At 37.4% G+C, this 72,089-nt stretch overlaps 1 protein-coding gene across 1 annotated transcript; it reads right to left on the reverse strand.

The window, feature by feature from the left end:
* Nucleotides 1–22,897: 22,897 nt before the first annotated feature.
* TUBB6 (tubulin beta 6 class V) lies at nt 22,898–44,826 on the reverse strand. Its single transcript, XM_053714903.1, has 4 exons — nt 44,623–44,826; nt 40,790–40,898; nt 30,936–31,046; nt 22,898–24,277 (listed from the first exon to the last, which is right to left on the reverse strand). The coding sequence occupies exons 1-4, from the start codon at nt 44,677–44,679 to the stop codon at nt 23,214–23,216; spliced, it is 1,341 nt and encodes a 446-aa protein (XP_053570878.1). The 5' UTR covers nt 44,680–44,826; the 3' UTR covers nt 22,898–23,213.
* Between the last annotated feature and the right edge of the window lie 27,263 nt (nt 44,827–72,089).

The raw sequence follows: 72,089 nt of genomic DNA on the forward strand, positions 1-72,089 counted from the left end.
TGTTCTTTGGCATTTTTTCCCATTCCTGAAACTGTCATTTAAGGAATTTGATCAATTTTGCTTTATATGTTGTTTTTTCTCTTACATATTGCAAGATGTCTCACGTTGCATCTGAGTCAGAAGATACTACAGGAAAATCGCTGTCTAGTGCTGGATCTACCAAAGCTAAGTGTATCTGCTGTAAACTTTTGGTAGCTATTCCTCCAGCTGTTGTTTGTATTGATTGTCATGACAAACTTGTTAATGCAGATAATATTTCCTTTAGTAAAGTACCATTGCCTGTTGCAGTTCCTTCAACATCTAAGGTGCAGAATGTTCCTGATAACATAAGAGATTTTGTTTCTGAATCCATAAAGAAGGCTATGTCTGTTATTTCTCCTTCTAGTAAACGTAAAAAATCTTTTAAAACTTCTCTCCCTACAGATGAATTTTTAAATGAACATCATCATTCTGATTCTGATGACTCTTCTGGTTCAGAGGATTCTGTCTCAGAGGTTGATGCTGATAAATCTTCATATTTATTTAAAATGGAATTTATTCGTTCTTTACTTAAAGAAGTTCTAATTGCTTTAGAAATAGAGGATTCTGGTCCTCTTGATACTAATTCTAAACGTTTGGATAAGGTATTTAAATCTCCTGTGGTTATTCCAGAAGTTTTTCCTGTTCCTAATGCTATTTCTGCAGTAATTTCCAAAGAATGGGATAAATTGGGTAATTCATTTACTCCTTCTAAACGTTTTAAGCAATTATATCCTGTGCCGTCTGACAGAATTTTGGGACAAAATCCCTAAAGTTGATGGGGCTATTTCTACCCTTGCTAAACGTACTACTATTCCTACGTCAGATGGTACTTCATTTAAGGATCCTTTAGATAGGAAAATTGAATCCTTTCTAAGAAAAGCTTATCTGTGTTCAGGTAATCTTCTTAGACCTGCTATATCTTTGGCTGATGTTGCTGCAGCTTCAACTTTTTGGTTGGAAACTTTAGCGCAACAAGTAACACATCATGATTCTCATGATATTATTATTCTTCTTCAGCATGCTAATAATTTTATTTGTGATGCCATCTTTGATATTATCAGAGTTGATGTCAGGTTTATGTCTCTAGCTATTTTAGCTAGAAGAGCTTTATGGCTTAAGACTTGGAATGCTGATATGACTTCTAAATCAACTCTACTTTCCATTTCTTTCCAGGGTAACAAATTATTTGGTTCTCAGTTGGATTCTATTATTTCAACTGTTACTGGTGGGAAAGGAACTTTTTTACCACAGGATAAAAAATCTAAGGGTAAAAACAGGGCTAATAATCGTTTTCGTTCCTTTCGTTTCAACAAAGAACAAAAGTCTGATCCTTCATCCTCAGGAGCAGTTTCAGTTTGGAAACCATCTCCAATCTGGAATAAATCCAAGCCAGCCAGAAAGGCAAAGCCTGCTTCCAAGTCCACATGAAGGTGCGGCCCTCATTCCAGCTCAGCTGGTAGGGGGCAGGTTACGTTTTTTCAAAGACATTTGGATCAATTCTGTTCACAATCTTTGGATTCAGAACATTGTTTCAGAAGGGTACAGAATTGGTTTCAAGATAAGACCTCCTGCAAAGAGATTTTTTCTTTCCCGTGTCCCAGTAAATCCAGTAAAAGCTCAAGCATTTCTGAATTGTGTTTCAGATCTAGAGTTGACTGGAGTAATTATGCCAGTTCCAGTTCAGGAACAGGGGATGGGGTTTTATTCAAATCTCTTCATTGTACCAAAGAATGAGAATTCCTTCAGACCAGTTCTGGATCTAAAAATATTGAATCGTATGTAAGGATACCAACGTTCAAGATGGTAACTGTAAGGACTATCTTGCCTTTTGTTCAGCAAGGGAATTTTATGTCCACAATAGATTTACAGGATGCATATCTGCATATTCCGATTCATCCATATCATTATCGGTTCCTGAGATTCTCTTTTCTGGACAAGCATTACCAGTTTGTGGCTCTGCCGTTTGGCCTAGCTACAGCTCCAAGAATTTTTACAAAGGTTCTCGGTGCCCTTCTGTCTGTAATCAGAGAACAGGGTATTGTGGTATTTCCTTATTTGGATGATATCTTGGTACTTGCTCAGTCTTTACATTTAGCAGAATTTCATACGAATCGACTTGTGTTGTTTCTTCAAGATCATGGTTGGAGGATCAATTTACCAAAAAGTTCATTGATTCCTCAGACAAGGGTAACCTTTCTGGGTTTCCAGATAGATTCAGTGTCCATGACTCTGTCTTTAACAGACAAGAGACGTCTAAAACTGATTGCAGCTTGTTGAAACCTTCAGTCACAATCATTCCCTTCGGTAGCCTTATGCATGGAAATTCTAGGTCTTATGACTGCTGCATTGGACGCGATCCCCTTTGCTCGTTTTCACATGCGACCTCTTCAGCTTTGTATGCTGAATCAATGGTGCAAGGATTACACAAAGATATCTCAATTAATATCTTTAAAACCGATTGTTCGACACTCTCTAACGTGGTGGACAGATCACCATCGTTTAATTCAGGGGGCTTCTTTTGTGCTTCCGACCTGGACTGTAATTTCAACAGATGCAAGTCTCACAGGTTGGGGAGCTGTGTGGGGATCTCTGACGGCACAAGGAGTTTGGGAATCTCAGGAGGTGAGATTACCAATCAATATTTTGGAACTCCGTGCAATTTTCAGAGCTCTTCAGTTTTGGCCTCTTCTGAAGAGAGAATCGTTCATTTGTTTTCAGACAGACAATGTCACAACTGTGGCATACATCAATCATCAAGGAGGAACTCACAGTCCTCTGGCTATGAAAGAAGTATCTCGAATTTTGGTTTGGGCGGAATCCAGCTCCTGTCTAATCTCTGCGGTTCATATCCCAGGTGTAGACAATTGGGAAGCGGATTATCTCAGTCGCCAAACGTTGCATCCGGGCGAATGGTCTCTTCACCCAGAGGTATTTCTTCAGATTGTTCACATGTGGGAACTTCCAGAAATAGATTTGATGGCGTCCCATCTAAACAAGAAACTTCCCAGGTATCTGTCCATATCCCGGGATCCTCAGGCGGAGGCAGTGGATGCATTATCTCTTCCTTGGAAGTATCATCCTGCCTATATCTTTCCGCCTCTAGTTCTTCTTCCAAGAGTAATCTCCAAGATTCTGAAGGAATGCTCGTTTGTTCTGCTGGTAGCTCCGGCATGGCCTCACAGGTTTTGGTATGCGGATCTTGTCCGGATGGCCTCTTGCCAACCGTGGACTCTTCCGTTAAGACCAGACCTTCTGTCACAAGGTCCTTTTTTCCATCAGGATCTGAAATCCTTAAATTTAAAGGTATGGAGATTGAACGCTTGATTCTTCGTCAAAGAGGTTTCTCTGACTCTGTGATTAATACTATGTTACAGGCTCGTAAATCTGTATCTAGAGAGATATATTATAGAGTCTGGAAGACTTATATTTCTTGGTGTATTTCTCATCATTTTTCTTGGCATTCTTTTAGAATTCCGAGAATTTTACAGTTTCTTCAGGATGGTTTAGATAAAGGTTTGTCCGCAAGTTCCTTGAAAGGACAAATCTCTGCTCTTTCTGTTCTTTTTCACAGAAAGATTGCTATTCTTCCTGATATTCATTGTTTTGTACAAGCTTTGGTTCGTATAAAACCTGTCATTAAGTCAATTTCTCCTCCTTGGAGTTTGAATTTGGTTCTGGGGGCTCTTCAAGCTCCTCCGTTTGAACCTATGCATTCATTGGACATTAAATTACTTTCTTGGAAAGTTTTGTTCCTTTTGGCCATCTCTTCTGCCAGAAGAGTTTCTGAATTATCTGCTCTTTCTTGTGAGTCTCCTTTTCTGATTTTTCATCAGGATAAGGCGGTGTTGCGAACTTCTTTTGAATTTTTACCTAAAGTTGTGAATTCCAACAACATTAGTAGAGAAATTGTGGTTCCTTCATTATGTCCTAATCCTAAGAATTCTAAGGAGAAATCGTTGCATTCTTTGGATGTTGTTAGAGCTTTGAAATATTATGTTGAAGCTACTAAATCTTTCCGAAAGACTTCTAGTCTATTTGTTATCTTTTCCAGTTCTAGAAAAGGCCAGAAAGCTTCTGCCATTTCTTTGGCATCTTGGTTGAAATCTTTAATTCATCTTGCCTATGTTGAGTCGGGTAAAACTCCGCCTCAGAGAATTACAGCTCATTCTACTAGGTCAGTTTCTACTTCCTGGGCGTTTAGGAATGAAGCTTCGGTTGATCAGATTTGCAAAGCAGCAACTTGGTCCTCTTTGCATACTTTTACTAAATTCTACCATCTGAAGCAGTTTTTGGTAGAAAAGTACTTCAGGCAGTGGTTTCAGTTTGAATCTTCTGCTTATGTTTTTCGTTAAACTTTATTTTGGGTGTGGATTATTTTCAGCAGGAATTGGCTGTCTTTATTTTATCCCTCCCTCTCTAGTGACTCTTGTGTGGAAAGATCCACATCTTGGGTAATCATTATCCCATACGTCACTAGCTCATGGACTCTTGCTAATTACATGAAAGAAAACATAATTTATGTAAGAACTTACCTGATAAATTCATTTCTTTCATATTAGCAAGAGTCCATGAGGCCCGCCCTTTTTTTGTGGTGGTTATGATTTTTTATAAAGCACAATTATTCCAATTCCTTATTTTATATGCTTTCGCACTTTTTTATCACCACACTTCTTGGCTATTCGTTAAACTGAATTGTGGGTGTGGTGAGGGGTGTATTTATAGGCATTTTGAGGTTTGGGAAACTTTGCCCCTCCTGGTAGGAATGTATATCCCATACGTCACTAGCTCATGGACTCTTGCTAATATGAAAGAAATGAATTTATCAGGTAAGTTCTTACATAAATTATGTTTTTTTTATATTGTGTTTGTAACCCTGCCATAAACTGATATATTATTTGGATAGCACTACTAAGATTCTTATAAATATACTGACATAATAATTGGAGGCCCCGCTGAGATTTAATAATATCCATCATATTTGATATTATATATTTGTAGTAGACAGAAATTATTATAAAAGAGAAAAAAAAAATAATCATATTTCGATATTAATATTTTGAAGATATAATTTTTGAAAGGTTGAAATATTGATTTTCATATTTCGAGATTGATATTAATATCTTGAAATATTATTAAAGATTAATTTTTGAAAGATTAATAAAAATATTAATTTTTCATATTTAAAAATTAATCAAAAATATTAATTTTTCATATTTTCAAAGTTAATCAAAAATATACATTTTTCATATTTCGAAATATAAATTTTTCATATTTCAAAATTAATAATATTTTTTTTTGAAATATAAAATTTTTCCTTCTCTCTTTTTATTGGCAAAAATTGTATTAGCGTTTTAGTTTAACTAAGTACTAAACCAATATAATAATGTCTGTAGCCAGAAGTGACTCATTTAATTCTATACATAGCAATGAAATTGGTCCCATAACCATACCTATTACTAAAGGTCAGGTCCTTAAGAAAGATATCTTAAGTTACCTTAAAGGGAAGTTAAATATTGCTGGTGAATTAAATGATTTTGTGGATATGCTTGAAACTAGGGCTAAAAATATTACCGTTAATAATAATAATAATATGTGGAATGAAGAGAATGAATTCTTCCAGGAATTATTAATGATTAATCAATGCAAGGCTCTCAAAAAGCGAGACTAACTAATACTAAAATGCTGGCCCCTCTTACTATGCATTATTGACGAAATGTCGTTTTGTGTCACAGACAAACGATTGCAAATACAGGAGCTAGAAAATAGTATTCATTCCTCGCGCAGAAGCGAAGAGGGTTTAAAAATAGCCAAAAATAAAATGGATGAATTTGCCCAAAACCTAACCGCCTTAGATAAGCATAATACAGACTTAATCGCGCAGATACAAGATTTAAATAAACAGCTTGCGCAAAGTCAGAGAGAATTAAGCGATTTAAAAAGGTCATATCGCCATAATGAAAACCCCTATATTAGCAGTGAGAATAATGCAGATAATGCTAACTCCTTTAGCGAACGCCTCAGGGACGAGGTACAAAAATATATAGAACAATATAGACAAACGACCCCTAATGGGTCAGAAGTAGATTTCCCAAATAGACAATCCCCTCAGGATGTAAATCCAGAGGATTGCTGTAGCGCAGCTGGTGCGGGGGAGGGAAACTCTAACAGAGAATCCCAAAATAATTCTAATAAAGTATACGATTCCCATAAAATAATCACCTTCGTACAACGCGCAGTACCTATATTCTCCAATAAGGGAACAACATCTGTAATTGATCATTTAGAGGCTTTTGAAAATGCGTTAGCTATAATGAATGTTACAAGTGAGAAATTGAAAATTGAATTTCTGCCCTGGGTATTTGACAGTAAGCATCACAAATTCTTTGCTTCACTAAAGGATATGAATATTCATTCCTGGAATGGGGTAAAACGACAATGCAGAAAAGAATTCGGGCAATATCGCACTAAAACTGCCGAGAAAATAGCGGTATATGGTTTAAAGTGTCGTGCGAATCAGAGTCCAAACGAATTCCTTTCTGTATTAAAAAATGCGTACAGTATGGCTGAAGATAATCCCAAATTTGATGGCTCAGAATTTGTAAATTTATTTTTTGAAGCACTGCCTATACCCATCAAAATCAACTTAGCTAGAGATTTTGATGAGGACTGCTCATTGGAATGGCTGATCAAAGAGAGTACGAAGTTATACTCTATTCAGCAGTCCAGTGAGCAGGGGGTTAAAAAGGAGTCAAAACCCAAAATTGTGGCAGAAACTAGGGTGTCACCTAGCCCCCTCAATTTGGAATCTAAAAAGAGAACTTATGCAGAGGTGGCCAGTCAAAACAGGCCATCTCCACAGAGGTTTAACTCTGCCCCTTCCCCTACACAGGTTGAGGCACAGGGAGACTATAACCAAAGTGGGGGACATAATCAGGTGAATAATTACTCACAAAGAGAATACACACCAAATTATTGGTATCCGCGCAAGGGTAGATACAATAGGCGGCGAAGATATTCTCAGGGTAACCAGACACCCCAGGTATATAATGCTCCCCAAAGTACTAATACTGAACAAGCTGAACCCCAGGGGCAACCACGCCAGAATATAACTAGTGGCCCTGATTCTGAGGGAACCCAATGGTCCAGGAATCAGTACAATGGGGCACCAAGAGATAGGCCCAGGGGTAGAGGTAACTTGTACAATCAGGTAGACATGCTGTTTACCCAGTTAAATCGGTTGAATGAACAAATCGCTAATATGAGTCAAAAATCTACGACTCAGCAACCGAACAATTCTTTTTTAGGGGTACAGCCAGTGGTCAGCAGTGGACCACAGGCACAGTCATAAATACTGCAGCATCACCTGAGGGGGAGGGGAGAGATATACAAAATGTAATAATAAATATCAATGATACTAATCATGTTATCTCCCCACAGACCGGAAACGGACGATTTAGCCGTGATGACAAGCAACCTCATCTGGGAAAAGTTAACAAATCTCTTCCCTTGCAGCTCTCTCCTAACCTTATCTCCACAGATGCAGTATAAAAGAATCCAACCGACCCTGTCATAGAGGAAACAGGTAGGTATGAAGGTTCCTCTGCATCGAATGACACGGCGAATTCAGGTAACACGTGGCGAAGCCCACAGATGTGTGAGAATGCCAATTTTATGTGTGAAATGGTAGAAACTGCAGGAAGATATTATGTATTAGTTGAGATGCAAGATTCAGTCTCCAACCCTATCAGGGGATTAATTGACACTGGGTCACAGGCAACTATCTTATCCCACAGGTACTACACACAGCTAAATGAGCTAACACCCCACAAACCTAAAATAAGAGTATTTGACGGTTCTCTAATAGGTGTTGGGGGTGACTCCCTAAAAGTTTACGGTACTGCATGGTTAAAATTTAAATTGGGGAACAGGGTCATAAGACACCCTGTCATTATAGTGGATCTGCCAACTGATCGTTTAATTATTGGTAGTGATCTCCTGAAACGATTAAGCACCATAATTGATTGCATAAATAATGTAATTTGGTCACAAGTTAAACGGCCTATCAATTATGAAAAATCTGGTATATCTCGCACCCGACATAGCTGTCACGTGGTGGAAGAGAAACCAGATGCTGTGGAGATTCATTCCAGGAATAACTCTGTACCTGAAATCACTATTCTACAAATAGATGATCAGACTCCTTTTAGTGGCTCTGATGGTAATACTTTTAAAATATCGCCTGGAAAGATAGCGAATATTTCCCTAGATGGCGATGTATTAACCATATCACTCCACAAGGGGGATCATAAAATCCCTAAGGGGGGAGGCCACACTCAATACCTCACGGGGATTGAGAGAGTTAAAGAGGATCTATTTATCCCTATACAAGTGCATGACCTTGGTAAAACCAAGTATGCTAAAATAAACTTAAAACAGGAAGCTAGCTATATAAGCGAAGGTTTATTAGCACAAATAGCTGAACCTAAAGTGATTAAATATCTTTCTCCCCAAGACCACTGTGTCAACGGCCTGGATGACAGGTCTGAAAGCTATAACATCACAGCTAAGTGCTTATTATCTATCTCTATTGGCAATAAGTCAGTGAAGCACCTTTTTTTAGTTTTAAATATTCCCCATAATCAAATATACATTGGCAATGATATCTTACATAGATATGCCATACAAATAGATTTGATTAATTCTTGCCTCTGGAGCAGGTTAAAGGGGGACCCTGAAGTATTTCAGGATGAAAATGCAGCCCTGAAATCAAACCAGCAATTGCCATATGCTGTGAATATGCAGGTATCTAGTGATGTTATAATTCCTGCTGGGGCTGATAAATTTCTTTTACCCTTACAGGTAAAGAGAGGTCAGAAATTAAAAACTTCTGAAACACTAATTTGCCTCTCCCATAGAATACAAAATATGGGTGTCACAGTAACCTACACTCCTATGGTGAATATTGGAACTGTTCCAATACATATTGTTGTGCATAACATGACCCCACAGGATATAACATTATCCAAGGGAACTACCATAGGATATGCACTGGAATCAAGTTATTACACTTTTGGATTCCAGAATAATGTAATTGGGCTAATACCTGAAGGATACTTAACTGAAGAACAATTAATAGAACAATCCTTTGCATCTATGCCAGAGGGTCTATTTAATGTTCAGTCTATTTATCCCTTCAGCTCAGAGGAAGGCATCTGTAAAATTGAAGAAGCCTCTCTAGTGTTTGATCAGCCAATCAAACAGCAAGAGTACCCTAATACCCAGAGTCATGGGAGCAATGTAAACTATAACCAAGGGGATCTCACCTCTAGATTGGAAGAAGCCTATGAAATAGGACAGCCTGAAATCTTTCCAGGATTTCAGCAAATAGTCGAAGAGCAAATATCCTTAGCCAATGGCTGTTCTAGCGATGATGAACGCCAACAGCTGCGAGAACTCCTGATGGAGTGCAAGGATATTTTTGCTAAGGATTCTTATGACTGTGGTACTACAGACTTGCACATTGCAAGAATACAAACAGATCCCGATGCACCACATGTATTTGTCAAACAATACAGACTTCCCTTAGCCTCATATGATTCTCTTGCAGAGAACATAAGGAATTTGGAAGAAAGAGGTATTATCAGACAGGTGCACAGCTCTTATAATAATCCTATTCTAGGTGTCCTTAAGCCCAATGGACAATGGCGTTTGTGTGCTGACTTAAGACCATACATTGACCAGTGCCTAGCACAAATGCAGGGATCCAAAATATTCACTGCCATTGATTGTGCACAGGGATATTGGACCATAAAGGTACATGAAGAGGACCAATATAAGCTAGCATTCTCCTTCCAAAAGGTCCAATATGCATTTCAAAGACTTCCTTTTGGATACATAAATTCTGGATATGAATTTGATGTATTCATGCATAAGGCTATGCCTGATGCACTGGAAAGGGGGACCTTATCTTATGTTGATGATGTTTTAATCAAAAGCACAGACTTTGAAAAACACATCGCAGAGCTTAAACACGTCCTCAGCCAACTTAAAAGGGCAGGTGTCAAATTATACCTACAAAAATCTCAATGGTGCCGCACTCGTGTAAACTTCTTGGGACATGAAGTTACCTCTGAAGGATTAAATCCCCAAAAGAAAAAGGTGGGAGCTATAGTGAATTCTAAAAACCCAACTAACTTAAAGGAATTGAGATCATTCCTGGGTATGACAAATTATTCTCGCAAATTCATTGATAATTATGCGGAATTAGCTAAACCACTACTACTTCTTCTAAAGAAGGATGTGAAATGGCACTGGAGTGAGTCTCAAGAGACAGCCATCAGAGAGCTGAAGAGAAAACTCACTCAAGCACCTTGCTTAGCGTACCCTGAAGGTGGCAAACCTTTCTACTTAGAAACAGGGTACACAGATGTAAGCATGAGTGCTGTTTTATACCAAAAGCATGATAATTTGAACAAAGCCATTGCTTATGCAAGCAAAAATCTATCCCCAGTAGAAATAAAGTTTAACGATTGCGAAAAAGCCCTCTTATCTACCGTATGGGCTCTACAAAATTTCCGCAGCTATATACAGGGCGGGAAAATTATTGTAGAAACGGCCCACCAGCCTTTGCTATATTTGCAAAGTGAGAGAATAAGAGATGGGAATTTGTCTAATAGCCGCATAACAGCGTGGACTCTTTCCTTGCAAGGCTGGCCATTAGAAATTCGCTACAAGCAGAATAAAAAGAATCCAGTCGCACAAGGGCTTGCTGGGCTCCACGACTGTACTGCTAGAGATCCTGGGGAAGAATTATCAGAAGATGATTTTCTGGAAGAACAATTGCTTTCTCCATATAAAATGTACAATGAGGAAAATTGTCAAACATTACCTTGGGTATATGTTGATGGTTGTTCTTACCATGCCACTATTGATAATGAGCGCAGATTAGTCGCTGGCATTGGTATAACTGGGGCAAATGGATTCCCAAATATATCTATAGGTTTCAACATTGGACCAAGATCCAGTCAGGTTGCAGAACTAACTGCTGTTTTCAAAACCATTGAAATGGCTATTGAACATGGTATTCATGAATTTGTGATCATAACTGACTCAAATTATGTGCGTGACAGTTTTGTTGAATACCTGCCAACTTGGAAAAGAAATGGCATGCAGAAAAGCAATAACAAGCCAGTCAAGCATGGCAAGTTGTTCTGCGAGATTGATAATCTGGTAGTATCCAATGATTTAACCATACAGTGGAAAAAGACCAAGGGTCATTCCAGAGTTCTAGGTCCTGATAAGGAAGGAAATGACCTTGCGGACTCATTAGCCAAACAAGGAGCCATAACTGGAGAACTCCTTAATATTGACCACTTAATGGGTGCAATGCAGGTAGAAGCCATCACCAGAAACCAGGCAAAACAACAGAGTGAGCCTAACTTGGTACAATGGAGTCAGGATTCTCCTAGTGAGGACCTGATCACTAGTCAAAAAGAAGACCCCATTGTAGGCATCTTCTATAAACACAGAGAAGATCCTGAAAGCAACCCCATCTCAAAAGATGATTGTATTGGCAAGGAAGATTTTAGAATCTTAATAAAATCTAAATCACAATTCAAATTACAGGATGGTTTGTTAATTAGAACCTCCAAAACTGGCATCCAGCAGTGGGTAGTACCCACCAAGTTCCGAGGTCTAATGCTTCAACATGCCCATGATGCTCCCACATCTGGTCATCGTGGTGCCAAACTCACATATGAAATATTGCGTGATTACGCTTTTTGGCCACACATGTTGAAAGATGTTCAAACCTACTGTCAAGGGTGTTTAATCTGCCCACAGTTCCAACCCACTGCACCAACGCATAGAGCGCCATTGCAGAAAAGGGGGGTGGTAATGCCATGGTCAGATATACAAATTGATTTTATTGGTCCGGTAACAAGGTCATCAAGAGGTAACAAGTACATGTTAACAGTGACATGCCTGTTCACTAAATGGGTAGAGTGCATTAGTGCACCTAACAATAGTGCTGAAACATGTGCAGCATTGCTCATCATCCATGTATTTTCCAGATTTGGTTTGCCCCAAAGAATCGAATCAGATCGGGGGACCCACTTCACTAGCGAAGTGATGACAAAAATGTGGAAAATACTAGGGGTTAAAAGAAAGCTCCATATTGCTTATAGAGCTGCCTCAAGTGGTGGTGTAGAGCGTTACAACCAGTCTATTGTTAAAATCCTCAAAAAGTTTGTGAGTGAAACAGGTAAAGACTGGGATGTAAAACTACCTCTAGTCTTAATGGCATTAAGAGCAACTCCAAGTAGTGCTACCAAGATGTCACCTTTTGAACTGATGACTGGTAGAAGAATGGTTCTACCTCAGCATCTGCTGTACCGTACATCAGACCAAAATTTGATAAATGCTGCCAATACACATCAATATGTGGAAAACCTAAGAAAGCACCTGCAATATGCCTTTGCATTTGCTCAAAGGAATTTAGAAAGAGCCGCAACTGCCACTAAAACCTATTATGATCTCAAAACATCCAAAAAGGAATATGAAATAAATGATAAAGTTTATCTTTATAACTTTGGAAGAGATCAGGTTAGGGAGAAGAAATTTCTTCCCTCATGGAAAGGTCCTTTCGTCATTACTGACAAAATATCTCCAGTGGCCTATAAAATACGGATCCCCAAAAATGAAAGTTTCATAGATAAATGGGTCCATATCAATCAATTGCGAGCGTGTCATCCCAGATCCCAACTACAAGTCGTAGAGGGAGAATGAAGTGTCATATCCCCAAATGAACTAAAGACATACTGTAGTTTAAAGATGCCTAACTGATAAACACGAAGGTTCAAAATTGACAGACTATCTACATAGAAGACTGTCCATGATGTGTACGGTCAACATCCTCACCAAATACCACTAACTTTGATCCAATTCAAATACATGTGTCTTACATATTTTTGAATTAGAAAGGGGGATTTATTTCAAGGTATTTGAAATATTATTAAATAATATATAGAAGTATATTTATCTTTATTTAATAAATCTGTGGATGTGCACATGATCTGTAGGACAAAGGATTATTTCTAAGAGATCTCCCCCACTCCAATTGCACAGGAGACATTCTTGGCTGAAAGGAGAACAAAGGATTATCTCTGGGAGATCTCACACACTCAATATGTTAAATTATGCAATTGTATAATTTAGCAAGGAACTAAAATATAACACAGTTTCAGGATACAGGCAAATATATGGATTTCCTCCAAGAGAAATGCCGATCCGTCTGAAGAAATGTGAGAGATACAAACATTCTTCAAAGAACTGATAATTAGCACAAATTTATTTGAGTGGATCATGCTGTGTGAGTACTAACCCTGGGAAATACCAGATGTGGTGATTAAGATAACACAGAGAAAACAAAGACAGATGCTGAGGTGTGACTCTGGAAGTTCACGTAAGCAGACAACAAAAAAACATTTTTTTCTCTCTCTGTTTAAATACATGCCCCAGAATGTATTAAATATAGAAATTTGGGAAATTGTCTAATTCTATATTATTATTACATGGGTATTTGCTAAGCTTGGGAGGTAACTGTTTTAGTCAGTCAAAAATGTGTAATAACCTCTGTTTTGTTTATATTTTTCAGACAGATAATCTCAAATCTACATAGAAATGAATGTGCATGTGTATGTGTATATATATATATATATATATATATATATATATATATATATATATATATGTTTTGAAAACATAAAAGATCTTACTTAGCCTCTGTGTTTTTAAATAAATATTTGTGGACCTGGAAAGAAATAATTAATGACACTTATTACTTTATTTCAGATGGAATGCCGGCATGAAATGAAATATCATATCATATGAATGTGCAATAAATGTTTATAACGTTTCAAATACATCTTTTAAAATATAATGCTAGATGTATTTGATGTTTCATATCAAAACGATCAGGAAATTAATCTGATGCCGCTTCACCTATAATTGATATTGGGAGAGACTGGTGCAAGAAATTATGGCAGTTATTATACATTTTAAAGAAAGATGTTTTAATATATAACTGTATTTCTTTGTCATGCTGCATTTATTTGTACTGTCTAATTGTAATGCTGCCACCCGGTGTTATGTTGAGAGAACTACAGCCAGAAAGCCTTTTGGCTGTTAAATATAAGATAATCCAATGAAAAGGGACAAGGCCGTGGGCGTTTCCAATATTCACCAATGACTGATAAATAATCAAAAAGGGGAGGGGTGAGATCAGATGATTTAAAACCCCAGCATAGAGACTAAAGAGGGTTGTTGTGTTGACTGATCCAGAAAGGAGTAACTGCTGCAGTTATTAATCAAAAGCACACACCTACAATTGGACTCCATATGCTTTACCCCAATTTTGAATTTCTGAGGTGAATTGGACCTGTTAAGAAATATTGGAAACTGGATTGCTGTTTATTTGGGTGATGTATACAAGTTTTTTGTAAGATAAGTTATAAGCATAGCCACTACAGTAAAATTAAAATTTTTGAATTGGAAAGAACAAATTGGGCTTTTAGATTGTATTATATAACCTTAAATAGCTCTTAGCCTGCCTGTTTGTATGCAAGCATTTAAAGTAAACATTTATTATTGCCGTATGTAGCAGAGTTAAGGAAATATTTCAAGTTAGCATTTCATAGCCTATGTATTGTTATACTAATCCCAATCCTAAATTGTTTATCTATGCAAATATATAATAATAATTCAGAAGTGTATATTGTATTTCAAATTGCTAGTCACAGCCTATATATTGTATTGTTGTTTAAATCTGTGTCTGATTGGCTAAGTAACTCATCTATGCAACTTCTGATATTGTCAGTTAATTTTGTATTAGGATAAATTGCAGTTAAATAGCAGAATATATATATTATCCTATTGTTTTATAAACACTGTTTAGAATTGTATTGCTTGGATGTTAAAGGTTTTTAGTCCCATTGTGTTAAATAAATAAAAGGCTGAATTGTGAAGGTATATTTTTCTGGGTTTTGTAATAAGGATAGCATATCTTAAGAGTTGGTTTTAACGCATATAAATTTTGTTTCATTTCCTTTTATTGCGAATATACTTCAATATGTTTATGGATATTAACTAAATAAAAGAATTCAGGTATTTATATTAATTGTATGGTCTAGTAGATGCATGATTGATTAGGGTTGCTATTTTTTTATATTGTGTTTGTAACCCTGCCATAAACTGATATATTATTTGGATAGCACTACTAAGATTCTTATAAATATACTGACAAAACCTAAAGTCGTTCCATTTAGAAACCAGCTCTTCTAGATTTTTTTTTTTAAAGCCTTATTTAAATTGGAACAAGTCTAAACAGTCTAAGAAACCTGCCTTATCTATTAAGTCAGCATGAAGGTACAACCTTTAATCCAGAACTTCTGGTAGGGAGTAGATTAGGCCTTTTTCAGGGGTTTGGTTTCAATCTGTTAAAATCCATCGGTTTTAAATATGTTTCCCAGGGATACAGATTTGGTTTCAAATCAAGTCCCCACAGGCAAAGGTTTCTGCTATCTCTTGGTCATAAGAATCCTATAAGGGCAAGAGCCTTCTTTCAATCAGTCTTATATCTGGAATCTTTGGGAATTATAGTCCCATTTCAAAGTTTGGAATAAGGCCAGGGGTTTTATTTCAACCACTTAATTTTTCCCAAGAAGCAAAGGACTTAAAGGCCAGTTCTGGAATAAAAGGCTTTACACGTTTCTCAAGGCTCCTTCTTTCAAGATGGCGTCAATTCCGACTATTTTGCCACTTTTTCTTCAAGGGCAGTTTATGTCTGTACTAGATTTGAAGGATGCTTTTCTTAATATCCCCATCACAGGGATCATCATTAGTTTCTTAATTTTGCTTTCCTAGACAAGCTCTATTTGTTGATCTTCCATTTGGTTTGGCTACTTCTCCCAGAATTTGTTTCTGGGAAAGCTCTTGTCTGTAATAAGAGCTCAGGGTATTTTGGTGGTTCTTTACCTGGATGATATCTTGGTATAGGCTCCATTTAGTTGTAGAAAATACTAACAGATTCTTGTTGTTTCTTCAAGAACATGATTGGAGAATCAATTTTTTTACCTTGTAAGGCAAGAACCCATTATCATTAAATAACAGTGTTCTATTTGAGGTATCAGCAATTCTTTTATCTTGTCTCACCCTAATAGCACTTACTAATAAAGAAAGAAGCCATATTATGCATGTGGAAATATTTTGGCTAGGGTGGTACTCGGTTGTTGTGAGTTGTGAGTCACTCACCATTGTAACCATTCACCCTCTGTGTAGAATGAGCCTTACTGTGAATACCCCCAACAATAATAAAAAAAACGTGAAGTAATATATTGAGCACCTCACACAACAATGGATGTTAATGGCTGGAATATCCAGTAACAAAACTGTTAATAATAGAGGTAAAGTGATGCTCAATAAATTGTAATCTTGCCTTTTGGTATCAAGTTTTTTTCACACATATTTGTATTATTTCTGATGCTGTTTACTATGTTTCTTCACATCATTTTTCTTGTGTATGCCAGAGGATGTTTTTTCTCAAATAGTTTAACAGCATATAATGTTGCACCCCGGCTGGTCTGGGGTAAACTGCCTGAGTTACTGAAAGCTGTGTAGCTGACTTTGAGTGTTGGTGAGCACCCAGTGCTGTAAGTTTTGCAGGATCATAGTATATGTACCCAGTCTGGTTTGAGAGTGCAGTCTATTTCTGTGTTTTATATGTGTCTAGGGAAATTACAAAGGGCCAGTGTCAGTCTTGTTTGTTTCTCATTGTGTTTGGTTGAAGACATATATTGTATGGCTGTATGTTAGGGGCCCAGAGAGGAAGAGGCCTTGACGTGATTCTGGGCCTATCACTATATAGCCAAATGCTGTAACTAACTCTTCCATTTTGCTTTAAATCTTGCTGTGTGCTTCCAAGAGATTGGCAGACTTTCTACATGTTGTGTGAATAATATTGTTTTGTAACTTTCTCTATGGGTTTTGCATCCAGGGTGTTCCGGGATTAACTGCCTAAGTCATTAAAAGCTGTGCAAACGTCTGTGTGGGCTGTGAGTTTTGCAGGGTCATGGGATGTGTACCCAGTCCAGTTTGAGAGTGCAGTCCATTTCTGTGTATATGTGGGTATATATACATATACAGGGAGTGCAGAATTATTAGGCAAATTAGTATTTTGACCACATCATCCTCTTTATGCATGTTGTCTTACTCCAAGCTGTATAGGCTCGAAAGCCTACTACCAATTAAGCATATTAGGTGATGTGCATCTCTGTAATGAGAAGGGGTGTGGTCTAATGACATAAACACCCTATATCAGGTGTGCATAATTATTAGGCAACTTCCTTTCCTTTAGCAAAATGGGTCAAAAGAAGGACTTGACAGGCTCAGAAAAGTAAAAAATAGTGAGATATCTTGCAGAGGGATGCAGCACTCTTAAAATTGCAAAGCTTCTGAAGCGTGATCATCGAACAATCAAGCGTTTCATTCAAAATAGTCAACAGGGTCGCAAGAAGCGTGTGGAAAAACCAAGGCGCAAAATAACTGCCCATGAACTGAGAAAAGTCAAGCGTGCAGCTGCCAAGATGCCACTTGCCACCAGTTTGGCCATATTTCAGAGCTGCAACATCACTGGAGTGCCCAAAAGCACAAGGTGTGCAATACTCAGAGACATGGCCAAGGTAAGAAAGGCTGAAAGACGACCACCACTGAACAAGACACACAAGCTGAAACGTCAAGACTGGGCCAAGAAATATCTCAAGACTGATTTTTCTAAGGTTTTATGGACTGATGAAATAAGAGTGAGTCTTGATGGGCCAGATGGATGGGCCCGTGGCTGGATTGGTAAAGGGCAGAGAGCTCCAGTCCGACTCAGACGCCAGCAAGGTGGAGGTGGAGTACTGGTTTGGGCTGGTATCATCAAAGATGAGCTTGTGGGGCCTTTTCGGGTTGAGGATGGAGTCAAGCTCAACTCCCAGTCCTACTGTCAGTTTCTGGAAGACACCTTCTTCAAGCAGTGGTACATGAAGAAGTCTGCATCCTTCAAGAAAAACATGATTTTCATGCAGGACAATGCTCCATCACACGCGTCCAAGTACTCCACAGCGTGGCTGGCAAGAAAGGGTATAAAAGAAGAAAATCTAATGACATGGCCTCCTTGTTCACCTGATCTGAACCCCATTGAGAACCTGTGGTCCATCATCAAATGTGAGATTTACAAGGAGGGAAAACAGTACACCTCTCTGAACAGTGTCTGGGAGGATGTGGTTGCTGCTGCACGCAATGTTGATGGTGAACAGATCAAAACACTGACAGAATCCATGGATGGCAGGCTTTTGAGTGTCCTTGCAAAGAAAGGTGGCTATATTGGTCACTGATTTGTTTTTGTTTTGTTTTTGAATGTCAGAAATGTATATTTGTGAATGTTGAGGTAAAAATAAATAATTGAAATGGGTATATATTTGTTTTTTGTTAAGTTGCCTAATAATTATGCACAGTAATAGTCACCTGCACACACAGATATCCCCCTAAAATAGCTAAAACTAAAAACAAACTAAAAACTACTTCCAAAAATATTCAGCTTTTATATTAATGAGTTTTTTGGGTTCATTGAGAACATGGTTGTTGTTCAATAATAAAATGAATCCTCAAAAATACAACTTGCCTAATAATTCTGCACTCCCTGTATATATATATATATATATATATATATATATATATATATATATATATATATATATATATATATATATATATATATATACACACACATACACTGTATATATAAGCTTGTGGGATATTTGTTATTTAACTAAAAATGTATATAAAAACATGTTTGTATGTTTGTGTGTGTAGGGGTGGGGCTAGTTGTTAAAAGAATAGAGCCAAAACTGAGCTGAATACAGATCCCTTTACATTATGCCTAGCATTTTTTGTTCACAAGTCACATTTTTGCTAATGATTATCTGATCAGTTCTTCAAATGCTAATGCAGCTATTTTTTGCTGAGCTGTTTTGTGTTTGCACGCTTTATTGCAGGCCAGGTCTGTAGTAGTAATTAACAAAGCTCAGATTAAAAAGGGCTTTACAATACATTTTATTCAGGATTTAGGCAGCTAATTTCTAGCATTTTACACAGGTTGTTTTGTGATTTCTCATATTGGAGACCTTCATTTGAATTACTGCAATGGCAATGTATTGTGTTAGGAAGCTTAAAAACCCAAGCAAAAGTGTTTTCTGATGAAAGTACAGGTATTTGATGAGTAAAGGCAGATAAAGGATACTAGAATTGATTAAACGTATGGTGTCGTTCATGATGCTATGTCAAAAGTATTTACTACCTTAGATTTGTAATGTGCTCTGTTAAGATGCTCCATGATAAACAAGTTTCTCAGATTATACAGTTTCCTAACTCATACTCCCTATAAATTCTTATTCCCCACAAAGTTCTATCCAATCTCTAAAAGGGACACAAAGTCAAAATTAAACTTTCATCATTCTAATAGAGCACATAGTTTTAAACAACTTGAATTCCATTCACTTCCATTATCTAAATATGCACAGTCTTTTTATATGTACACTTTCAGGTACCAGCTCCCTCTGAGCATGTGCAAGAGTTCACAGAATATACGTATATGCATTTTGTGATCATATATACATATATTGTTATCTCTCTCTCTCTCTCTCTCTCTCTCTCTCTCTCTCTATATATATATATATATATATATATATATATATATATATATATATATATATATATATATATATATATATATCTTTTTATATATAGTATTGTTAAAACTCTCTCTCTCTCTCTCTCTCTCTCTCTCTCTCTATATATATATATATATATATATATATAGTATTGTTAGCTCTTTCTCTTTAAATGTATTGTTAGCTCCCTCTCTTTATATATATATATATATATATATATATATATATATATATATATATATATATATATTTATATAGCTACGGGCTTGTGGCGGTACCTATTCCTCTAAATCTTCATTACAGCACAATGGATTTAAAGAAGTTGAAGTAATGCCTTTCTTTATACCCAATCTCTACAGGGAAACCATGTAAAGTATTTTTTTGTGTTAATACACTATAGACTCCATTCAAATTCTTAAGCGTTTACCATTCAAAAACTTATCTCTGGCCCTTTTTTTTACTTCTTTTCCGTGGAATTCAAATTCATAAGAAGGATTGCTATTTGAATTAATTAAATTACCATTATAGTAATAAAATGAAACGCTCTAATTCACTAGAGCATGTTCTTTTATTTATAGCAAAAAAGGATAAACACAAAATTAAAGATCCGCATAGCACTGCTGGTCCAAAGCGGTAGCTGGCACTGATCCACTAAGCAGTGCTTGTCGCACAGCTGGTATGACTAGTACTGCTGATTGGATCAGTGTCAGTTACCGCTTGGTACCAGCAATTCTCTGAGGGTTCCAAGCAGTACTTTAACTCCTCTCAGGAGGAGGATGTCACAAGATGCAGGGGGAAGGAAAATGGAGCTAACTTTTAAATTTGTCCGAAAAAAATCTACTCATTTGAAATTCAGACAATGCTTTTGCATTGTCTTTTTATTATGCATTTGTTGGTAATGCAATTCTAATGTGTTTAATGGCACTTTAATCCTTCTGATTTAAAGGGATAGTAAAACCAAATGTTTTCTTTCATGATTCAGATAGAGCATGCAATTTTAAGCAACTTTCTAATTAACTCCTATTATCATTTTTTCTTCATTCTCTTGCTATCTTTCTTTTTCCCATTTTAGGTTGAGAACCTGGGTTGCGCTTGCTGATTGGATGACTTAATGTAACCACCAATCAGCAAGCCCTATCCAGGGTACTTCCAGTAAAGACCAAATATAATCTCTTTTTTATATATATAGATGTTCATGTATTCCCCCAGTTAGAATGTAGGAAATCTAGATATTCCAGATTTATCTTGTATGGAATTCAGGTTGCTTAAATTACCATTATAAAGATAAAATGAAATGCTAATTTATTAGAGCATGTAATGTTATCCCTATTATATGTCATAACTATGTTTTTAACTCCAGCAAAGGGGTTAAACACATAGTTAAAGTATTGCTTGGAACCCTCAGATCATTGCTGGTCCCAAGCGGTAACTGACACTGATCCAATCAGCAGTACTAGTCATACCAGCTGTGCGACAAGCAGGGTCGGCTCCAGAACGAATGAAATTGGGGGCATTTTTTTTTCCACGAGGGGGCACGCATTTAAAAAGCTTGTATGAGAGTCAAAATGAGAGCAGACCTACTGTGGCAGTCCAGGGGTTACATTTATCAGATCTCTGGCTGTGCAGGAGTTAGATTTGTTTATATTTCTATAAGTGCAGCGGTTACATGTCATATCTCAAAGAGTATAGGGGTTACATTTATAAGATGTCTGGCAATGCCACAGCAGTTACATTTACGAGATTTATGGCAGTGCAGGGGTAACATTAATCATATCTAAGGAATGTCTCCCACATATGACACAGCCAGTGGACACTGTTTGCATGTGTAGCTCTACCAATGACCCTACTAATGATCAAATAAGTTTTTACATGACAATAGGTTTGAGTGCCAAGCAGTACATTACTTGTACAGATATTATTAATGATATTTACTAGCACACACACAGTATATACAGTATGTATATACACACAAATTATATGTATATATATATATATATATATATATATATATATATATATATATATATATATATATACACACATATACACACACACACATATATATATATACACACACACTGTGACCTGCAGTGGGGAAACCAAGGAATTCCCAATTTGCTTCTTTATCTGTGGCTGTCAGGATATAAAGCACAATAGAGAAGGGATACTACTCTCACACACACATTGGTTATACGGCTGTGTTTTCACAAAATTACTTCTGCCTTCCCTCTCACTGACTGTTAGCTTCTCCCAGCACTTCCTGCAGAGGTCTGATGATGTCATCATCTCACTGCAGCTCAGAAGTAAGTGGGCTAGCAGGAGGAGGGGCATTGCAAGCCCTAGGTTAACTGTGAGAGCACCAGCAGGGAAATGCAACTTTATTTGTTATCTGGTTTTAAATAGAGGAGAGTAAATAAATTAGCTGGGCCCTCCAGTGGTGGATCTCCAGGGTCCAGTGGCTGCAAATGGTTGATGCGACATTTGGGACCCTGGACGTTCCGTCACTTTTAAAATGTAAAAAAAAAATGTTTTTTTTTTTTTTTAAATCACTTCTTTTGCTCTGGGGGGCAGAGCATTCCATTTGGGGGGCATTGCCCCCCAATGCGCCCCCTTAGAGCCGACCCTGGCGACAAGTGCTGCTGAGTGGATCAGTGGCAGCTGCCACTTTGGACCAGCAGTGCTATGCGGATCCCAAGTGGTTCTTTAGCTTTGTGTTTTATCCTTTTTTAGTATAAATAAAAGAACATGCTCTAGTGAATTAGAGCATTTCATTTTATCACTATTATGGTAATTTAATTAATTCAAATAGCAATCCTTCTTATGAATTTGAATTCCACAGAAAAGAAGTAAAAAAAAGGGCCAGAGATAAGTTTTTGAATGGTAAACGCTTAAGAATTTGAATGGAGTCTATAGTGTATTAACACAAAAAAATACTTGACATGGTTTCCCTGTAGAGATTGGGTATAAAGAAAGGCATTACTTCATATATATGAGAGATAACAATATACAGTATGTATATATGATCATTTACAAATATAAAAAACAACGTGACTAGTGTAATAAATTGTTCTAAGTATATTTTGAGTATATGAACTTCACAATCATACAGATAATTTTTATATTTTATTAAACCGTTTCACTTTGTCAACATCATAGAAATTTCTAATGTTGAAATATTTAACGTTTACAAACATACCATGTTTTGACTGCTTAATTTAATGATTACAAAAATATCAATTGGACCTGGGCATTTCAAAATGTGATCAGACACTGTACAGTATATCGCTGTGCATTACTAGGGCAACCCCCCCCCCATATTTTTAAACTTTTGATCTAACTGTTGGTTTCAACCTCAAAAATCTATGCATTTTTAGATGTTTGTTCTAGTGTATGTGTGGATTCATCAGTAAACCAAAGTTGAATGTCTTAATCATGAATCTCTTCCTCGTCCTCTTCAAATTCCTCTTCTCCATCATTTGCTGTAGCTTCTTGGTACTGCTGGTACTCTGAAACAAGGTCATTCATATTACTTTCGGCTTCTGTGAATTCCATTTCATCCATCCCTTCTCCTGTGAACCAGTGTAGGAAAGCCTTTCTTCTGAACATTGCAGAAAACTGCTCTGAGATTCTCTTGAATAGCTCTTGGATTGCTGTGCTGTTGCCAATAAAAGTAGAGGACATTTTTAGGCCACGTGGTGGAATGTCACACACTGCTACCTTGACATTGTTGGGGATCCATTCTACAAAGTAACTACTGTTTTTGTTCTGAACAGCTAGCATTTGCTCATCTACTTCTTTCATGGACATTGGTCCTCTGAAGACTGTTGCCACTGTGAGATATCGTCCATGTCGTGGATCGCAAGCTGCCATCATGTTCTTGGCATCAAACATCTGCTGGGTAAGTTCAGGCACAGTTAGGGCTCGGTACTGTTGACTTCCTCTGGCTGTCAATGGTGCAAAGCCAGGCATGAAGAAATGAAGACGTGGGAAGGGGACCATATTCACAGCAAGCTTACGAAGATCTGCGTTGAGCTGGCCAGGGAACCTTAGCGATGTGGTAACGCCACTCATTGTGGCAGAAACAAGATGGTTTAAATCTCCATAAGTGGGTGTGGTCAGCTTCAATGTACGGAAGCAAATATCATATAAAGCTTCATTGTCAATGCAATAGGTTTCATCTGTGTTTTCAACCAGCTGATGAACAGATAAGGTGGCATTGTATGGCTCTACAACAGTATCAGAAACTTTAGGTGAAGGCATAACGCTAAACGTGTTCATTATTCTGTCTGGGTATTCCTCTCTTATTTTACTGATGAGAAGAGTTCCCATACCAGAACCGGTACCTCCCCCAAGGGAGTGAGTAAGCTGGAACCCTTGTAGACAGTCACAATGTTCACATTCCTTCCTGACTATATCCAGGACTGAATCGACAAGCTCTGCTCCTTCTGTGTAATGTCCTTTGGCCCAGTTGTTTCCTGCACCAGTTTGTCCTGTAATGCAATAAAAAAAAAAGTTAAAAAAAAGTGTTCTACATAAACAAACATTGCACTTTGAAATATAATTTTCCCTTTACTTTATTCTCTTGGCATACTTTGTTTAAATTCATACCTGAGTAGGCTCAGAAGCAACAATGTGATACTGAAAGCTAGCTGGTGATTGGTGACTCACATATGCCTCCAGACATAGGCACCACTAGATGTATACAGCTAGCTCCCAGAAGTGCACTGCTGCGCTGGAGTTGACATCATCTATGTGTTTAACTCATTTGCACAGGTTAAACACATAGCTATAGCAGTGCAATAGTAAAATGCTGAAACACATTAGAACACTTTCATTTTGCACTTTTATGTCCCTTTAAGTGAATTTTTTTAATCGTACATATTTCTGTTAAATGAATAGTAGAAATAGTTTCTCACAAAATTATCTTCTCTAATAAATATTATAATGATATTTACCCCATGATCAGTGTTTCCTCTAAGGCCAGTTTTGTGAGCAGCTCAGCAGTGAAACAGTTAATAAGGGAACCACACCTTGCAGTCTACATTGTGTAGTGTTTTCTAATTACTCTAATTAACTGTTTCACCCCCCAGCTCCACCCCCCAGTCATTCGACCGGAGGTTAGGAAGAAAAAGGAGAAACCATAGGGTGCAGTGGTGACTGTAGTTTAAACAAAAACAAAAAAAAATCTACCTGACTTAATAGCCAGGGCGGGCCGTGGACTGGATACACCACAAGAGAAAGTAATTTATCAGGTAACCATAAATTCTGTTTTCTCTTGTAAGGTGTATCCAGCCCACGGATTCATCCTTTACTTGTGGGATACCAATACCAAAGCTTTAGGACACAGATGAAGGGAGGGAATAAGACAGGTACCTTAAACGGAAGGCACCACTGCTTGTAAAACCTTTCTCCCAAAAATAGCCTCCGAAGAAGCAAAAGTATCGAATTTGTAAAATTGGGAAAAAGTATGCAGCGAAGACCAAGTCGCTGCCTTACAAATCTGTTCAACAGAAGCCTCATTTTTAAAAGCCCATGTGGAAGCCACTGCTCTGGTAGAATGAGCAGTAATTGTTTCAGGAGGCTGCTGGCCAGCAGTCTCATAGGCCAGACGGATGATGCTTTTCAGCCAAAAGGAAAGAGAGGTAGCAGTCGCCTTCTGACCTCTCCTCTTACCAGAATAGATGACAAACAATGAAGTTGTTTGTCTGAAATCCTTAGTTGCTTGTAAATAGAACTTTAAAGCACGAACCACATCAAGATTGTGTAACAGACGTTCCTTCTTCGAAGAAGGATTAGGACACAGAGAAGGAACAACAATTTCCTGATTAATATTCTTATTAGACACAGCCTTAGGAAGAAAACCGGGTTTGGTACGCAAAACTACCTTATCTGCGTGGAAAACCAAATAAGGTGAGTCACACTGCAAAGCAGATAACTCTGAAACTCTTCGAGCAGAAGAGATAGCTACCAAAAACAAAACTTTCCAAGATAAAAGTTTAATATCTATGGAATGTAAAGGTTCAAACGGAACCCCTTGCAGAACTGAAAGAACTAAATTCAGACTCCATGGCGGAGCCACAGGTCTATAAACAGGCTTGATTCTGACTAAAGCCTGACTAAACGCTTGAACGTCTGGTACCTCTGCCAGATGTTTGTGTAAAAGAATAGACAAAGCAGATATCTGTCCTTTTAAGGAACTAGCTGATAATCCTTTCTCCAATCCTTCTTGGAGAAAGGACAATATCCTGGGAATCCTAATCTTACTCCATGAGTAACCCTTGGATTCGCACCAACAAAGATATTTTCGCCAAATCTTATGGTAGATTTTCCTGGTGACAGGCTTTCTGGCCTGAATCAGGGTATCGATAACCGACTCAGAGAAACCACGCTTAGATAGAATTAGGCGTTCAATCTCCAAGCAGTCAGACGCAGAGAAATTAGATTTGGATGTTTGAAAGGACCTTGAAGTAGAAGGTCCTGCCTCATTGGCAGAGTCCATGGTGGAACGGATGACATGTCCACTAGGTCTGCATACCAGGTCCTGCGTGGCCACGCAGGCACAATTAGAATCACCGATGCCCTCTCCTGCTTGATTCTGGCCACCAGACAAGGAAGGAGAGGAAACGGTGGAAACACATTGGCCAGATTGAAGGACCAAGGCGCTGCTAGAGCATCTATCAACGCCGCCTGGGGATCCCGGGACCTGGACCCATAAAGAGGAAGTTTGGCATTCTGACGGGACGCCATCAGATCCAATTCTGGAGTGCCCCATCGCTGAATCAGCTGGGCAAATACCTCCGGGTGGAGTTCCCACTCCCCCGGATGAAAAGTCTGACGACTTAGAAAATCCGCTTCCCAGTTGTCTACTCCTGGGATGTGAATTGCTGAGAGGTGGCAAGAGTGATCCTCCGCCCACCTGATTATTTTGGTTACTTCCATCATTGCTAGGGGACTCCTTGTTCCCCCTTGATGGTTGATGTAAGCTACAGTCGTGATGTTGTCCGACTGAAATCTGATGAATTTGGCCGCAGCTAGTTGAAGCCATGCCTGAAGAGCGTTGAATATCGCCCTCAGTTCCAGAATGTTTATCGGTAGAAGAGCTTCTTCCCGAGACCATAAGCCCTGAGCTTTCAGGGAGTCCCAGACAGCACCCCAGCCCAACAGACTGGCGTCAGTCGTTACGATGATCCACTCTGGTCTGCGGAAACACATTCCCTGAGCCAGGTGATCCTGAGACAACCACCAGAGAAGAGAATCTCTGGTCCCATGGTCCAACTGTATTTGAGGAGACAAATCTGCATAATCCCCATTCCACTGTCTGAGCATGCATAGTTGCAGTGGTCTGAGGTGTATCTGTGCAAAAGGGACTATGTCCATTGCCGCTACCATTAATCCGATTGTCTCCATGCACTGAGCTACAGATGGCCGAGGAATGGAATGAAGAGCTCGGTAAGTAGTTAAGAGTTTTAACTTTCTGACCTCCGTCAGAAATATTTTCATTTCTGCCGAGTCTATTAGTGTTCCTAGGAAGGGAGAGAGGGGGGAGAGAGAACTCTTTTTGATGTTCTCCTTCCACCCGTGAGACCTCAGAAAGGCCACTACAATTTCCGTGTGAGACTTGGCTCTTTGGAAAGTTGACGCCTGAATTAAGATGTCGTCTAGATAAGGCGCCACTGCTATGCCCCGCGGCCTTAGCACTGCCAGGAGGGACCCTAGCACCTTTGTGAAAATTCTGGGAGCAGTGGCCAACCCGAAAGGGAGAGCCACAAACTGATAATGCTTGTCCAGAAAAGCGAACCTGAGAAACTGGTGATGATCTTTGTGGATAGGAATGTGTAAATACGCATCCTTTAGATCCACGGTAGTCATATATTGACACTCCTGGATCATTGGTAAGATTGTTCGAATGGTCTCCATCTTGAATGATGGGACTCTGAGGAATTTGTTTAGAATTTTGAGATCCAGGATTGGTCTGAAAGTTCCTTCTTTTTTGGGAACCACAAACAGGTTTGAATAAAACCCCAGCCTTTGTTCCGCAATTGGAACTGGGTGGATCACTCCCATTGTATGTAGGTCTTCTACACAGCGTAAGAACGCCTCTTTCTTTGTCGTGTCTGTAGACAGACGAGAAATATGGAACCTTCCCCTTGGAGGGGAGTCCTTGAATTCTAGAAGATATCCCTGGGATACAATCTCTAAGGCCCAGGGATCGTGTACGTCTCTTGCCCAGGCCTGAGCAAAGAGAGAGAGTCTGCCCCCTACTAGGTCCGGTCCCGGATCGGGGGCTACCCCTTCATGCTGTCTTGGGGGCAGCTGCAGGCTTCTTGGCCTGTTTACCCTTGTTCCAGCCCTGGTAAGGTTTCCAGGCTGCCCTGGGTTGTGAAGTGTTACCCTCTTGCTTCGCAGCAGGGGAGGATGAAGCGAGACCGCTCCTGAAATTTCGAAAGGAACGAAAATTATTTTGTTTGTTCTTTGTCTTAAAGGATTTGTCCTGAGGCAGAGCATGGCCTTTTCCCCCAGTGATTTCTGAGATAATCTCTTTCAATTCAGGCCCGAAAAGGGTCTTTCCTTTGAAAGGGATGTTCAGCAGTTTGGATTTTGACGACACATCGGCCGACCAAGACTTGAGCCATAGCGCCCTGCGCGCCAGAATGGCAAAACCTGAATTCTTTGCCGCTAACTTAGCTAGTTGGAAAGCGGCATCTGTGATAAATATATTTTGTGGGTTTGTGGGGTGGAGTTTGTATAGTGTTAGGGCGTGTTTGTTTTGTTTTGTAGCAAAATAGCTGTTAACTTTAGGGCAATGCCCTACAAAAGGCCCTTTTAAGGGTTTTTTATTTTTTGTAATGGTAGTTTTTTTATTTTGTAATGGTATGTTTTAGTGTAAGGCAGCTTAGGTTTTATTTTTCTTTCACAGGTAAGTTTGTATTTATTTTAACTAGGTAGTTAGTAAATAGTTAATAACTATTTACTTACTAGTCTACCTAGTTAAAATAAATACAAACTTACCTGTGAAATAAAAATAAAACCTAAGCGTCCTTACACTAAAATATAACATTACAAAATAAAAAAACTACCATTACAAAAAATAAAAATATTAGTTATATAGTAGCTAGCTTAGATTTTATTTCACAGGTAAGTTACTTTGTATTTAGATTTAAATAGGTATTATTAGTTAATAATTGTTACTTTAATTTAGTTATATTTTAATTATGTTAAAGTTAGGGGGTGTTAGGTTTAGGGTTAGGGGTTAATATAGGTAAGTTACTTAGTATTTAGATTTAAATAGGTATTATTAGTTAATAATTGTAACTTTAATTTAGTTATATTTTTTGTATGTTAAAGTTAGGGGGTGTTAGGTTTAGGGGTTAATATAGTTTAAATTAGGTTGTTGCGATGTGAGGGTCGGCGGTTTAGGGGTTAATAGCTTTAGTTAGTGTCGGCGATGTTTGTGAACGGCGGTTTAGGGGTTAATAGCTTTAGTTAGTGTTGGCGATGTGGCGGGGGTGCGGTTTAGGGGTTAATAGGTTTAGTTTGTGTTGGTGATGTGGGGGGGTGCGGTTTAGGGGTTAAAAGGTTTAGTTCATCTCGGCGATGTGGGGGGTGCGGTTTAGGGGTTAATAGGTTTAGTTAGTTTCGGCGATGTCGGGGAACGGTGGTTTAGGGGTTATACTTAGTGTCAAGGAATTGCGGTTTAGGAAGAAACATTTAAAAATTCTGTATATGAATAATGGATCCGAAAATTCGGAAACATATTTATTCATTTTCAGAATTTTTTCGGGGTGTGCCGATTCGGCAATTCGGATGCATCCGAATCGCCGAATCAGCGAAAATTTGGCCGAATTTGTCCAAAACGAAACGCACATGTCTTTTATATATATATATATATATATATATATATATATATATATATATATATATATATATATAGTATGTAGCCGGTAGCCTAGCACTCCTTCCACACGTGTGTAGCCAAAGCCTGGGTGCAATCCTCAAAGTAAAGTATAAAGTAGATCTGTAGATGGAGGGCACTCACAGGACTTATAGAAAATGCAATCTTTATTTACAACATCAATTTCACATCAAAGAATGTCGACGTTTCGGCACATCTAGAGGTCTTCTTCAAGACAATTCATAATCTTCGTAAGTGCAAGCAGCACATCACATTACATCGGGCTCCCAGTAACAGATACGGAGATAAATAAAGATTGCATTTTCTATAAGTCCTGTGAGTGCCCTTCATCTACAGAGCTACTTTATATATATATATATATATATATATATATATATATATATATATATATATATATATATATATATATATATATATATATAAACACACATACATACATTATATGTTGTCTGGACATATTGCCCCACCCCCTGGACCAAAAAAAGTCTGTGGATGACAATGACCATAAACATTGTTTGGCTAGGTATTATACAAAAAGTGTTAGCTAGATATAATCGTATTAAGATGTATTTCAAATTTTATTCAAATGTTATTGATAACGGAGAACACTTTTTTTTCAGGTCACATGTTAGAAAAAGGAGTACATAATCAAGTTCATATTGTTACCAGTGGGAGAAAGATTTAGATCAAATCTGAAAATTATACAGATCAGCTAGTGAATTTATTACACCTTGTTTATTTGGTGAAATCGTATGTGGAAGCTCATATGTTAAAATCAGGCAGTTATAATATTCATGTATAAGTGTTCACACAGAAATGACCAAAACTTATAAAAAAAAAGACTTAAAGTAGGTTCTTTGTGGGGTTGGCTTATATACAAATAGTTCTGGGTTTAAGCAACATTAACTGCAATGCAGCCAAGTGGCAATTTTATTTGTAGATATATTAAAAGCCAGGAATTAAACAGTCAACAAAATCTCTGTTCTCCCCATCACCATTAAAAAATGGAACCTTCAGAAAGTGGCATGCAGTGAAAATAAATTCTGATGTGAATGTAAAGTGCTTTGCCATTCACGATTAGCAGTCACTAAAGTTTGGAATAACTTCTCTTGTATTTGGTAAGTTAGACATCTCAGACAGGAAGGAAAACATAAAGCACATACATATCACAGTTAGAATCTGTTATTCAGTAATTCATAGGTGTGTTATAGGAGAGAGTTTGAAATCATACATACCAAAAATAAAATTGTCAGGTCTGAAGAGTTGACCAAATGGGCCAGAGCGCACACTATCCATGGTTCCAGGCTCCAGATCAACAAGGATAGCCCTGGGCACATACTTCTGAGCTAAAGCAATATAACAAAGTTGCATTTAATAAACAACACTAACTTTATAAGTAATGAATTGTGTGCACAACTCCTTTGAGTAATTTGTAACAACTGATTATTGTTATTTGTTAAGACTGAAATTATTGTCATTTTTAGAGACTGAGGAAATTCCAGTATCTCGCCATTTAAATTTCAGAACAAAGTAACTGTATTAGCCCCTATAATGCCATGCATACTATATTAAATCACAGAACCATCATTTGCATGTTTCATTTGAATATTATGGATAAGAACTTCTCTAGCTCAGCAAGTTCCAGAATTTCCTATTTATGGTTTTAAAGGGACACAAGTCAAAATTAAACTTTCATGGCTCAGATAGGGCATGTCATTTTAAACAACTTTCCAATTTACTTTTATCATCAAATTTTCTATGTTCTCTTGGTATTCTTAGTTGAAAACTAAACCTAGGTAGGCTCATATGCTAATGTCTAAGCCCATGAAGCCCGCCTCTCATCTGAATGCATTTGACAGTTTTTCACAGCTAGAGGGGGTTAGTTCATGTGTGCCATATAGCTAACATTGTGCTCACGCCTGTGGAGTTACTTATGAGAGGGCACTGATTGGTTAAAATGCAAATCTGTGAAAAGAACTGAGATAAGGGGGCAGTCTGCAGAGGCTTAGATACAAGGTAATCACAGAGGTAAAACGTATATTAATATAACAGTGCTGGTTATGAAAAACTGGGGAATGGGTAAATAAAGGGATTATCTTTCTTTTTAAACAATAAAAATTCTGGAGTAGACTGTCCCTTTAAGTGTAAAAAAAAAAAAAACTTGCTTAAGTAAGCCCTAAAGATGACATCTTATTACTAGTTGGGTAACAACACAAATATTAGGTTGCATCCTTTCTTCGAAAAAATACAGACAGTATAATTGAATTAATTATGAAGCCTAACTCATACACTAAAGCTGCTAGAACTTAATTTAAATGATAATTTATTTCAGGTTAGATAACAACACACTTTTCACCATAACAGGGTCTTTATTTTTCCATTTATTCTTTTTTATCTATATAGATCTGAACCACAAAAATGCCAGCAAAAAAATGCGGGCTGTTGTGAACACTATGCGAAAAATCTTTTAAAAGGACAGTCAACCATAGAATTGTTATTGTTTTAAAAGATAGATAATCCCTTTATTACTCATTCCCCAGTTTTGCATAACCAACACAGTTATATTAATGTACTTTTTACCTTTGTGATTACCTTGTATCTAGGAACCTTCTTCCAGCCCCCTGATCACATGACTGTGACTGTTTATTATCTATTGTCTTAAAGTTAGCATTGTATTCTGCTAGATCTGAAATAACTTTCTGTGCCTGAACACAGTGTTATCTATATAGCCCACGTGTACTTTCTGTCTCTTTGTGTTGAAAAGAGATTTAAAAAGCATGTGATAAGAGGCAGCCCTCAAAGGCTTAGAAATTAGCATATGAGCCTACCTATGTTTAGTTTAAACTAAGAATACCAAGAGAAAAAAGCAAATTTGATGATAAAAGTAAATTGGAAAGTCGATTAAAATTAAAAGTCTTATCTGAATAATGAAAGTTTAATTTATACTTGACTGTCCCTTTAAATACCCATAATAAGGCAAACAACATATATATTTATCATGGCAGTTTTGCTCTGGCAAATTTTTGTAAATTAAACATTCTGTATCTGCACAGCCAAATCCCAGTAAATACTTAGTTTATTAATATTCAGTATTTCTGTAGCGAAAGTAAAGAGTTTAAAGTGAAGCTTAAAGGTAGCAATTTTACTATGAACTTAAATTAGTCATGTATGGTACAAGGCTGCATGTATAGGATTAGGTTACATATACAATGGTATTTACACAGCCATATGTCATAACACTAAAGTAAAATGTAAATCCCTAGAAAATGTTTAATTATGTTTTTTTATTTGCTTTTCCTGCAAATTCAGTCTGGAAATAGACATTGGAGTTCAGAACCCTGAACCTCCTACATGCTGCACAGTGACTGCTTAATATATGCAGGAATTCATATATACCTCATGTATATACTGTATGTCCTCAGCTAACCACAGAAAAGCAGATAGGATAAGTGACAATCAATAGTTTTTTCAAGGAGTGTGTCCTAGAACTACAAAACAAAGCAAATGTTGCTTACAATTTTAAATGTTTTGAGCAGATCTGTTGCAATGCAGTGATTACAGATATACCCTACTATAACAATAACATGCTTTGTTTTGCTATAGGATTTTATTGTCTTAAAGGGCCACTAAACCCAAAATCTTTCTTTCATGATTCAGATAGAGAATAGAAATTTAAACATTACAATTTACTTCCATTATTTATTTTGCTTCATTTTTTAAATATCCTTAGTTGAAGAAAAAGCAATGCACATGGTGAGCCAATCACACGATGCTTCTATGTGCAGCAACCAATCAACAGCTAGTGAGCATATCTAGATATGCTTTTCATCAAAGAATATCAAGAGAATAAAACAAATTAGATAATATAAGTAAATTAGAAATGTTTAAAATTGCATTCTCTTTCTAAATCATTAAAGAAAAAATGTTGGTGGCATGTCCCTTTAACTAATCTAAGTTTTTTGAAGAAAAAAGTTTTTTACACAGTAAAAAGAAGAGACTCTATGATGTTTTCAAAGTGCAACAAAGAAGTTACAGATTATCTGCATTTTGCTTGCTGTGTATATAACAAAACACTTTTTTAAAGTGAGAAAAGTTCAAATATTACAAATTAAACTACAACCCACAAAAACAAGAAACACAGCACAAAAAGAGGCAACTGAATAGTTCATAAATTAATCTAAATAGCTTGCTAAAATGAAGTATTACAACAATAAACCATATATTATTATTATAAACAGCAAGCCTTGGAAAAAGCACAAATAACAAGCACCCTCAGGGAACAAACTCTGCAGTCAGATAAGCTTTAAGCTTAGCAAGCTTGTTCACTGATGATGTTACATGTTAAATAAAAGAGGCAAGTATGTCATTGAAAGACAACTTGCCCCAATTTTTTTTTATATTTTGGCCCTTTAGATTTGAAAACAAAACTGCAGACAATTCTTCAGAACTGATTTCCAAAGATTTGTGTGAGAGCAGAAACCGCTCCATTTTTAGACTTGAAAACTGACATTTCATGCATAGCAGTGTTCCTGTCTGCCATATATAAACAGTTCTGGTCTAGTAGCACAATGATAATGTATACACACTGTGTGTATATCTGCTGCAGATACCTGGGCTTTGTATAAAATGTCACGCAAGGACAGTTAAAACTAGAAGGTCATGTTTGTGTTATTGGTTGTTATTTATTTATAAAATACCACCATATTCTGTAGCACTGGAATCTAAAAAGTTCTATCTAAAATATATCTGCCCATGAATTATGTAATAACCGTAGTTTTTAGACCAGAAAGCGGACCACAAGTCCATGAAAGACCTATTTTGAAATGTAACTATAATAGAGATCAGGACAACATAAGCTAATTTGATTAGCATGGAACAGGTCTTTACTGTAACTGCAATGAGCTGTGATAGCAATAATGCAGCATTGACACAAAGAAGCCTTTTTGCTGATGGATAGAAGCCTGGCTCTGCATTTTTTATTAACACCGGTAGAACTGCGATCTGTCTCTTGCAAACAAGATCAAAGAAACATTTATTTTTGCCTGTTTGGCTAATTATCTTGCATATCCTTTCTCAACACCCTGAGAGCAAGTGCGTGACAGAGATATGCAGCCATGTATGCTGTGACAGGAAGATCATTTATGGTGTGCACGTGCCCTTGCCTTTAATCTGCAAAAACAAAGGTTTATGTGTATCTAAAAAGTATTCAAAGGATACACACAGTAGTACAAAGTCTACTCTCCACATCTGTAGTGTGTTAAGGAAAATAACTTGCACATGACATTTACAGTGTTGGCACTTTGATCTGTAACAGAGTTTTTCAATAGGCACTTGAAACACTCATCATCACTGTATTTGACCAGTGTTACTCAACCTGAGTATTCAAAAGAGAAACACATTAGAAAAGATTGCCATAAATTGCACTTAAGTAAGGGTGGATATGCATATGTAACAGCCTATTACATACAATATAACCTCACATCCCACCCTGTGTATCACTAGGGCTTTAAAGGGACATGAAACCACAACATTTTCTTTCATGACTAAGTCAGAACATACAATTTTATACAACTTTCCAATTTACTTCTTTTACCAAATTAGCTTGATTCACTTGGTATCCTTTGCTGAAGGAGCAGCTATTCACTACTGGGAGATAGCTGAACACATCTAGTGAGCGAAAAGACAAATGTGTGCAAGCACCAATCACTAGCTAGCACTCAGTAGGGTAGGATATGAACATATTCTTTTTCAACAACAGATAACAAGAGAACAAAGTACATTTGAAAATAGAGAGAATTTAAAGTGTCTTAAAACTTCATGCTATATCTGAATAATGTAAGTTTCATTTTTACTTTCCTGCCCCTTAATAACACACATCTAATTTGTAGCTTGTTTCAGATCTGCGCTGCTGTCATTGTTTTGGTAGAGACAAAAGTCTGTCAGTCTACCAAGTGATAGCAAAACTGTACATTGGTACATTCTAGTGGACTCATTTGTAGTTAGATTACTTTATTTGTTAACAGATTCCTTTTTTTTTTTCTTCAATGTGTTTAAATCCAAGCAAAACCCTTCCTGGAACATCCCTGTGCTGCTCCAGATAAGGATGTAAATGGAAGTATGAAGCATGCAAATGATTGGTTCACTTTTACTATGTATTTAACAATAGCATTAACAAACAATCTCTATTACTTAGTAAATTATCTGGTGAGATTAAAATAGGAAGTGGTGATGTTGGAGGAACTGAAGAGACCCATGAAGCTTCAGCGGTTGGAGGGAATCAGTGAATTTCCATAACTTAGGAGTCGATCATAATCCTTTAGAAAAACGTATCTAATGATTTTCAGCAGAAAACACCATTAAAGTCTTTTGGGATTTATGTAGATACATCATTTAAATAAGGTAAGGGGAGGTTATAAATGGAAAACAAAGACAGTTTGGAAGAGGTTTTTGGGGTAATAGTAACAATACTTTAGTCTCAGGAGCAGCAATGCTCTACTGGGAGCTAACTGGTACATACATGTTCATTGTCATTGGCTCCCTAGATGTCTTGAGCTAGCACCTAATAGTGCAGTAATGCTTCTTCAACAAGGGATACAAAAAGAAAAAAGACAATTTGATATTATAAGTAAATTGGGAAGTTGTTTTAAATTGTATGCTCTATCTGAATCACAAAAGAACAAAATTGGGTTTCATGTCCCTTTAATCATAAAAGCAAGGGATGCTACATAAACCAGAGAATAAATATATAAAACAATTAGAATGGAGAGGATAATATTTTATGAGATTAGGTTAGAAGACACAAATGACACCAGCCATAAGGAGTTTCAAGTAAGATAAACTAAAGAGACAAACTTAAAGTGAAAGTAAATCCTAGCGTTTGTGAAACACTAGGATTGACTATTGAAACAAATAAAGGGGACGTTCATTCATGATGTATAACATACTTCATGCAGAAAGCTCCTTTATTTGTTTTTAAGCGATCGCCGCTCTGAGCTGCTAAGGTAGCCCATGGCAAAACGCTGTTTTCCACTTTAACATCACAGTAACAAAGCACAGAATTAATACATTGTTAGCACTTAAGTGACAGAGCTGGAGGTCACCTGCATCAGGGATGGCCAACTGGTGGCCCAAGGGCTTCTAGCTGCCTGCACACTAGTTAGTGTGGTCTTCTGTTAAAAGCGGAACTGAGAATGTTTGCTTTGGGTGGACAAAACTCAACAGATCCCTCTGGAGGGGGAAACAGCAGATTAGGGTACAATGCAACCTTACCTAAATCTGACACTGGACATTTTTAGGAAAGATTATTTGTGGTGTAATATCCGTACATTTATATGCGGCCCTTAGGCCTTTTAAAATATTGATCTGTGGCCACCATGTTAGTAAGTTGGCCATCACTGACCTATGCTGCAAACAAATGCACCTACAGGAAAATTTCTGAAGAGAGGGAGTCAAAAAATGAAAATGCCATAAACAAAAAATATCAGTGACAGCACATGAAGCAGGAGTGTGTTGCTTCTTGTACACATTAGTTGCCCATCATTTTAAAAATGGTGGTTGTTTGGCATGAAAAGAGTGACTCAAGTGGGTGTTTATGATTGGATATAAAGAGAAATATTCTAGAGGGCATTTCCTCATCTTGACCCCCTAGATGGTTCAACAAAACTAACAGAGACAACCATGTGGCCATCGGTGCTCTTCAGCCAAACGGTATATTGTTTGGTCTCAGCCATGGAGATATTTTGCGAGCCTTTGTCGTTGAATGCATAATGTTATATTAAACCCTGCAGCTGTTTTCAAATATTTCTACCTCACCCTTGTGTAACACAAATGTTGCCTCCCACATGACCTATTCATGCAGCTGACATATACATTTTGGGAAGAACACTCTTCTTTACTCTGCAGCTGGTTCATCCCTGCCTATCTGAGATGATCCAATGCAGACACTTCTGAGTCTGTGTATATATACAAGACAAACATAACCTGCATCGTACATCTTGCTAAAGCTTTGTCTATATAAAATAGGGTTATTTGGAGATATATATATATATATATATATATATATATATATATATACACATATATTTATTTTGTTTTGATAACAGAATATCAAACACTTGCTCACCGATCCTATAATAAAAAGTTGGACAGAGCTGTCCAAAATAAATAAACTTTTTAAACTTTGTCCTTAAAGGGTTCAGAAAGTTGATTGCATCATAGCAGATGTTAAAAATAATGATGCCAGAAGACCAGTATTACTACAGCCAACAGAAATGCAGCCAATTTAATCATCTCTCAACTCAACTGTATTCTCTCTGAAAGAAGCAGAGGGGACTGGAGGCAATTTTTTGTGGAAACAGATAAACACATAATTACTGACAACTGCACAATAGTAAACATTAATGAATAATGTACACCATTGTCAAAAACTAATGGTGAAAGTTCTGATCCTCAAGACAGTTACCTGACTCAGAATGATCTGATATTCAAGGGAAATAATTGATAGTGAGTGTGTTGGCTCCCATAACAGATAACAATTGGTGAATGTGGTTATCCTCATTACAGACTGCAAATTGTGCTATGTTTTAGTACAGTTAGCTGAAGGTGAGTGATCTGGTTTCTAGGAAAGAAGCTGACGGTGAGTGTGCTAATTGCAGGGCAGATAGCTGATGGTGAGGGTGCTATTTCCTACAGTTGATGGCGAGTGTGCTGGTTCCTAAGCAGATAGCTGATAGTGAGTGTGCTGGTTCCTACAGTAGATAGCTGATGGTGAGTGTGCTGTTTCCTACAGTAGACAGCTGATGCTGAATGAGCTGGTTCCTACAGTAGATAGCTGATGAAGAGTGTGCTGGTTCCTACAGTAGATAGCTGATGGTGAGTGTGCTGGTTCCTACAGTAGATAGCTGATGGTGAGTGTGCTGGTTCCTACAGTAGATAGCTGATGAAGAGTGTGCTGGTTCCTACAGTAGATAGCTGATGGTGAGTGTGCTGGTTCCTACAATAGATAGCTGATGGTGAGTGTCCTGGTTCCTACAGTAGATAGCTGATGGTGAGTGTGCTGGTTCTTACAGTAGATAGCTGATTAAGAGTGTGCTGGTTCCTACAGTAGATAGCTGATGGTGAGTGTGCTGGTTCCTACAGTAGATAGCTGATGGTGAGTGTGCTGGTTCTTACAGTAGAAAGCTGATTAAGAGTGTGCTGGTTCATACAGTAGATAGCTGATGGTGAGTGTGCTGGTTCCTACAGTAGATAGCTGATGGTGAGTGTGCTGGTTCCTACAGTAGATAGCTGATGGTGAGTGTCCTGGTTCCTACAGTAGATAGCTGATGGTGAGTGTGCTGGTTATTACAGTAGATAGCTGATTAAGAGTGTGCTGGTTCCTACAGTAGATAGCTGATGGTGAGTGTGCTGGTTCTTACAGTAGATAGCTGATGGTGAGTGTGCTGGTTCTTACAGTAGATAGCTGATGGCGAGTGTGCTGGTTCCTACAGTAGATAGCTGATTGTGAGTGTGCTGGTTCCTACAGTAGATAGTTGATGGCGAGTGTGCTGGTTCCTACAGTAGATAGCTGATGGCGAGTGTGCTGGTTCCTACAGTAGATAGCTGATGGCGAGTGTGCTGGTTCCTACAGTAGATAGCTGATTGTGAGTGTGCTGGTTCCTACAGTAGATAGCTGATGAAGAGTTTGCCGGTTCCTACAGTAAATAGCTGATGGTGAGTGTGCCGGTTCCTACAGTGGATAGCTGATGGTGAGTGTGCTGGTTCTTACAGTAGATAGCTGATGGCGAGTGTGCTGGTTCTTACAGTAGATAGCTGATGGTGAGTGTGCTGGTTCCTACACTAGATAGCTGATGGTGAGTGTGCTGGTTCCTACAGTAGATAGCTGATTGTGAGTGTGCTGGTTCCTACAGTAGATAGCTGATGAAGAGTGTGCTGGTTCCTACAGTAAATAGCTGATGGTGAGTGTGCTGGTTCCTACAGTGGATAGCTGATGGTGAGTGTGCTGGTTCTTACAGTAGATAGCTGATGGTGAGTGTGCTGGTTCCTACAGTAGATAGCTGATTAAGAGTGTGCTGGTTCCTACAGTAGATAGCTGATTAAGAGTGTGCTGGTTCCTACAGTAGATAGCTGATGGTGAGTGTGCTGGTTCCTACAGTAGATAGCTGATTAAGAGTGTGCTGGTTCCTACAGTAGATAGCTGATGGTGAGTGTGCTGGTTCCTACAGTAAATAGCTGACTGTGAGTGTGCTGGTTCCTACAGTAGATAGCTGACGGTGAGTGTGCTGGTTCCTACAGTAGATAGCTGATGTGAGTGTGCTGGTTCCTACAGTAAATAGCTGACTGTGAGTGTGCTGGTTCCTACAGTAAATAGCTGACTGTGAGTGTGCTGGTTCCTACAGTAGATAGCTGACGGTGAGTGTGCTGGTTCCTACAGTAGATAGCTGACAGTGAGTGTGCTGGTTCCTACAGTAGATAGCTGACGGTGAGTGTGCTGGTTCTTACAGTAGATAGCTCATGGTGAGTGTGCTGGTTCTTACAGTAAATAGCTGATGGTGAGTGTGCTGGTTCTTACAGCAGACAGATGATGGTGAGTGTGCTGGTTCCTACAGTAGATAGCTGATGGTAAGTGTGCTGGTTCTTACAGTAGATAGCTGATGGTAGATACGCTGTCAGCATTTAACATTGCACAAGCATTTCTAGTAAAATGCTTGTGTAATATTGCCACCTGCTCACTGGCTGCTAGCAGAGGCTGTCAATCATCCTGATCAGATCTGGATGATTTCAATCTGCCACCTAAAAGGTGACAAGATAAGGAGGAAGCTAAGGAGGAAGCTAAGGAGCAAGCCTGAAATGGTGAGGCTCTAAAGCAGTATCTCCTGATTAATAAATTGAGCCCTAAGTGTGCATTTTACAAAGAGAGATAGATGACAATAAGTGTAAAACAACTCATAATGAGTGGGAAGTTTCCTGTAACAGAAAGCTTATTGTTCAGTGCTAATAAGAGGAATGTGAATAGAAGGTATAGGCCAAACCCTCCCACCCCTCCTCACCCAGCCCCTATCATGACTTATCCTTAGGCTGCTGCACTCACAGGATGATTCATTGTAGTACACGTTGATCCTCTCAAGCTGCAGAGCTGAATCACCGACATAACCTCCTGCTGGATCAATGCCATGTTCATCACTAATCACTTCCCAAAACTTGCAAGGAAAAATGATGAAAACAAAAAGAGAGAGAAAGAGGAAACTACTTGAGTTCAAGATGTGAGGAAATAACTTGTACAGTAAAACGTAATAATGACAAAATCATATTAAATTGCTTTTAGTTGCATCTAAAAGAGAGTTGTTTTTATTTGTTCTATAGATTTTGTTTTGAAAAACAGATGTTCCTGTGCTATCAAAAATGATTTTGTTCTTATGCTTGTGAAGCAGTCAATGTCAACCAATAGCCTGTGAGCTTTTATATCATGGATCAGTTGTGGATTTAGTTTAAAAAACAAACTAAGCTGAGTTATCTTAAACTTCTTCATGCAATACAAATAACCTATTTAAATAGTGCTGTTTAGTCTACATGATAGAAATTTGTTAAGGTCAATGTCCCTTTAAAAATCAGTTCTGCTACAGTTGACTAAAATCTCAGTAGCTGGAGGTTATGTTGCTGCAACAACTGCATGTGAATTGTGATGTCATTTCCACTACACAAATTACATTTTAGTTTTTTGTTTGTTTTTTAATACTGGAAAAAACTAAAGCAATAATTAGATTTCTGATTGCCATGAGTTTCTATAAAGTAATGGGTGCTGCCATGTTGAAACTTAGATTTCTCTCATCAAATCTCTTCTGCTGAGGACAATAAAGGAGAAACAATGGCTGTGTGAAATATGACAATGTTAAAGAGGGCTAATAGTGTAAAAAGAATATGATCTTATATGTATGAAATATTTTAATATTACCCTCTTCCTTGCATATAACAAAGGGGTTTAAAGACAAAGGTAAAGTTATCTTCAGAGCAGCAGAGTGCTAGTTAGTGGGAGCTACCTGAACACATCTGGCGTACCAATGACAAGACGCAGCTAGCTCCCAGTAGTGTATTACTGCTTCTAAACCTACCTTATGCCTTTCAACAAGACTTCAAATAAAAGGAAATACATTTGATAAAAGAAGTAAATTGAAAATTGACTTAAAATCTCAACCACAAACTTTTTATTTTGACATCCTTGTTCCTTTAAAGGGACTTTAAACCCAGATAAATAGAGTTGCTATCATTAGCAATAACCTTAGTATAAACCACACAGCCAATGTTTGCACACATTATATAAGGTACAGGGGAAACCTAGGTTTCAAAATGGCAGCACCCTTTATTGTATAGAAACTAAAGTAAAGGGATGAAAAGATCAAAATTAAAATGTGTGTGGGGTTTAATTGGAAGCATTAGCAAAATGTTATTGCTGTTTTTCAGTAGCATATGCACATATGCTGTGAGTGCCCATGCACCTGCATTTAAATAGGTATGGTGTTTAAATCCTGATGCTCTAGTCTCACATAGCAATACATTTTACTAGAAGCTTTGTTGCTATTGGAAGTATATTGCAAAAATGATTCTATTTAAAGGGATATTCCAGCCAAAATTGGAATACACATGGATGCATTTCAGTTTTGGATAGAAGCGTTTTTGCAATATACATGTATTAGCGAAAATGCTTCTAATAAAAGCTATAGCTGTTTCAAAAGTGTATTTAAGTATGCACCGTGCACCAGCATTTTAAACACAGCACTAGCTCAGAGAGCCTAAGGTTCTTGTACCATCTGGTAATGACTCAATTTGTTAATTGCTGACATGATACAAGCCCCTCTAGTTATACTTCACATGCAAATGCAGAGAAAAATGTTAACACTAAAAAAGTTATAACTTTTATTAAAAGCTTTTTTGTAATTACATGTTTATCCCTAATATGTTTTTATTCAAAGATGTAATTCATCTAAGTACATTTACAGCTACATGTATGTTCAAGCTAATCATTATATGTAGTATTTGTTTACTGATTCATGTCCCTTTAATAACAAAATAAAGTTTAGTGAAGAGTTCTGGGGCATGTTACAAAATGTGTATAATCTGAAAATGATAATGAAATAAAAGTCATTGTGACTACAAGTTTAGTTAGAAGTCATAGACAAAGCCTTAGTGCTTGTTTAACTCACTTTATTCAATAGAGGAATATGATATTTTGCACCCCTGACAAATGCTGTGGCTGTTTAGTGCCAGTCAGTAGGAGGTTGGGCACAGCAGCTGGTGAGATTCCTGGCATAGCTGGGTCACCTCGGACACTCCCTGTGCTGGACATGAACATTGTTGGGACTTTTCAAGATTCCAAAGGATGAAAGACATAGACAGCTAGATAGCTTTTATTTAATATTATTATTTTTGCTCTCAGTTCCTCCAGATTTCTGTTTTTGTCACTGATTTCACAACAAAGTAATCCAGCTCTATTTTACTCAAGTATGTCAAAATGTATCTTAAATGTATAAGTAACTGTGTTTCTTTGCTATAAGTAAATTGTATTACAGTGTGTTTTCTAACAAGAAAAAAGGTGGTCTCTATTCATCAACAGAGCTGTGGTATTTGGTCTCCAGGGTCAGTTGCTTACAAACATCCATTCCCTGTTGGATTAAAATACTAATTTATAGAAAATTTCTAACAAAAAAATATTTCTGCTTTTAAATGACTTAGTTTAACATCATTTTTTACATTTTATTTTTCTTTTAATGAGACAGTAGACTATTTCTTGTTTTTCCATTTTCTGGGAACTGCTAATTACCCTATCTAAATGGACAGTAAAAGAATAGTTTCAGTGTCACCACTTATTAAACAGTTAGCAATGCAGTGAAGGGGTAAATGAATGCTGTTATCTTCTCAGTCACAGTATAAGTACATATTTAATTCCACTCCACCCACTAGAAGAGACAAACATGTATGCACACAACCCTCCTTTGATTTTGTATGACATAATGCAGTAATGTCACCAGATAACGCCTATATAACTACATAACTACATATTTAAATACAACCTCTAATAGTGAAAGATACATTTCTTGCAATTGTTGAGAAAATTGTAAAGGCAAAATTGTTTATTTTTTTATAAACAGTGCACGATTCCTTAAAAAAGCTGTATACCTATCTCTGGTATGTATTTTCTGTGTGTGTATTATTGGCTGTTTATTCTCTAAATATTGCAATAATCTAGCATTTAATATATGCAGGGAAAAGTGCACCACCAGTAACATTCTCTCACCTGTATCGTGACATACTGCAATCTGTAATGTATAACTAAAACTTGTATGCAGTTATAACATATCTGTACACTAATATCTATATTAATGCAATTACACAATACACTCACAGCACAGCGAAATAGGCTGAAAGTGTTTTATAATAAGAGGGATTTGCACCCTGGCTGGTATATGTTTCCAGTCCAGCATAATCTCAACCCTGCCTTGTATGGACACATCTCATGAGAGCTATTCTTTATTCTCTATCCTCAGGAAAAGGAAACACGTTTGTTTTTTTAAAGTATTATTTCCATTGGAACACACACCCATATGATAAAAATAAAGTTTCCTAAACTTTTCAGCTATAAAAAAACCCACTAGATATATTTTCCATTTTTTTGCAGAATACACCATTAGCTTTGTGCTCTTAAGCTTAACATGACATTATACATTCAGCCCTGTCTGACAAAATAATAATAGTAATAATATAATAATAAGCTGGTTGTGTGCCAAGCCATAGCAGATCTCTGACATACAAGGGGTTAAAAGGAACCCTATTCACTACACTGAACTTGTGGCAGAGATAAAACTCATGTGCAACAAATCAGCCTCTGTTTTCCTGATTCTGTATACTATCAGAATGTGAAGGGTTAATTACCTTGGTCCCGATCTGGTTCCCACATTGCCCAGCTTGGATGTGCACAATCTCCCTCATGGTGTCTGCTCGCTATGTCTGTTGCCTGTACCGTTAGGCTGGAGCACAATCTCTGTGTGGATGATTTTATAATGTGCTTGGATCCTCCTTAACTGGCTGAATAATTTCCAATGTACAAATATCCAACCACATCAGCCTATGTGTGGACAGCCTACACTGGGCTGGTTCAGGGTGATGAAGGAGGGTAGCAGTCAGACCAGGGGTGGGGCACAGGAGGGCAGCTCCTTTTCTTTTAAAAACACATCTGTAAAAGTTTCACTATATATAAGTAATCACTTGTTCATCTCTATCTAAGGCTTTCAATGAATCCTCTGTAGAAATACAAAAAAATAAACCCTTCCTACATACCAGTAAAAAGACTAAAGTTAATTACTGAAAGTGCATTTTCAATTTAGAAAATACTTCATATAGACACAATAATAAACTTGTCTTAATAATAGATAAAATGGTATGATCATAATATAATAAGCTTATCTGGGTTTCTTACATATATGTGTATTAAAGTGGTAGTTAAACCCTAAAGGCTAGATACCCAGTGAGAATTTCAATATAATATTATAGTCTTAAAGGGACAGTAAACTGTAAAATTGTTTTTCCATTAATGTATTTTAAATGACTTGTTATACCAACTGCAGAGTATAAAATATTTGAGAAATTGCATTTTCATGCTTATTTGTGTATAGGAAGTAGCTGATTTTTGTGCTTTGAAACCACAGCCTATTACAATGGGTTGAGCATCAGGTAAAATATCTCATTGTTATAAATTTGTGTAAACAGACTTGCGTCCTTATCTTTTATTTGGCTGGAACACCAAAGCTCAATGCATAGAGAGAACAATGGAAAATGATCATTTTATTACTTAACTATCCTGTATCCCACTGAGAGTGTAACTTCTTCTGCTGGCTGTGTTTACTTAGGCTATTCAATAGCCTATACTCCAGTATTAATTTGTTCAGTATAGGTGGCTATACAACAGGCTAAATCAGCTATTTCAAAGGCTGAAATAGGAGTAAAGGAGCTACTTTTAACCAATTTAATACACTCTAGCAGGTAAAAAGGATCATAGGGAATAATTTAAAGGGGAGAAAATTTTTGGGTGAACTGTCCCTTTAAAGGAACAATAAACATTTTGAAAATGTAATGCAAAATGTTCAATTACTTTGCAATATACATTTATTATGTATTTTCCCCTTTTCTGTCATTTAAAGGGACAGTTATCACTTTTTAATTTGCAAAATTTTTCTGTAGTTGTTTGCTGCAATTATTTTTCAGCGGTCAAACTCCACCCCCCAATCTGAAATTTGAGTTTGGAGAGGACAAGACTTGCCACAGACATGTTACCAGAATCTCAATTATTTGGCTTCAGCAGAAATTAAAAGATATTAAACTGCAAATGAAATATGGATATGTGCTGAGGTTAGGCTTGTAAATTCTGCTATGTCCTCTTTCAGTTTTCAGGACTGAGATAGCCACAATGTTTTTATTATTATTATCAGTTATTTGTTAAGCACCAAAATATTCCACAGCGCTATAAACATAGGGGTATGATATGCACATTTATAGGGAACAAGTCGGGAACAGGCCCTGCCAAGAGTTGCACTGTTGTAAATTAGCTCTCATTAAGGTGATCTACAGAACAGCTGGACTTGTAGGCTTACATGCTAAAAGGGTTCAAGGGGATAACAAAAGGAGGAACTGAGGTAAGAGAAGGTTAACAACATAATTTATGTAAGCATTTACCTGATAAATTAATTTCTATTAATATGTCCATGAGCTAGTGACATATGGGATATACAATCCTACCAGGAGGGGCAAAGTTTCCCAAACCTCAAAATGCCTATAAATACACCCCTCACCACACCCACAATTCAGTTTAACGAATAGCCAAGCAGTGGGGTGATAAAGAAAGGAGTAAAAAGCATCAACAAAGGAATTTGGAAATAATTGTGCTTTATACAAAAAAATCATAACCACCATAAAAAAGGGTGGGCCTCATGGACTCTTGCCAATATGAAAGAAATTAATTTATCAGGTAAATTCTTACATGAATTATGTTTTCTTTCATGTAATTGGCAAGAGTCCATGAGCTAGTGACGTATGGGATATCAATACCCAAGATGTGGAACTCCACTCAAGAGTCACTAGAGAGGGAGGGATAAAAATAAATAATAGCCATTTTCAGCTGAAAAAATAATCCACAACCCAAATTATAAGTTTATTCTAAAATGACAAGAAAAACTTAAAACATCAGCAGAAGAATCAAACTGAAACAGCTGCCTGAAGAACTTTTCTACCAAAGACTGCTTCTGAAGAAGCAAATACATCAAAACGGTAGAATTTAGTAAATGTATGCAAAGAGGACCAAGTTGCAGCTTTGCAAATCTGATCAACTGAAGCTTCATTCTTAAAAGCCCGCAAAGTGGAGACTGATCTAGTAGAATGAGCTGTAATTCTCTGAGGCGGGGCCTGACCCGACTCCAAATAAGCTTGAAGAATCAAAAGCTTTAACCAAGAAGCCAAGGAAATAGCAGAGGCCTTCTGACCTTTCCTAGGACCAGAAAATATAGCAAAGAAGTAACTAGAAGTCTTCCTGAAATCTTTAGTAGCTTCAACATAATATTTCAAAGCTTTTACCACATCCAAATAATGTAAGGATCTCTCCAGAGAATTCTTAGGATTAGGACACAAGGAAGGGACAACAATTCCTTTACTAGTGTTGTTATAATTCACAACCTTAGGTAAAAATTGAAATGAAGTCCGCAAAACCGCCTTATCCTGATGAAAAATCAGAAAAGGAGATTCACAAGAAAGAGCAGATAGCTCAGAAACTCTTCTAGCAGAAGAGATAGCCAAAAGGAACAACACTTTCCAAGAAAGTAGTTTAATATCCAAAGAATGCATATGCTCAAAAGGAGGAGCCTGTAATGCCTTCAAAACCATATTAAGACTCCAAGAAGGAGAAATTGATTTAATGACAGGCTTGATACGAACTAAAGCCTGTACAAAACAGTGAATATCAGGAAGTTTAGCAATCTTTCTGTGAAATAAAACAGAAAGAGCAGAGATTTGGCACTTCAAGGAACTTGCAGACAAACCTTTATCCAAACCATCCTGAAGAAACTGTAAAATTCTAGGAATTCTAAAAGAATGCCAAGAAAATTTATGAGAAGAATACCATGAAATAATAAATATTTCTAGAGACAGATTTACGAGCTTGTAACATAGTATTAATCACTGAGTCAGAGAAACCTCTATGACTTAGCACTAAGCGTTCAATTTCCATACCTTCAAATTTAATGATTTGAGATCCTGATGGAAAAATAGACCTTGAGACAGCAGGTCCGGCCTTAAAGGAAGTGCCCAAGGTTGGCAACTGGACATCCGAACAAGATCCGCATACCAAAACCTGTGTGGCCATGCTGGAGCCACCAGCAACACAAAGGATTGTTCCATAATGATTTTGGAGATCACTCATGGAAGAAGAACTAGAGGCGGAAAGATGTAAGCAGGTTGATAACACCATGGACGTGTCAACGCATCCACTGCTTCCGCATGAACATCCCTGGACTTGGACAGGTATCTGGGAAGTTTCTTCTTTAGATGAGAGGCCATCAGATCTATCTCTGGAAGACCCCACATCTGAACAATCTGAGAAAACACATCTGGATGGAGAGACCACTCCCCCGGATGTAAAGTCTGACGACTGAGATAATCTGCCTCCCAATTGTCTACACCTGGGATATGCACAGCAGAGATTAGACAGGAGCTGAATTCCGCCCAAGCAAGTATCCAAGATACTTCTTTCATGGCTTGGTTACTATGAGTCCCACCCTGATGATTGACATATGCCACAGTTGTGATATTGTCTGTCTGAAAGCAAATGAACGGTTCTCTCTTTAACAGAGGTCAAAACTGAAGAGCTCTAAGAATTGCACAGAGTTCTAAAATATTGATTGGTAATCTCGCCTCTTGATATTTCCAAACCCCTTGTGCTGTCAGAGATCCCCAAACAGCTCCCCAACCTGAAAGACTTGCATCTGTAGTTATCACAGTCCAGGTTGGCCGACCAAAAGAAGCCCCTTGAACTAAACGCTGGTGACTTAACCACCACGTCAGAGAGAGTCGAACATTGGGATTTAAGGATATTAATTGTGATATCTTTGTATAATCCCTGCATCATTGATTCAGCATACAAAGCTGGAGAGGTCTCATGTGAAAACGAGCAAAGGGGATCGTGTCCGATGCTGCAGTCATGAGGCCTAAAACTTCCATGCACAAAGCCACTGAAGGGAATGACTGAGACTGAAGGTGCCGACAAGCTGCAACCAATTTCAAACATCTCTTGTCTGTTAGAGACAGAGTCATGGACACTGAATCTATCTGGAAACCTAAAAAGGTGACTCTTGTCTGAGGAATCAAGAAACTTTTTGGTAAATTGATCCTCCAACCATGTTTCTGAAGAAACAACACTAGTTGATTTGTGTGAGATTCTGCAGAACGTAAAGACTGAGCTAGTACCAAGATATCGTCCAAATAAGGAAACACCGCAATACCCTGTTCTCTGATTACAGAGAGTAGGGCACCTAGAACCTTTGAAAAGATTCTTGGAGCTGTTGCTAGGTCAAATGGAAGAGCAACAAATTGGTAATGCTTGTCTAGAAAAGAGAATCTCAGGAACTGATAATGTTCTGGATGAATCGGAATATGAAGGTATGCATCCTGCAAGTCTATTGTGGACATATAATGTCCTCGCTGAACAAAAGGCAGAATAGTCCTTATAGTCACCATCTTGAAAGTTGGTACTCATACATAACGATTCAAAATTTTCAGATCCAGAACTGGTCTGAATGAATTTTCCTTCTTTGGGACAATGAATAGATTTGAATAAAACCCCAGACCCTGTTCCTGAAAAGGAACCGGCATGATTACCCCTGAAAACTCCAGGTCTGAAACACACTTCAGGAAAGCCTGAGCTTTTACTGGATTTGCTGGGATGCGTGAGAGAAAAAATCTTCTCACAGGAGGTCTTACTCTGAATCCTATTTGATACCCTTGAGAGACAATGCTCTGAATCCATTGATTTTGGACAGAATCTACCCGACGACAATAACTACCCATTTGGATTTTGAGTCAACAATATCACGCTATGTGGCGCCCTCTTTTTTATTTCTAATTACAGATATCTCCTTCCCGAAGACCAGAGGAGCTTTTGCCGCCAGCACATTTGATTGCCTTACAAGATTTAACACCATCATCCCACATGAACTGTATGGTTTGTTCTTAGACCAATATCACTTATTAACATTTTTTTTAGCGCACCCCGATCACGGTTCCCTTAGGGGTTCCCCTCTCATGACATATATTTAGAACTTTATATAAATGAAGTGCCAGACCATAGCTGAGGTGTCTTAAGTAATACAAAAACATACTTACCAAAAAAGACACCCATCCACATATAGCAGATAGCCAAACCAGTACTGAAACAGTTATCAGTAGAGGTAATGGTATATGAGAGTATATCGTCGATCTGAAAAGGGAGGTAGGAGATGAATCTCTACGACCGATAACAGAGAACCTATGAAATAGACCCCCATTAGGAAAATCAATGCATTCAATAGGTGATACTCTCTTCACATCCCTCTGACATTCGTTGTACTCTGAGAGGAATCAGGCTTCAAAAAAGCTGAGAAGTGCATGTCAACGTAGAAATCTTAGTACAAACTTACTTCACCACCTCCATAGGAGGCAAAGTTTGTAAAACTGAATTGTGGGTGTGATGAGGGGTGTATTTATAGGCATTTTGAGGTTTGGGAAACTTTGCCCCTCCTGGTAGGATTGTATATCCCATACGTCACTAGCTCATGGACTCTTGCCAATTACATGAAAGAAATATATTTTATGCATCCCTGAACAGTAGATCCTTTATGGAGCACTTGAAACTTTCAGAACTAGGGGAGAGTCTTGTAAAGCGAGGTAGAGAGTTCCACAACATAGGGGCCCATCTGGAGAAATTTTGTAGATGGAAATGTAAGGAGATAACAAGACAGGAGGAGAGAAGGAGGTCATGAGCAGAGTGAAGGGGACAGGAGGGAGAGTATCTGAAGACTAGGTCTGAGATATAAGAGGGAGCAGTGTTATTAAGGATGAGGATCAGGATTTTGTGTTTAATCCTGGAGGCTAGAGGAAGCCAGTGAAGGGATTGGCAGAGAGGTGCAGCAGATAAGGAGTGATGTTTAAGAAAGATGAGCCTGGCAGAGGCATTCATTATGGATTTAAAGGAGATAGGCAGCAGTTAGGGAGGCCAGAGAGGATGGAGTTGCAATAGTCAAGGTGGGAAATGACAGGGGAGTGGATTCAAATATCACACAAAATTAGAATACAAGGAGTACCCAGCCAATGCCTTAGGCTCATAAATATAAAGTAATAAGAGCCAGTATATGGAATATCAAAGTAGCGATAGTCTAGGGCTGTAGTTAAAAGTCAGTTACAAGTGTCTTTAAGACTTCTCCTCTTACTTCCCCTTCTGCCTATAAGTATGGTGCACTAGGGGGTGACAGTATTGTCTGGAACCGTTCAGGTGAGTAAACCTCCATGATGCTGAATCTGTCTTGTCCAATGGCTGGTGTTGGATGTGTCGCCTGAAATCCTGTCCTGGATCAGCTCCAAACGAGTGATAGAACCCCTCTGGAGCAGGTCCGTTCCGTGTGTCGCGTAGTTTAGCATTACGATCCCCAGGGGGCGTGGTCCTAGTAGGTTGGCTTCCTGGTGCATCACCTGTGAAGCCGCAGATGGTAAGCTATTGAGAGGAGGGAGGGGGAGGCACCTCGGGTGGAGGAAGAATTCCAGTAGGTGGATAAGCGTGAAGAGACGGTATTCCCAACAGTAGTAAGTTGCAATTAAACAAATTAAAGGAGTAATATTTCTAAATATTACACTATATACATTCCCTTATATTCCTTCCCACCTTCTCATACTTTTGGTTGACTGAGGATGAGTTATTATATATCAATGAGTTTTAGATACTACCTATATCTCTCTTCCTTTTTGGGATAATCCTCTTTAATTATAGTTTATTATTTTGATTTTCTTATCCAATTTATAATTAATTATATAATATACAAAGGTTTCATGCAAAAAAACAATATCAGAGTAGACCTTTAACAAGTGGTAATGAGCAGTACAGGTATAAAAATTTTGACCACTCGAAAACAGCCGTTGCTGTTTTCAAACAGGCCAGTGCCTGTAATATATCATGCAGTTAGCTGTAAATAATGAGGTCTAGTCCCAATTAATAGGAGCACAGTGCTTGTCTTAGTACCCCAAAGCCGGTGCCTAGAATGCCGGTATGGCACATTAAGGTATACTTGGTTAAGCCAGTCACTTACAACACCCCTTTCTCATCTGATACAACCTGCTTGTAATTGACAACCTCCGTAGGCGATCCTGGTCTGGCGATAAAGCCCTCCAGTCAGGAAATGTACTCAGGCAGATTCAGGCTCTTTCCGTCAGAGTGGGCGTGTCTCCTCACTCTTTGGCTCTTTGGCTCCCGGAAGTGACGTTAGTGCGTCTCTATGCCTACGATAGGCTCCAGATGTGGGGATAGGCAAAAGCGGTAATGGCTGGCAACTCCAATCAGAATGGGGCAGGGCTTGAGACTTGAAAATGTGTGAATAAGGGGAGTTCCCAACTGCATGGACTTCTATTAGATCCAAAAGAACACAATTTCAGTCAAAAGCTAGATAGCTCAGTTTATTTGGAGGATCCAAACAATGGTAGGTAGACAGTCAGACAACACCTGACACCTATCGCGCATGCGCACATACACTTCATCAGAGGCCTCTGAATAAAAACATATAAAAACAACAACACGTTTCTCAGCTAACAAATAGCTGTTTCATCAGGCTTAATTAAAGTTTAAGCCTGATGAAACAGCTATTTGTTAATTGAGAAACGTGTTGTTGTTTTTATATGTTTTTATTAAAGTAAGCTTTGATCTTACCACTTGCTGCCACACAATCATTTACCTACTTCACCATTTTTTGAATGGTGAATAAGTATTTGGGACACTGTATCCTAATTCATTTCATCTCACTGCTGTTGGAGCTTTGCCGGATGCCAGTCTGCTGGATGACTGTTTGATTCCAGTCTGCGCAACTTGCACCAAGAGGGGTGCTTACCTAAATGTGAGTGAAACATTTTTCACATATCTTCACACTAGTATACACAATACTAGGCCATGTGGCACTTCTGTTTCTTCTCATCTTCTTAAAACTCTGTGGATTGTACTGAAATTTTAAAAACATATGCAGTATTTTGCAAGTAGATATGGCTGCCTAACTTCTCCCACCCCTTGCATAGTCCTTTTGTTATGTACAGCTCCATCCAACTACAAGTGAATCACACATAATCTCGGAGGCTCCCTCACGTGGAGTTACGCATGTGCAATGCTCATTTTTATGGTGTTACTGCAATATTAATTCCAGATAGCCATGCACATTACATCACTGCCTAAACAAGCATGAATGTAAGGGAACACAAAAAACTAATTTGGAGGAGAAGGTGGAGAAGGAAGAAGGAGTTAGGCAGTGATATCTCCTTGCAATACACCGCATACGATTTTACATTTTGTTAAGAAGCTGAATATGATGCGAGAGTTATGTTGGTGATGGCTTAACAAGTACTGGTAAGTGTTTGACGGTGTAGACTATCCCTTTAAAATCTTGAAAAATGAATTGTCCTTTTAACTCTAAAAAATTTGGTCTTTCCATTTCACCCAAGTTCTCTGAAGTAATAGGCTCTGCCAGGCTGAAACCTAAGTTTCCCTTATCTGTTTTTGCTCTGTTGAGAACAATTAGAGATGGATAAAGTGTGCAAACGATGGCTGTGTTGAATATAGGATATTACATGGATTTTAACTTTGCTATATACCACCAGACATGTTTACACACTTGTATATCCCTTTTTATCCTCAGCAGAAGAGATAAAACAAGAGAAACATAGGTTTAAACATGGTGGTACCCATTCATTTATAGAAATTATAGTACTTTATAGAAACTAAAACTTTACACTTATTTATTTAATATTTAAACAACTAATATAATTTAAAAAATACACCTATATATCACTTTTGGGCTAATCTTTGCTTTGAATATATTATTTAATTAGTATTTATTTATTGTTTAATGTTTCTTTAAAGGTTCTGCATGTTGTTTCTATTCTGCTGTTCCAAAACAATTTTGTATTTAACCCTGACTGTAACAAAGAAATGTTACATTTCACTTTAGCATCTTTCTTCTCTTTTAATATATATACAGCATAATATAATAATGTGAAGGCAGTCTCTTTCCTTTAAACTGCAGTTACTTAATATTAATTGAAATCTTAAATATATATATAATTTATAATAACAAATAGTGACAAATATAATGTTTCAAAGCCTCACCATTTACAAAGAACTGTAAAATGTGTTACCACCAACCCCTAAAGTTTGCACTTGTTTGCCTAGCCGTCCCTCAATAAGTCAGGAGCATGAATCTGTGCCAGTAGGAATAAGCATGCTAATTGGTAGAGAGAGATGAAATTCAGGGCAGCCTGTGCCAATCTAAATGCTTATTAATAATACCAAAAATAATAATAATAATAATAATAATAATAATAATAATAATAATAATAATAATAATGTTAGCTACAGTCAGGCATCACTGAAAGCATATACTGATTTATCTGCCAGGGTGTTGCAAAAAGCATATAAGATAAAGTAGCCAGAGGTTCTGTGGTTCCAGATGTCCAATAAATAGCAAAACAAAGTCACTAAAGGTCAGAGTAATAGTGTGTGTGTGTTTATATATATATATATATATATATATATATGTGTGTGTGTGTGTGTATGTGAGTATGTGTGTTTGTGTGTGTGTGTGCATGCTTATGTGTATGTATGTGTGTGTGCATGCATGTGTGTGTATGTATATGTGTGGGTGTATGTATGTATGTATATGTGTATGTGTGTTTGTATGCATATGTGTGTGTGTATATGTTTGTATGTATGTGTGTGTATGTGTATGTGTGTGTATGTTTGTATGTATGTGTGTATGTGTTTGTATGTATGTTTGTATGTATGTGTGTGTGTGTGTGTGCCTGTATGTTTGTATGTGTATGTTTGTGTGTGTGTGTGTGTTGCTTGTGCAGTAAGTGACTGCTGCTACAGTCCTGACAAAGGCTGAAGATATCAACTCAGAAATGTGTATGTGTGTTTGCATATGTGTGTGTGTGTGTATGTATGTATGTGTGTGTGTGTATGTTTGTATGTATGTGTATGTTTGTGTGTGTGTGTTGCTTGTGCAGTATGTGACTGCTGCTACAGGCCTGACAAAGGCTGATGATATCAACTCAGAAATTTGTATATGTGTATGTGTGTGCGTGTATGAATGTGTGTGTGTATGTTTGCATGTGTGTGCGTGTATGTGTGTGTTTGTATGTGTATGTGTATGTGTATGTTTGTATGTGCATGTTTGTGTGTGTGTGTCTGTTTGTGTGTATGCTTGTATGTGTGTGTATTGGAAAATCATTATTAGAAAGTGTTGTATTGATCTGTGCCAATAGCCTATTTAACACGTATAAACTCAGCCTTACAAAAGCTATGCATAAAATAAGTATTTTATTATTAGTCAAATTTGCATTTTATTTTTTTTATTTTTAAAGGGATACACCTGTTGAAAAGCCATTTGAGTAACTTTATTTATTTTGGTGTGTCTAATTAGGGACAGTTATAAATAAGCTCCTGCACTAATCTATAAAATAGCTGTTTAGCATGTTGCAGGGTAAATAACTATAAAATTATACTATGCAACAATGTCATCTATAGCTTGTTTATATACATATATATATATATATATATATATATATATATATATATATATATATACTGTGTATATATATATATATATATATATATATATATACACACACATATATATACACACACACACACATATATATATATATATATATACACATATATGTATTTATATCTCCAGATTAGCTCAGAAGGAAGAATTTACTGCATCCCATGTGAGATTTTACTTGGGCTACGATGGGTAGCTATATTCTTAAAATGTAAATGCATGTATTGCTCACAAATCATTTCATAAACAGATAATATGTAAATTATTTTATTTATTTTTTCTTACCATTGTCATAGAAGCAGGCTTCTTAGACTTTGTTGTATTTATACTGAAGTTCCAGTGACATAAGCAAAAAATGTAATTAAACTCTGGCACAAATTCAGCTTAAGTCATCAGAGATGACTGTGATTAATAAGCACCAGATGTATCACAACACAAATTAAAGCATAGTACACTCAGAGACAAAAAGATGTAGATACAGTTTATTTGTTTAGCTTTATATTGTTTATACATCCTGTTATAACTCACTCACTGTAGTGCTACAACATGTAGCAGAAAGAAAATTACTGCAACATGAAGAATATCTCACTATCGGCCCAATGATCAAAACTTTTCTGGGTGAAAAACCGCACTTACCCTCGCAGGGGCTGCTCTCAGGGAATTATCTAAAAAAATGACTATCCCTGTGAGTTAAGCGATGTGTCCCATAGAAGTAAATAAAGCTCTCTGGAAAATTAGCAGGGAGCAGGGGGGGGGGGGGTGCACTAGAAAAATGATATCCTGCAGCCAATATACTGTAAATCAGAATATTCTGCTTGCTGTGTATTGTACCTTGATGTGTATTGTATTTTAACCCAATCTTGCTAGCTTTCAGCTTGCTAGCTTTCAGTTTGCTAGAATAAACAGCGAGATCTACAGGGGGAAATGTTTAGAGAATACGCCAGAGTTCATGGTCTAAGAATGTGTCAAGTCAAAAACATACAAACCACAACAGGACAAGATGGTATTAAATACTCTCAGAATGGGAAAAGAAGTTCTTAATAAAGTTAGCTACTATTTCTCATAGATATGCATAGTCCCAAGGTTCCAAGGAACTGTGAATTTCAGGCACTTTAGAGTAACTTTCTCTTTTGCCCTCTAGAGAATTTAGTCAATAACATAAGTTGGCCTGGATGGTGAGGAATTTGTAGAACTGTGAGTTCTAAGGATATTTGAAAAGTTCTTCACCTATAACAGCGATTTACATGAGGTAGATTTATCCTTGTTGTTTACATAAATGAAGACTTGGAACACCTATCTGTAAATAATTCCTTTATTGGGTACATGAGAGGTCAGGCATTTAATGGGCATTAAAATAAAAACTGAGATGCTGAAGTGGACCCGGTGAAATTCTTAACTCTGGTTTATATCTGCCCCTAATTAACAACAGCAAAGGTGATATGGTAAACAATATCGAAAAAGCTATGTGCCTGAACTGTAAAACAATGCATTTTTTTGCTAAAATACAGTTTTGAATGCATTTAAAATGCTCATTTTACCTGCTGATCAGTTCATTGTGATGTAGCAGTTAATTACTTATATATATATATATATATGCATAAATATAAGAATGTCCCTTTAAAGGCTTTCCTTTTGCATGTGGAGAGACAAAACAGAGAATATTGGATATTGACTATATAAACAGAACTAGATTTTAAAACAAACGTTCTTGGTTATCCTCATGTTCTGAGCATGGAATGCACTTATAATCACATCCCTCATGGAATAATTTCCTGAAGGTTTGAGTCTATATGCTTCAAATATATTAGTAAACTATTAGGGCCAGATTACAAGTCGAGCGCACGCTTCTGAGCACTTGCGTTTGGACAAAATTGCGACTTTATGGGCTTTGCGATTTGCGCTTCTGAAAAGCTGGTGTTAACTAAAGCACAAACTTAAAAAATTGCACAAAACACATCAAAAATATATTGGACAGTAATGTAACACTCATATTAACACTGTCTGATAACAATTATAAATACATTTTATTGCATCAAAAAGTTATGAGTCAAAGTTATTGTATGTCAGTTAGAAAAAGTGAATCGCGGCTCTATTCATATGGCACTTTTTTTTGTAGCTAAAGCGTTGACTGGAGATCAGTTCAAACCATTAGCTCACAAAAAATATGAGTTCTGAAGTGGCCGGCCGGAGCACGGTGTATTATAGTGGCACACCTAGAACAAAAAGTAAGTTACAGCGCATCTTCATTGGGAGTGATCAAGTCCCTCAGACATATCTCTTAGATTCCGGACTTGATTTTAAAACATGAAAAGTTTAGCATCACTTTAATTTCTCATAGCAACCTCAGTAAACAATACAGAAAGAAAGAAGTGCCACAATGGGTTAAACATTATCCTGGTCTGGATTAAAAAACAAACAATTGTAATTTTTTCATTTATGTTTCCACCTCAGATGTTGCCATACACAAGTGCTATGACAGTAGAACAATGTATGATGTGTGTTTAAATTAAAGTGTGCTGCACTAATCAATAAACTGTGGGAATACAATTTACATTACACAGACAACAAATACAAACCAATTAAAAAGCACAATACGCTCTTTATGCTAAACTCCTACTAACCAGGGACACCTGCCTATTGTATAAGTTTATCAAATGGGTGTATATGTGATTAAAATGCACACAATGTAATGAGAACAAATGCATAAATCGAAAAATAATTATCTTAATCATCATCTAATTTATGACATTAAACTTAATACTTAAAGGACAGTCAGAATTTTTGTTGTTTAAAAAGAAAGATAATCCCTTTATTACCCATTCCCCAGTTTTGCATAACAAACAATGTTATAGAAATACACTTTTTAATTGGTAGCTAAGCCTCTGCAAACTGCCCTCTTATTTCAGTTCTTTTGACAGACTTGCATTTTAGCCAATCAGTGCTCACTCCTAGATAACTTCACGTGCATGAGCTCAATGTTATCTATATGAAACATATGCCCTCTAGTGGTCAAAATGCATTCAGATTAGAGGCAGTCTTCAAGGTCTAAGAAATTATTTATATTTAGGTGGCCAGCAACAAAGTTGCAGGACAACCTATTGTTATTGTTCGGATTATTATTATTAGGTGGCCATGCAACGAAGTTGCAGGACAACCTATTGTTATTGTCAGGATTATTATTATTATTATAATTTTTTTATTTTATTATTATTATTATTATTATTCCGCCACTTTTTCTATTGCCCATAACTTTTGAACTGCTAAAGCAAAGCTCTTGAAATCAGGTATGCTAGTACAGCCTATTGCTCTGCTACATCTCATGCAATATTGAACTCATAGGTCATAAGGTTACGCAGCCATATTGCTTTTTGCGACAAATTTTGATAAACGCTTAATAATCTTTATCTCCGGAACTGCTAATGTTACAACTTTGAAACTTGCTGTGCTCAGTGCTGCTATGAACTAGATTTGCCATTGCTCGACAGAAGTGCCTTGGTCACATGATATAGCAGCCATCTTGCATTTTGTGAAAATCTTTAAACATCTTCTTCTCTTAAACCTCTTAGTGCAATAAAGCGCAATTTTGCACATATGCTCCTTGCAAGGTCCACTACCAAGTTTGTTAAAATTGCGATTTTTCCATAATCAACATGGCTGCTGTGAGACAATAACCTTTTTATCGCCATTTAATTGCGTAATTTTGCACTTTATACGTTAGTTTTACAATGTTTAACAATATTACAGTGTAATAGACACATGATTACACAGTCATAACCCTTAAAGACAATATTGCAGTTAAAATTCGCATTGCGCAATCGCCTTCGTGAAATAAAACATTTGCAAATTTTCATGAAACTTCTGCAAATTGTAGAGGTCTATAGCATTAGCATTAGTATGTGCAATTTGAAAGCCATACATTGCATAGCTTGGCGGCCATTTTGTTTCGTATGCGCCATTTTTACAAACTATAAAAATCTTCTTCTCCGAAACCGCTTATGGGACAGACTTGAAATTTTGTTTATAGAGTTATCTTATGACTAACATTCAGATTTGTTCAAGAGAAGTTGATACATCATGTGGTTTGGCAGCCATTTTGAATTGTTCAAAATTGCTTAACGATATTTTTAAACTAATAATAAAACAAAAACCGTTTTACAAAAATGCTTTATTTTTGCCATGTTTATTGACATCTATAGTGAGCACTATTGTGCGTAATATGGAGGCTGTATATCTTACGATCGGGCAGCCATCTTGGTTTACGCGAAAATTTTGAAAGTCTATTTTCTCTGCAACCGCTTATGTAAGAACTGTGAAATTTGCTGTACTGTCTTATATTGTGACCTAGATTCAGAATTGCTCATTAGGAGAGAATCAGTCACATGATGCGGCAGCAATATCGGTTTTATGTTTATCGTAATTATTTGTAATTCAATACTGCCTCTTTTGAGTCAATTGCTCACAAAACACAAATTACTTATGCTAAACTCTTGAAATCAGGTATGCTGGTACAGCCTATTGCAATGCTTTATCTCATGCAATATTGAACTCATAGGTCATAAGGTTACGCAGCCATATTGTTTTTGGCGACAAATTTCGAGAACTGCTTAATAATCTTTAGCCCTGGAACTGCTTATGTTGCAACGTTGAAACTTCCTGTGCTTAGTGCTGCTATGATTTAGATTTGCCATTGCTCAACAGAAGTGCCTTGGTCACATGATGTAGCAGCCATCTTGCATTTTGCGAAAATCTTTAAACATCTTCTTCTCTTAAACCGCTTAGTGCAATAAAGTGCAATTTTGCACATATGCTCCTTGCAAGGTCCTCTACCAAGTTTGTTAAAATTGCGATTTTTCCATAATCAACATGGCTGCTGTGAGACATTAACCTTTTTATCGCAATTTAAAAGCGTAATTTTGCACTTTATACATTAGTTTTACAATATTTAACAATATTACAGTGTAATAGACACATGATTACACATAGTCATAACCCTTAAAGACAATATTGCAGTTAAAATTCGCATTGCGCAATCGTCTTCGTGAAATAAAACATTTGCAAATTTTCATGAAAGGTCTACAATTGCACTGTTTTTAAAAGCTACAAAAATCTTCTTCTAAACCGCTTATGGCACAGACTTGAAATTTTGTTTACAGAGTTATGTTATGACTAACATTCAGATTTGTTCAAGAGAAGTTGATAGGTCATGTGGTTTGGCAGCCATTTTGAATTGTTCAAAAACGCTTAACGATATTTTTAAATTATTAAACAACAACCGTTTTACAAAAATGCTTTATTTTTGCCATGTGTATCGACATCTATAGTGAGAACTATTGTGCATAATATGGAGGCTATATATTATATGATCTGGCAGCCATTTTGTTTTACGCGAAAATTTCGAAAATCTATTTTCTCTGCAACCACTTATGCTAGAACTGTGAAACTTGCTGTATAACCTTATATTGTGACCTAGATACACAGTTGTTCATGTTGATGGAATTAGTTACAAGCTGTGGCAGCCATATTGATTTACGCGAAAATTTTGAAAAAGTGATTTCTTTGCAACCGCTTATGTTAAATCTTTGAAATTTGCTGTATAGCTATATATTGTGACTTAGCAGCTTGTATGCCATTGCAAAGTCGATGCGCATGGCCACCTCTATCGCTGCTTGCAGCTATATTTATTATTATTATTATTATTCTTTTTATTCCGCCAAGCTTTGTATTCAATTGCCCATAACTGCTTAACTGTTTTTGCAAAGCTCTTAAAATCAGGTATGCTGGTACAGCCTATTGCTGTGCTACATCTCATGCAAAATTGAACTCATAGGTTACATGCTCTGGCAGCCATATTGCTTTTTGCGACAAATTTCGACAAACGCTTAAAAATCTTTAGCTCTGGAACTGCTTATGTTACAACTTTGAAACTCGCTGTGCTTAGTGCTACTATGACCTGAAATTGCTATTGCTCAAGAGAAGTGCCTTGGTCACATGATGTGGCAGCCATCTTGCATTTTGCAAAAATATTCAAATATCTTCTTCTCCTAAACCGCTTAGTGCAATGACGCGCAATTTTGCACATATGCTCCTTGCAAGGTCCTCTACCAAGTTTGTTCAAACTGCAATTTTTCCATAATCAACATGGCTGCTGTGAGACATTAACCTTTTTATCGCCATTTCATTGCGTAATTTTGCACTTTATACATTAGTTTTACAATATTTAACAATATTACAGTGTAATAGACACACATACTTCCTCTTTTGAGTCAATTGCTCACAAAACACAAATTACTTATGCTAAACTCTTGAAATCAGGTTTGCTGGTACAGCCTATTGCAATGCTACATCTCATGCAATATTAAACTCATAGGTCATAAGGTTACGCAGCCATATTGTTTTTTGCGACATATTTCGAGAACTGCTTAATATTCTTTAGCTCTGGAACTGCTTATGTTGCAACTTTGAAACTTGCTGTGCTTAGTGCTGCTATGACCTAGATTTGCCATTGCTTAAGAGAAGTGACTTGGTCACATGATGTAGCAACCATCTTGCATTTTACGAAAATATTGAAACACCTTCTTCTCTTAAACCGCTTAGTGCAATAAAGCGCAATTTTGCAAATATGCTCCTTGCAAGGTCCTCTACTAAGTTTGTTAAAATTGCGATTTTTCCATAATCAACATGGCTGCTGTGAGACATTAACCTTTTTATCGCCATTTAATTGCGTAATTTTGCACTTTATACATTAGTTTTACAATATTTAACAATATTACAGTGTAATAGACATATGACTACACATAGTCATAACCCTTAAAGATAATATTGCAGTTAAAATTCGCATTGCGCAGTCGCCTTCGTGAAATAAAACATTTGCAAACTTTCATGAAACTTCTGCAAATTGTAGAGGTCTATAGTGAGCATTAGTATGTGCAATTTGAAAGCCATACATTGCATAGCTTGGTGGCCATTTTGTTTCGTATGAGCCATTTTAAAAAACTATAAAAATCTTCTTCTCCGAAACCGCTTATGGGACAGACTTGAAATTTTGTTTATAGAGTTATCTTATGACTAACATTCAGATTTGTTCAAGAGAAGTTGATACGTCATGTGGTTTGGCAACCATTTTGAATTGTTCAAAATTGCTTAACTATATATTTAAATTCATAATAAAACAAAAACCGTTTTACAAAAATGCTTTATTTTTGCCATGTTTATTGACATCTATAGTGAGCACTATTGTGCATAATATAGAGGCTGTATATCTTACGATCGGGCAGCCATCTTGGTTTACGCGAAAATTTCGAAAGTCTATTTTCTCTGCAACCGCTTATGTAAGAACTGTGAAATTTGCTGTACAGTCTTATATTGTGACCTAGAGTAACAGTTGTTCATGTTGAAGGATTTAGTCACAAGCTGTGGCAGCCATATTGTTTTACGCAAAAATTTTGAAACTGTGTTTTCTGTCCAACCGCTTATGTTAAAGCTGTGAAATTTGCTGTATAACCATATATTGTCACCTTGAGTTACATTTGTTCATGTCGAAAGTATAGGTCATATGGTGTGGCAGCCAATTTAAAAAACGCAAACATTTCGAAAATGTGTTGTTTTTCCAAATGCTTATGTTAGAACTGTAAACAGTTGTTGTATAGCTTTATTTTGTGACATAACTACTTATATGGCATTGCAAAAATAATGCGCTGGCCACCTCTATTGCTGCTTGCAGCTATATTTTATTTATTATATTTGGCCACAGCAAAGAAGAGAAAGAACATTGATTAACAATCGGCCCGATTACTAGTTTTGCGTTATGAGGGGTGTGATACTAACTTGCACGTTATTCTCACCGCTCACTTCCCTATATCGCTGGTATTACAGGTTTTTATAAACCTGGCGTTAAAAAGGCAAGAAGTGAGTGTAGAGCAAAATTGAGCTCCATACCGCACTCCAATACCAGCGCTGCTTAAGTCAGCGGTGAGCTGGTTGTATGTGCTCGTGCACGATTTCCCCATAGACATCAATGGGGAGAGCCGGCTGAGAAAAAGTCTAACACCTACAATAAAGCAGCGTAAAGCTCAGTAACGCAGCCCCATTGATTCCTATGGGGAAACAAAATTTATGTTTACAACTAACACCCTAACATGAACCCCGAGTCTAAACACCCCTAATCTTACACTTATTAAACCCTAATCTGTCGCCCCCAACATCTCCGACACCTACATTATATTTATTAACCCTTAATCTGCCACTCCGGACATCACTGCCACTATAATAAACATATTAACCCCTAAACCACCGTACTCCCGCCTTGCAAACACTAGTTAAATAGTATTAACCCCTAATCTGCCGCCCCCAGCGTCGCTACCACTATACTTAATTTATTAACCCCTAAATCTCAGTCTAACCCTAACACCCCCTAACTTAAATGTAATTAAAATAAATCTAAATAAAATTTACTATTAATAACTAAATAATTCCTAAATTCCTAAATAAATACTTACCTGTAAAATAAACCCTAAGCTAGCTACAATATAACTAATAGTTACATTGTAGCTAGCTTAGGGTTTATTTTTATTTTACAGGCAAGTTTGTATTTATTTTAACTAGGTAGAATAGCTACTAAATAATTATTAACTATTTACTAACTGCCTAGCTAAAATAAATACAAATTTACCTGTAAAATAAAACCTAACCTAAGTTACACTAACACCTAACACTACACTACAATTAAATAAATTACCTAAATTAAATAAAATTAAATAAATTAAATACAATTAGCTAAATTACAAAAAAAAAACCCACTAAATTACAGAAAATAAAAAACAAATTACAAGATATTTAAACTAATTACACCTAATCTAATAGCCCTATCAAAATAAAAAAAAGCCCTCCCAAAATAAAAAAACACGTAGCCTAAACTAAACTACCACCAATAGCCCTTAAAAGGGCCTTTTGCGAGGCATTGCCCCAAAGAAATCAGCTCTTTTGCCTGAAAAAAAATACAAACAATCCCCCCCAACAGTAAAACCCACCACCCACACAACCAACCCCCCAAATAAAACCCTAACTAAAAAAACCTAAGCTCCCCATTGCCCTGAAAAGGTCATTTGGATGGGCATTGCCCTTAAAAGGGCATTTAGCTCTATTGCAGCCCAAAGCCCTAACCTAAAAATAAAACCTACCCAATAAACCCTTAAAAAAAACTAACACTAACCCCTGAAGATACACTTACATTTTTGAAGATCAGAAATCCATCTTCAATGAAGCTGGGAGAAGTCTTCATCCAAGCCGGGAGAAGTGGTCCTCCAGACGGGCTGAAGTCTTCATCCAGACGGCATCTTCTATCTTCATCCATCCGGCACGGAGCGGGTCCATCTTCAAGACATCCGACGTGGAGCATCCTCTTCTTCCGACGACTACCCGATGAATGAACGTTCCTTTAAGTGACGTCATCCATGACGTCATCCTTCGGAATTAAGGTTGAAAAAATCCTATTGGCTGATGCAATCAGCCAATAGGGTTGAAGTTCAATCCTATTGGCTGATCCAATCAGCCAATAGTATTGAGATTGCATTCTATTGGCTGTTCCAATCAGCCAATAGAATGCCAGCTCAATTCTTTTGGCTGATTGGATCAGCCAATAGGATTGAAGTTCAATCCTATTGGCTGATTGCATCAGCCAATAGGATTTTTTCAACCTTAATTCCGATTGGCTGATAGAATTCTATCAGCCAATCGGAATCTAAGGGACGCCATCTTGGATGATGTCACTTAAAGAAACCTTCATTCGTCGGGTAGCGGTCGGAAGAAGAGGATGCTCCGCCTTGGATGTTTTGAAGATGGACCGCTCCGAGCCGGATGGATGAAGATAGAAGATGCCGTCTGGATGAAGACTTCAGCCCGTCTGGAGGACAACTTCTCCCGGCTTGGATGCAGCCTTCTCCCGGCTTTGTTGAGGATGGATGTCGGATCTTCAAAACTGTAAGTGGATCTTCAGGGGTTAGTGTTAGGTTTTTTTAAGGGTTTATTGGGTGGGTTTTATTTTTAGGCTAGGGCTTTGGGCCGCAATAGAGCTAAATGCCCTTTTAAGGGCAATGCCCATCCAAATGCCCTTTTCAGGGCAATGGGGAGCTTAGGTTTTTTTAGTTAGGGTTTTATTTGGGGGTTGGTTGTGTGGGTGGTGGGTTTTACTGTTGGGGGGGTTGTTGTTGTATTTTGTATTCAGGTAAAAGAGCTGATTTCTTTGGGGCAATGCCCCACAAAAGGCCCTTTTAAGGGCTATTGGTAGTTTAGTTCAGGCTAGGTTTTTTTTTATTTTGGGGGGGCTTTTTTATTTTGATAGGGCTATTAGATTAGGTGTAATTAGTTTAAATATCTTGTCATTTGTTTTTTTATTTTCTGTAATTTAGTGTGTTTTTTGTTGTAATTTAGCTAATTGTATTTAATTTAGGTAATTTATTTAATTGTAGTGTAGTGTTAGGTGTTAGTGTAACTTAGGTCAGGTTTTATTTTACAGGTAAATTTGTATTTATTTTAGCTAGGTAGTTAGTAAATAGTTAATAACTATTTAGTAACTATTCTACCTAGTTAAAATAAATACAAACTTGCCTGTAAAATAAAAATAAACCCTAAGCTAGCTACAATGTAACTATTAGTTATATTGTAGCTATCTTAGGGTTTATTTAATAGGTAAGTATTTATTTTTAAATAGGAATTATTTAGCTATTAATAGTAAGCTTTGTTTACATTTATTTTAATTATATTTAAGTTAGGGGGTTAGGGTTAGACTTAGATTTAGGGGTTAATAAATTTAGTATAGTGGCGGCGACGTTGGGGGTTGGCAGATTAGGGGTTAATAAATGTAGGTAGGTGGCGGCGATGTTAGGGACAGCAGATTAGGGGTTAATAATATTTAACTAATGTTTGTGAGGCGGGAGTACGGCAGTTTAGAGGTTAATATGTTTATTCTAGTGGCAGCGATGTCCGGAGTGGCAGATTGGGGTTAATAATTTTATTTTAGTGTTTGTGATGCGGGAGGGCCTTGGTTTAGGGGTTAATAGGTAGTTTATGGATGTTAGTGTACTTTTTAGCACTTTAGTTATGAGTTTTATGCTACAGCTTTGTAGTGTAAAACTCATAACTATTAACTTTAAAATGTGGTACGAATCTTGACAGGATAGGCTGTACCGCTCACTTTTTGGCCTCCCAGGACAAGCTCGTAATACCGGCGCTATGGATGTCCCATTAAAAATAGACTATATGCAATTTGCATAAGTTGATTTGCGGTAAGGCCAAAAAAGTGTGCGGTGCCCCTAAATCTGCAATACCCGTAATACCAGTGGTAGTAAAAAAGCAGCGTTATGAGGCTTAACGCTGCTTTTTTACTCATAACGCAAGATTCGTAATCTAGCCGATAGTTTTTTTAAAGAGGTTTATCCCTGAACTGCTCATAAGTAGCAAAACCCTGCAACTTGTGCTAACAAAATAGTACGGCAGAAAACATTTTAAAATATTTATTTTTTGTGTTGCTGATAAATGCGTTATCACTGATAAATGCTATGTATGTGTATATATATATATATATATATATGTATAAAGATCAGTTTCATATCCTTTAAAGGGTTGTTAAAGTTGAAAATGACATGCTCTAATACGTTAGAGCATATCATTTTCCGACTATCGACCTTGGTCTACTGTGTATTTAACAACCCGAAAAGGGCTTAAATGCACAATATATGTTCTACTCAGGATCCATGGTGCACTGCTGAGCCGAGCTGAACCAGACACAGATGTGCAACTAGTAGTGGGTTCAGACCGGGACCAGCTGTGCACCGTAAGTCCCTAGCGGAACATCTACTATGTGTTTAACCCCTCTGCGGGGGGTTAAATACACAGTAGAACAGGGTCAATAGCATATTTTTCAACTATAATGACCCTTTAAATATCACTGATATTAGAGTTGTTATTATTAGCTGTAGCATACTGTAGTATCTTTCGCATTAAAATGAATCAAAACATTACCATTAACATTAAATATAGTTACTGCAAAACAAATAAACAGCAACCTTGATTTACACGATAATCCTTACCGCGATCTCAGAGCTGTGGTTAACTGTTGCCGAAATTAAAAAGTTGCACAAAACATTTTAAAAATACATTACAACGTAAAGTTACACTCATAATAACACTGTCTAATAAACAATATTACAAAAATAATGTTGCACACAAACGTTATAAGGGATCAAAGATAGGAGATCTCAGGTGTTAGGAAAAAAAGCAGCTGAAGGGCTTTTACATTGAGATACATACAGATATATCTCTAAAGATGTATATGTTTGTATATAGATATGTTATATTATGTATATACTGAAAATATTTCACATTCCAATGTTCTGCATGCACAATATGTTCTATGTATTTATAAATAGATATTTCTATATATATATATCTGTATTTATCTATACATATATACTGTATAATCATATAGATATATAGGTATAAATATATATTTGTGTAAAAAACATCAGATATATGTAAAAATATTTAATTATGAATAAATATAACATATTCCATTATGTAAAGTACATTGCAATATTAATATAATATTCATATTTTCATGTTGGGTTAGAGATTTTAAGAATACTTCGGGTGTTAGGTTTTTTCAACTTTTTTTTTTCTCCATTGATTCCTATGGGGGAATACATGCACCTGCACACAAAATTCTAAGTTTGGATTTTTGCGCTAGTCGAGTTGCCACTTGCACTAAATATTTTTTGGGGAACTAGTAATACAAGTTCAACCTGACTAGCGAAAATAAATTAACTCTAGTAGAGTTTTTGCGATCGTGAAAACAAAATATACCGCACCACTTGTAATCTAGCCGTAAATGTTTTAATATGATTGAGCCCAAGGCACTTTTCCGCCTTTTCATCCAATTTGTACTAAGTGAAGTCATTTATTAGATCTTTCACAAACAAACCTAATATATATGTTCATCTTTTTTTATTTTGTCCTCTGTATTTCCTTTTATGGATTAAATAAAGTAGTATCACTTTAAAGTCTAAAAAAATCCTCTGTCTGTAATGGCAGAACCACTAATTCTGGAACTGTGCACAGCAGCAGAAGAAGAAAACTACTGAATGTGAGCTGTGCTAAGTGTCTCCTAAGTGATGCCACATTTCTAACAGAAACATAGAAATAAAAAAAGGGATACCCTTTTTTTCCATGATTCAGATAGAGCATGCAATCTTAAAGTGAATGTAAAGTCAACAGTATCACTTATCCTTATATTATCAAGGGCAATAAATAAGGTGGACTTTAATTCATCATTTTTTTTGTATTTTTTTTTTGTATCATTGATTTGATCTTTATTTCCTTGTTATAAGTTGTCTTCCTTTTTTTGTATATTGCTCCCTTTTTTTTTTTTTTTTAAATATTTTTATTGAGGCAGAAAAAAAAATCTGAGTTACAATCACAAAATAAAGGACAATATCTCACGTATTAATACAAAACAGTCAACAAGTATACACAGAACATCAATGGGAACATGGTATTGACCTTAATTGTGCTTCGTTTTTTTTTTTTTTAAATAATGAAACACTCTAACGTCAACAATGCAAAGTAGATCCGCTCACGGGATCTGGTATCTGGTACTAATTAGGAGACAGAGTTCTCGGCTTCAACAGTTCACATTGCGAGTTGCATATAAAAAAAAAAAGATATTTTACAAGGTAAGAACGTCTAAAGTGTACAAAATGAAAATTCTTAAACTTTAAAACTTGCCATATCTAATGATCATAATATGATAGTGGGGGTTATATATAAAAGAAGAGAAAAAAAAAGAAAAGAAAATACCCGAAGTACTCCTGCTAAGGGGGTAGGGCACAAGAGAGGGGAAGGGAGAGAGATAGAGGGGGAAAAAAAGTGGGGGAAGCAGGGGTTCCAGCGGACCTTGAAGGAGTGGTCGGCCCACCATCAGTCCAGTTAAGTCAGAGAGACTACGTAGCGGCCTGGCCACCGGCTGGTTTACTAGTATTTCCAACCAGTCATCCCACATATACCAAATAGAGTAATAGAGGTCATAGTGACCTTCAACTCTCAGTGCATATTCTTCCATTTTTTGGATATAGTCTAAAGACTCTAAAACTCGGGCTAGCGTGAAAGGAGTGTGTTTTGTCCACTGCCTGGCTATAACAAGTTTTGCTGTCAGGAGAATAATAACACACAGTAGTCGGGATGGTTTTGGGAGATCCTGCAGTCCAAGGTGGAAGAGTGCCATGTCTCCGGTGAGAGTGTCAGTTAGACCCAATTGTTTAAGTAAGTCCTCTACCAGAGTCCAAAAGTGTCTCAGTCTGGGGCATTCCCACCAAATGTGTAGGTGTGTACCGCATTGTGTACAGCCCCTCCAGCAATCCGCTGACCGGGAGGGGTATATTCTGTGCAACCTGGTCGGGACCCAGTGCCATCTGAGTAGGATTTTAAGATATAATTCAAACAGGTTAAAGCACTGAACCGCTGCAATGACATCCTGGAGAGCGTGCTGCCAATTCCCATCTGAGGCCGCCACCCCCAGGTCTCTCTCCCAAGCCTCCATAGACTTAGTTTTTGTGAAGTGGGGGGAGTCAAGCAGAGTTCTGTAATGGAACGATAGGGAGCCCCACAAAGATTTGCCAGTCAACCATCTCCTCTCCCATTTGGTGAGGACTCGCATGCTCGATTTCTGAAATCCCCAACACAGGAGGAGTGAAACCAGACGGAGGTATTCAAACTGTAACTCTCTGGGGAAGTTGTCCGTCGGATAGGTATGGGGTGGGATAGCTAGTGCGTCTCCTCTATACATATCTGACATTAGTCTGATCTCTAAGGCCTCCCATTTCTTGGGGTGGGAGTCAGGGAGGCAATGTAGTAGAGCCTTAATGGAGTGTATTGGGGAAGGATGCGGTGTAACAGATTCAAGGGATCTCAAGTCCCTCCAAAGTCTCAGGCAGGTTTTAATTATGAGACTGTGGATTCCGCTTAGGACCTCAGCATGGTCCGGAATCCAAATAAGATCGGCCAGGTCCACTCCAGCGGGCAATGAACCCTGTTCTATCTGGAACCAGCCGGAGGAGCAATCCTTAACTCCCCAAGCAGTTATATGTGAGAGCATAGCTACTTTGTAGTAGAGTGAGATATTTGGCACAGAGATGCCCCCAACATCTTTTTGGTTTTTGTAATTGGGTCAGCGGACGCCCCTTCCAAACGTACTTTGTGAAGACAGACTGGAAATGGTTGAGGAGGTATGCCGGGACTGTAACCGGGAGGCACCTGAATAGGTAAATCATCTTTGGAAGCAAAAGCATCTTCACAGCTGCGACCCTGCCCGTCCATGACACCTCTGAGACTTTCCAGCTAACAACCGTCTGTTGAAAATCCCTAAGAAGGGACCCATAGTTTGCGGTTACAATTCTTTTGGGGTTGTGAGAGAGCATCACACCCAAGTGTCTTAGTCCTTCGGTGGACCATTTGAACAGGTAAGACCCTCTCAAGGTCACCAATGTGGTCTCGGGTAGGCCTATAGCGTAGGCTTCTGTCTTAGTGTAGTTAAGTTTATAGTATGTTAAGTTAGCAAATTCAGCCAATATTTTAAATAGTTCAGGAAGCGATTCTTCCGGATCAGCTAAAAATATCGTTAAGTCATCCGTGAACAGTGCTAGGACCTGCGGAATATCGTAGAGTACTAGAGGTCGAACAGAGGAGGTCGTCCGATTTTTTTGTATTTTAATTCAAAATCCAAATATATACTTTTTTACCTAATTTTCGGAGCCACAATTCCTCTGCCCGCCATTTTGTCCCTCATTTTCAAATTGATTGACAATTGTGTTTTCAAATCCACTTCCCCACCCCGTGGCGTTCAACCCCTTTTGTGCAACGTCATGCGCTGCTTCTGCGCATGCATTTGCAAGTAATACAGCGATTCCTACGCATAGTGCTTCGCTTGGATTCGGGAACGCATGCGCAGATTAAGACACAAGGTTTTGCACGCATGCGCAAATTAAAGACTTCGCGGGGACGCGCTTCAGAGGTACGTAATAGAGCGGGTGGGACCGCTCTATACGTTACAGTCTGCAAATCAAGGAAGTGCCAGATGGGAGGAGTTGATCATCAAAACGGAGCTAAGTTTGGAGTTAAAAATATATTATTAAAAATTTTAATTTTATTAAAAAAATATTGTGGTTTAAGTCAGCATGTGTTATGGAGGTATTAGGGACCTTCAATTGTTGGAAAATTTACATTCACTTTAAGCAACTTTCTAATTTACTCCTATTATCAATTTTTCTTTGTTCTCTTGCTATTTTTATTCGAAAAAGCAGGGATCTAAGCTAAGGAGTCAGCCATTTTTGGTTCAGGACCCTGGATGGCGCTTGCTGATTAGTGGGTACATTTAGCCACCAATCAGCAAGCGCAACCCGGTCTCTGAACCAAAACTGAGCTGTCTCCTAAGCTTAGATTCTTGCTTTTCAAATAAATATAGCA

This window comes from Bombina bombina, chromosome 5, assembly GCF_027579735.1.
Source record: "Bombina bombina isolate aBomBom1 chromosome 5, aBomBom1.pri, whole genome shotgun sequence".
In the NCBI taxonomy this organism is placed as follows: domain Eukaryota; kingdom Metazoa; phylum Chordata; class Amphibia; order Anura; family Bombinatoridae; genus Bombina; species Bombina bombina.

What these genes read in the sequence shown, in the direction of transcription:
- TUBB6 (XM_053714903.1), bottom strand. Translation starts at nt 44,679, where the DNA reads ATGAGGGAGATTGTGCACATCCAAGCTGGGCAATGTGGGAACCAGATC. An exon ending in GGAACCAGATCGGGACCAAG is followed by an intron (nt 40,899 to 44,622) that starts GTAATTAACCCT and finishes TTTCCTTGCAAG; the next exon opens with TTTTGGGAAGTGATTAGTGA. An exon ending in GTACTACAATGAATCATCCT is followed by an intron (nt 31,047 to 40,789) that starts GTGAGTGCAGCA and finishes ATATTGCTTTAG; the next exon opens with CTCAGAAGTATGTGCCCAGG.